This window comes from Caretta caretta, chromosome 15, assembly GCF_965140235.1.
Source record: "Caretta caretta isolate rCarCar2 chromosome 15, rCarCar1.hap1, whole genome shotgun sequence".
NCBI lineage: Eukaryota > Metazoa > Chordata > Testudines > Cheloniidae > Caretta > Caretta caretta.
This window is the reverse complement of record NC_134220.1, coordinates 625,611-696,751: the sequence shown is the minus strand read 5'-3', so window position 1 is coordinate 696,751 and position 71,141 is coordinate 625,611. Positions and strand designations below refer to the sequence as shown.

The following is a 71,141-nucleotide window of genomic DNA, read 5'->3' as shown; positions in this document are numbered from 1 at the left end:
AAACTTAATTCAGAGACTCTCATTAATGGCTATTAGCCAGGATGGGTAAGGAATGGTGTCCCCAGCCTCTGTTTGTCAGAGGGTGGAGATGGATGGCAGGAGAGAGATCACCTGATCGTTACCTGTTAGGTTCACTCCCTCTGGGGCACCTGCCATGGGCCACCGTCGGCAGACAGGACACTGGGCTGGATGGACCTTTGGTCTGACCCCATCTGGCCGCGCTTATTCACTCTTTAGAGCACAGAGAGGCATCTAGTGGCTGAATAACATAACTGCAACCACACAGCATTACAGCACAGACGCTCCCACATGCTGCCTGCAGGGAGATGAGACTGGCAGGTCTCTCCCACCTCCAGTGTCCATGTGACCAACAGGCCAGCCTGTGTAAATGCACCCAACTCTCAGCTGTGGTTCACGCACACACCATGCAATTCCCTCCCCCTCCCCTCCTCCCCCCGCCCAGTTCCGAGGGCTACAGGGTTTGGAAAAGTAGGAATAGTGATGCCTTAGCAAAGGCCGCTGGCCACCAGCTGTGCACCGTGGTGGAAAGTACCTGGGCGGAAAGCAAAATCTGCATGTAGCCATCCAGCAACTAACTCATCCGCAGGGGGATTAGACCTGGGGCATGGCTCTTCCCTAGAGGTGAGACCCAGGAGCCCACTCTGAGCAGAAAGTGAAGGTGTTCCAACAGGTGGGGCAGGTCCTGCTCCAGCCGCTGCTTGGAAAACCCATTGCGGTCAGGCCTGGTCCCAAGCCTCGGGCCAGGAACGGGCTGTGTGGGGCAGGGAAGGCACACCCAGCGCTGAGGTTGGGCCACTATGTGGCAGGAGGTGGGGAGAGGCCTTGTTCAGCTGGAGGGGAAGGCTGGGCCTGAGCGTTGGGAAGGACACCCTTGTGAGTTAATGGAAGAGAGACTGCAGCTGGACACTGCAAAGTGCCTGCAGCCTCTGTCCCTGCTGAGCTTCCCAGCCCATCTCACTGGCACATTATTTTTAGCCCATGACTTAAGCAGGAATGTTGTTCACCCTCCTAGGCTGTGGGCAGCGGGGGCAGAGGAAGTGGCAGGTGAGCAGGCAGTTTGCTCCACGCGCTGTCTCATGCCTTGGGCTGGACGCGGAGTAGCCAATGAAAAGTGACACCCAGTAGCTGCTGGCCCCTTCTTCCTGTAGCTTAGCTTTCCCCTCTCCCCATCTGTAACCCCTCCATCGTCAGCCCCAGCATGATGGTTAATGGGGAGAACACACGCTCACCCTGCTCAGGGCTGCTGTGACCTCAGGGTGGGAGGTCAGTTGCATCCCCCTTGCCTCTTCATGGAGGGTCTGGCTACCCTGCAGTGGGAGGCGTGATTGCAGCACCTGCAGCCATACCCGAGTTAGCCTTAGCTAGCTAGCTCACGTACCAACAGCAGTGAAGCTGCAGCAGCCTGGAGCACAGAGAACTTAAGGTGGCTTGGCACTCTCTAGTTCCTGCGTCCTTTCCAAAGCGGGCTCAGTTATGCCAGCCCCACACCCTGTGCCTTGGCATCAGGCAGGATATCACAGAGCACCTGGAAGAAAGATGGACAAACACTTCTGGGGGCCAGTCTGAGACCCTGTCAGAGGCCTGATTTGCAGCAAGCAGGTGCTCAGCACATTCTAACAATCAGGCCTCTGGGAGGCATCTGAAGTTGGACCTCACAAAACTGACCCACCCAAAATCACTAGCTCCCTCTTGCCATTTTAAGCCAAGCTGATCAGCTCAGGGCATCGCTATGGAAAGCAGCTAGCCAGCCCTTTTTTTGTGCAAGTGACAAGTGTTTTACTAACTAGCACCCGGGGATGTGTGAACTGAGCATGTGGGTGCAGTTTCCCACATGCGGGGTGGGAAACAGCCTCTGCCCCAAGGAGCTGGCCATCTCAATAGCCAAGGCAGCCAAAGCATGGGGGAAGGGGACACTCAGAGTGCGGGGTTTACTGTCATCACAGCTTCACCTGTGGTTTTGTTACTGCAGTAACTGCAAAGCTCAGAGGTTACAATGGCCTGTTAGTATTGGTGTGACCAGCCTCTCAGCCCCAGAGACCAAGCTAAATTCAACAGGGAGCTCCAAGGGAGGGCGCTAACAAGGCACAAATGGGGAGGTGCATGGCAGTCAGTAGTGAGCACACACGTTTCCTTGGTTACTGGACACATGGTGCCTCTCACTTGCTCTTGAGTCTTGCTTCCAGGAGGGTGCGCCGGGGATGCTGATCCTAGCTTTGCAGACCTGGGCTGAATTCCCTTCCCTGCTGGCTGCGTGCCCTTGGGCAAGTCACTTAGGCCCAGATTGTTCAAGGTATTTGGGTGGGGCTGCACCCAGCAGTGTAACGCCTCACTCATCTATGTGCTTAAATCCAATGAACTCTCCATGGGAGTTTGGCTCTCAGTGCCTCAGTCAGTGAGGTGTTGCACGGCTGAGCTCAGCAACCCCTAAACATCTTGAAAACTCTGGGTCTTAGTCTCTCTGTGCTTCAGTGCCCATCTGTACAGGGGCTAAAGGCCCTGCCCTCCCCGCAGGGGGCCTGGAGGAGAGCACAGTTAAAGACTGAGAGGGGCTCAGATGTGGCTGGGGAGGGGGTGTTCGCTGTGACACTGCACCCATATTCTTCATAGAGATATGATGATGATTATGGCATAATTCTGATGTATTTTATGCATGATGGGTCACATGAGGGGTCATTGGAAAGGTTATGATTTACTGAATACGATTATCCTATTCATATGCGGGTATCATTTTTGTATCTGAAGTTAGGAATACTGACTATGTATCTGTATTACAAATGTTTTTACATTTGGGGAATGCCCACTAGGCAAAAGGCTCTCAGTCCAGATGGCTGGCTGGGAAGGGCCTATTCAGGTTAATGAGCCATTAGGGGAGAATAGGCCTTAGCAGAAGCTTATCTCCCACCTGGGGGCCTTCCTGAGGACGCTGCAGACACTCATGGCTGTTGTGACACTACAGGGACATGTGACCAGGTCACCTGGTGCTGGACTCCATCTTGGAATATCAGTGTTTTTACATTGACTGGCGTGGGAACCAAGCTCTGAAACAAAGGGTTACAGCAATATGCAAAGGCTATTTAAGGCAGGGTAGTGACATCATTGTGGTTCACTGACTCCCCACCCAAAGAGACTCCTGGAAACACGCTAAGGAACAAAGACTGAACTGGGGGACGTGCTGGACCATGGCTAAACGGACTTTTAGCCTGTGAATGAACACCTGGGGATTCCAAGCTGTAAGCAAGTGCAGTTTACCCCTTAAGCTTGCCTGTATCATCACTTAGGGTGAGGATTTGCTATTCCGATCTGATCTATGAAGCATATTAAGATCAGTTTGTGTGTTTTGTTCATATGCCAGGTAATCTGCTTTAATCTGTTTGCTAGCCCTTATAATCACTTAAAATCTATCTTTTGTAGTTAATACATTTGTTTTTGCTTTGTCTAAAACCAGTGTGTGGGAGTCATAACTCGGGGCAGAAAGCTGTTGTATATTTCTCTCTCCATTGAGGGAGGGAGCGAATTTTATGAGCTTACGCTGTGTGGTTCCCTGTGCAGCGCAAGACGGTATAATTTGGGGTTTACACTCCGGGGGGGGGGTTGTGCCTGAGTAGGTGGGAAGCTCAGTAGCTGGAGCCTTCCCATGCAGCGCTGATCACAGGATCTGCATGTAACTGGAGCTGGGTGTGTCCCTACCTGTATGTGTGCTGGTGAAAGTGCGGGCTGGTCACAGGTGTAAAGGGAGCCCAGGCTGGTGGGTCAGGGGGCTCAGTAGTACCCCAGTTCCAGGTGGCACCCCAGGGGAACCCGTCACATTCCTACCAAAGGCCCTGTGACTAGTTTCAGTTTTAACTTCATTTCAGGCTGGGCCAGCCTTGAAAGACAGCAATCAGCGTGGAAGAGGCCAGCAGAGGATGGGATACCTGCCGACTGAGCAAAAGAGAGTTTCCAGCATCTGGTGACAGAAACAGCAGATCTACGAATTAGGGGACAGATTAGCTATGTCGACAGCCATAATAAGTACACCATGCCCAAAGTCTAACTGCCCATCCAGAGCTGGCAAACCATGGGAAGTTTTCCTGCACCACCAGCCCAGAGGGGGTGAAAATTCATAGGCAAATCAATATAATGCTGCGCTACAATGGAGATACCCTATAGTTTCCTGACAACCCATCTTCCACACTGGACAACACTAGACAGCATGCCATGAGCAGACGAAACCCAGGAAACAAAATCCACCCACCACGGCAACTGGGGCGGATAATCCAGGCAGCTCAGACACTGCCGCAATGCCAGGCGGGCATGCCGACGAACCAAGCCCAACAGGCTGAAATATGCAAAAAGAAAAGGAGTACTTGTGGCACCTTAGAGACTAACCAATGCATCCATGCTTGCGAAGGCTAATTCCCTGCTCCCTCTTTCCCATAGGTAGTGTATATCTAGTTACACTAGTAAAATGTAATCACTGGCTGCTTGCTTAATTTTTCCCCTGGCTTGGAACCCATTTTGGAGCCCACGTGGGGTGGCGATTGGGGGGAAGGGGGCAATGGTGCAGCTTCTGCCCTCAACAGAAGCAAAATTCAACCCCCTGCATGTGATTTTCTGCCTAATACCAATTGCAAGGGCACAGCCTGGAAATCCCTCCCATTTTAATGCCAGACAAGGCAGTGGTCGCACTCTCTGAGGCTCCCTGTTTCCTCTGCAGGCTACTCATTGGGGCCATCCCCAAATAGTTCCTCCAAATACAGGCCCACACTGGCCCGTCTGATCCATCCCCTTAGCCTGGGCCAGTGGGTCTGCTCCTATGACTTGGGGCCTCTCTCCAGCGGTGTCCCTGTTCCCTCTGCCTCAGTGGTTATCAGCACAGCGTCCCAGCTCAGGAGACAGGCACGCTGGATGGCATGCTCAGAGCTGGGCAGGGTTCCCCGCACCCAGTCAAATTCTCCCTAGTAGGGGCAGGGAGTTCCTGGACCTCCCAGTCCCACCCTTTGCTTTGCAGGAGATGGGCTGGAGGTGATAAAGAAGCACGGCAGCACCAGTAGCAGGGATTGGTGCTTAAGGTCCTGAGCTCCAAGCCTACAATGTCTGTATATAGGTGCCCACTGTGTATGCCCGTGAGAGACCCCGACACAGCACCTTAGCACAGGGACTGCTACAAACTGCAAGACTCATCAGCATTAATGCTATTTGTGACCATATGGAGTCAGGATCCTCGCTCAGCAGGGGTGGGGTGGGGAGTTCAGCCTCAGACTTTCTTTTAAACCAATTTTAGGGTTTTTTACTTAAACCCAGCCCCCACTGATTGCACTGGGCAAGATCTGGACCAGCAGCCTTCATTCACATCAGTTGTAGGAGCTACAGCTGCTTGACCCCACTCCAGCACCCATCTGCTGTATCCTACTCTAGTTTGTCCTTTTTAGGCAATGGCCCAGACGCCTGGTGGTTAAAGGGGCGGTGAGGGGGAGGGAGAGTTGGAGACTTTCTCCGGGGAGAGAATTCAGTGATACAGAGGGGTGCAGCATGGTTTTCCCCAAGGCTATTTTATTCATAATGGATTAAATCCCCCCCTGCAAGGCCAATGGGTGCTGTTGGGGGATGGCAGCAGCAAGGCCCACTCCTCGCGCTGGCTCTCTGGGTACAGGCTGAATTTCACCCGGTGCACCAATCCTCCCACTTGGAGCAGCACAGCTGAGTTTGACACAGGGGAACTGACCACAATAGCTAGGGGAGAATAAGCTATTTTGCAGCAGCTGTTGTGGAGTTGCTGCCATATGGACAGAGTTCCAGAATGAACGTGATTTCATTGCAACATAATTACTCCACTTTGGAAGCCCACCAATTATTTTGGAATAAAGTGACTCTTTAAAGAGTATACAGACAGCGTAGTCTACAATTAGTAAATGTGTTTATTACAGGAGGGGCTGAGGGCCAGCCAAGATCAGGGCACCAATGTGCTAGGCCCTGCATATTTGCAGAGCAGCCCTAAAGAATGTACAAGCTAAAGAGACCAGCTAGATGCAGGGTGGGAAAAGGGTCTAACATGACGCGCTGCACAGCTGCTCTGGTCAATCTCCCTGAGCAGACACCTTTCCCCAGTCAGCCGGAAACTGCACCTTCCTCCCCCGCACCCCTCGCTCCACATCTTTCATCCTCTGGAGACTGGTTCAGTCCTCGCAGGAGCCAGGCTGTCTGGAATTCTCCTTCCTCCCCAGAGTGAATGTGCCCCCGCCTTCCCTGGGCCCTTGGGCTGGGTGGGGCTCAAGCAGGCAGCAGAAGCCAATTGCTTGTGTCAGATTGTTACCATGGTCAAAGGACCTGCTGAGCTCCATGCGATGAGCCAGCAGATGGTGGGTAGGAAGCATGGGGGGGTTAGTCCATCATAGGCTGGGGCCAAGTCAGAGGAAGGCTAGCAGAGTAGCGGGAGCTCAGCTTGGAGGCAGCAGGGCATTGAAAGGAGGCCTGTTTAGTAGAGATTGTGGCAGCCCTGTATTTCTATGATTTAACAGAGACTTGGGTTCAAGTCCTAGCTCAGCCATAGCCTGCCTGCACAAGTCAAGTCACTAGCCTGTGCCTCAGTTTCCCCATCTGTAAAATGAGAATAGCACTTCCCTGCCTAACAGAGGGTAGTGAGGATAAAATCCAGGAGCAGTTGTAAGGCACTCATGAACTACAGTGAGCAGGGCCCTATAAAGTAAGTGTCTAGACTGATAAAGATGGCAATTCCTCTGCTCTCCTAACCTGATCAAGGGGAAATTCTCTCCCCTGTTGTGCACAGTGCAGGTCCCAAGGACTAACAGGAGCCGAAAGGGCATAAGGGGCAGCTGCCTGCGAAGCAGGACAGGAGATTCTGAGCAGGAAAGCCCCTCGGCTGAGTAACAGGCCTCAGGGCCACGCTCTCCCAGCTCGTGGAGCGCAGAGGCTGCACCGAGCCTGCTGTTAACGTGCAGGGAGGGTGGCTCCTGGTGGAGCAACTGTAGAACAGAGGAATGGAAACTGAGGCACAGCCTTGATTTCAGTGCCCTTAGCAGCAGCAGCCCAATTAGCTCCTCTCAGGCCCCCTCACTCCTGTGACGTGCAGGGATAACGCACTCTCCCTTCAGTCATTTCCAAATCACAGAGAATCACATTAAAGAATCCAGGGTCATTCCCTCCCTCTGCCCGCCAGAGGATTCTCTGGCTCTGCGCATGTGTGGGCAGCTTCCCACGCCGCTCAGCTCAGCCTGGGCTGGGCTGCCAGGGCCTCCAGCAATTTCCCTGCAGAGCAGAGCGTGAGCACGCACTGCCAGACCCTGAGCAGGAGCAGGGGGCGGCCGGAAGAACGCAGTGCGGCGTGCTTGCTCCAGGCCCAGGAGATTCTCCCCCGGTGCTGTCACATCCTGGCCCTTTTTCATGCTCCGACTGCAGCGACCCGTTCAGATCGTCCTGGGGGGTGAGTGGAGCGTGGGCCAGGAGAGGACGTCACAGATGCAGATAACAGCGAGCTAGGCGAGGGCATGGCCTGATGAGGTACAGCCCCGTGGGTGTTATTAATGAGTCCAGCAGACGCTCTGAGGGCCTTGGGAATGCGCTCTCAACGAGCCCCACCCTCTCCCCTCTGTTCGCAGCCACCCTGAGGTAATGCCTCTGGATCGCCCGGGGCTCACTTGCTGCCCTGGAATGAGGAAGAGGGAGAGTTGGAGAACAAGCGGGCCATGACGCTCGGCAGGCCTATCCTGAGACCAGGCCTCTTGCTGCTCCAGGCCTGCTCCCTCACGGCGCAGGCTCCTGCTGACTCAGGGAGACGATGCTGCAGCCGGAAGGAGAGCGTGGGCCTGTGGCTGGAGCAGCGAGGGCAGACACACAGGACTGAGATTGCGCCATAGATTTGGACTAAGAGGAAGAACGTTCTTCGCAAGAGACAGGGATGGTACGGCCCAGCGAGCAGGACCACCCAGTCTCACCCCAGCTCTGCCCTAGCCTCATTGTGCAACCTTGGGCCACTCACTCCCCCCTTCTGCGCCTCAGTTTCCCTACCTCTCTAACAGCCTTCACTGCCCTTTAACAGCAGCACAAAGGGCTCAGCAGGGATAATAGGGCCCAGCCCAGTTCTTCTCCTTCAGGATCTCCTTAGTTTCCAAGCTGGCTCCACCGTGAAAGCTGCTCGTCCAAGGAGAGGTTTTGAACATTCTGCCGAAGAGACGGGATGGCACGGCACCAGCGGTGACGCTGAGCTCCGCAGGCGCCTGCAACAGGAGAAGGCGGAGGCCTGGTGAGGGTTTCAGATGCGGGGTTGCTCAGTTGGTTCTGGTGGGCAGGAATACGGACCCTGCCCGAGTGCTGGGCAGCGGCAGAGCCGGGCAAAGGAATGAACGGTTCAAAGGCAGGAGGTAACAAAGGCCAGTTTTTTTAATGGCTCCTTGGAGCCGCGACTGACATTTGAATTTGTTTGAGGGGTTTTTAAGTTTGGGTTTTTGTTTTTTTTTTAAGTGAAAAGTGAAGTAAAATTTGAAACAGTGTCTGACTGGTATGTCTGGAAAACGTTAACACACATTGTGCTTGGGGGGTGTGGGTCACGAAGGCAACTGGGCAAATGTGACACATCTGCACAGTTCAGTCGCCCCAAATCTGCGTTTGCTGGCAAAAAAGCTGAACATTTTTGCCCATTATTACTCTAGTCAACAGCTTCAGTTCATTAACCTGCCCCATTCCACTGGGCCATAAATAGGCCCTCCCAGCGAGGCAGATGGGGTATTATGGCCAGGAAATGGGGCAAGTGAGCGGGCTAGTTAGGGAACTAGATCCACATTGAGGTGTTTTATTTTGCAAAATTCCACCTCCCTGGGAACTCTCCCATTGGGCAGGAAGCACAGCTCCGTGGTTAGGGCAGTCTCCTAGGACCTGGAAGGCCTGGGTTCAAGCCCCTGTTCTGTCATATACTTTCTTTGTGACTGTGGGCAAGTCACTTTGGCCTAGCTGCTCAGAGGTATTTAGACTCCCATTGAAATTGGTGCCTCAGTTCCCCATCTTTGCCATGAGAATAATGACACATCCCTACCTCACAATAAAGGCATTGAAGATTGTGAGGTGCTCAGACACTCTAGGAATGGGAGCCAGAAAAGGACCTCAGATTGATTTGTAATGAGCAAAAGTTTCACTTCCTTGCTGTCTTAATGAGCCTAGCACCTTTCAGATCCAGGTAACTCTAAACCTCACTCGCTTTTATACCCTCTGCTGGCATCACCTCATCGGCCTCCGTGGGTTATTGCTTGGGGGCTAAAAAAGAGAAGCCAGATCTGCATCTCTGTGGACAAGGAATCTGGGCTTACACAAGCACAAACTGTCCCCACAATAAATAGGTGTGAATAGGGAGAGCATTCTGGGTAGTATGCAAATTAGTATATCATCTGCAGCATTCCAGAGTCAGCAAAATTCTGCTCCAGATTCAAAAGCCAAGGGCAGTCACCCACACGGCTGGGCTGGGCAGCAGAGCTGCTAGGGTACAAGCCGGAGGAATGGAAGCTGAAGCGATCGTCATGGCAAGGCCCAAGGGGACAGAGCCCCTTTGCCAATGGAGTGCTTCCCCCCTGTACTCCTCACACTTCTTTGCACAGGTGGGAAGGGTCCCCATCTTACAGAGGGGAACTCACACAGACCACAGCCAGGAATGGCTACTCCATCTTATGGCTGCCAGCTCTCCCCCCGCCCCGTGTTCTCAGCTTGCTGCTAGTTTGTTCAACTCATCACCTTCCCAGGAACAGGCTGCCAAGTCTGTGGTTAACAGGTCCTCCCTCTGATGCAGTGTCAGCACTTGCTGCTGTGGGGAAGGCGGGGGGAAGCAGCAGGCCGTAACTGAGGTGAGAGACACCAGACCACGGGGATAGACAGAGCTCATGGTAAAGCATGGGGCACCTCCCATCACCACGGCTTCCCGATCTCACTCGGCTCAGCCTGGGGGACCCATCAGATCACGCCACATGCTGAGTAGTTAGGAGCTGGGGTGTGGAGTTCATTAGTACACAGGGACCTGAGCCTTCAGCTGTTGTTTATGATCATGGGAAACATTCCCAGCAAAGCAGAAAAACCTCAAACAGCAAGAGGATTTTGCCTCATTGCTTCCATTCTGCAAGCTGGCTCCATTCTCCAGAACCAGCAGCAGTTGGCTTTGACCTGCTTACAGACCAGGTGACATGGGCGTAAAACATGCTTACCCCCACACACCAGGAACCAAGAGCTCTGCTTGGCAGAGTCCAACATTCCCTTTGGGCAAAGAACAATCTGGGCCTCAACACAGAAGGACTGGGTGGGGGGGAAGGGGGAGATTTCAATTTATAAAACCACAAGGATTTGTGGAGGTTTGGGCCAAAAGAAATCTGATGAGGTTCAACAAGGACAAGTGCAGAGTCCTGCATTTAGGACGGAAGAATCCAATGCACCGCTACAGACTAGGGACCGAATGGCTAGGCAGCAGTTCTGCAGAAAAGGACCTAGGGGATACAGTGGACGAGAAGCTCGATACGAGTCAACAGTGTGCCCTTGTTGCCAAGAAGGCCAATGGCATTTTGGGATGTATAAGTAGGGGCATTGCCAGCAGATCGAGGGATGCGATCGTTCCCCTCTATTCAACACTGGTGAGGCCTCATCTGGACTACTGTGTCCAGTTTTGGGCCCCATACTATAAGAAGGATGTGGAAAAATTGGAAAGAGTCCAGCGGAGGGCAACAAAAATGATTAGGGGACTGGAACACATGACTTATGAGGAGAGGCTGAGGGAACTGGGATTGTTTAGTCTGTGGAAGAGAAGAATGAGGGAGGATTTGATAGCTGCTTTCAACTACCTGAAAGGGGGTTCCAAAGAGGATGGCTCTAGACTGTTCTCAGTGGTAGCAGATGACAGAACAAGGAGTAATGGTCTCAAGTTGCAGTGGGGGAGATTTAGGTTGGATATTAGGAAAAACTTTTTCACTAGGAGGGCGGTGAAGCACTGGAATGGGTTACCTAGGGAGGTGGTGGAATCTCCTTCCTTAGAAATTTTTAAGGTCAGGCTTGACAAAGCCCTGGCTGGGATGATTTAGTCGGGGATTGGTCCTGCTTTGAGCAGGGAGTTGGACTAGATGACCTCTTGAGGTCCCTTCCAACCCTGATATTCTATGATTCTATGAAGGGATTTCCCCTAAAGATCATGGGTTATTCATACGTGCCAGCTCCCCCAATCCCCCAGCCTCCTCTCTGCCCCCAGCCTCATAGGGAAGCCAGCAATAAAGTCCCTCCCCAAGCATCTCCACAGATCCCTGCTCTGAAACCAGCAGCTGCCCCACTCCCTGAACTACAGCTGCTGCCCATCAACCCAGCCAGCAAGGGGGGCTGGGGGTGGGACACGGCCGAGACAGAGGCAATAGTGCGGGATGGAGGGGGGACAGACGCTTCCAGGTGGAAGTTGGCGAGAAGGCTGCGGTGAGGTAGCACTTGGTCACATCTAGCCCCTGGTACATGGAACAAGTATCTACCTTTCATCACCCTCGTCTCAACAAGGCCCACGGGGGTGTGTGTGGGGGGGTGGGCAGCTGCTTCTCCTCCCGCCCAGGAGCTGTGCTGGGGTAGCAGGCAGGGCTGGTGCAACCACTAGGCAAACCAGGTGGTCACCTAGGGCACCAAATGGTTGGGGGCAGCGGTGGAGCGGAGGGGAGCTGGGGTGGGTGGCGGGCTGCCTGCAGCAAGTAAGGGGGGGGTGGTGCACAGGGGAACTGCTCCCCCCCAGCTCACCCCTGCTCTGCCTCCTCCCCTGAGCCCTGCCCTGCCCTGCCTCTCTCCCTCCCAGGCTTGCCGCCAAACAGCTGATTGGCGCCACCAGCCTGGGAGGTGGAGAAGTGGCGCGTGCTCGGGGACGAGGCGGAGCAGAGGTGAGCTGGGGCGGGGAGCTGCCTGGGCCGGGGGGGGGGGGGGGGGCTCAGGGCGGAGAGCTGCTGTGGGGGAGGGGCACGCAAGGTGGAAGTTTCGCCTAGGGCATGAGACCTCCTTGCACCAGCCCTGGTAGCAGGAGACAAGTCCCATGGCCCCCAGCTGTCTGGCCTGCAGGCTGAGATGGCACTGTGCTGGAGAGGGCTCCAGAGGGGGCACGAGAGCCAAGGGGGCTGAAGCCAGGCGAGGTGGCAGCTGTCCTGGCACTCCCGGCTTTGGGCTGGGAGTCTAGATGCCGAGCGCTCCTACACACTTTGCCACGTGACCTTCACCTCTGTGCCTCACTCGTTCCAGCACACTGGGGAAGGGGTTTCCTTGCCTAATTCACACATTGGTCAGCCACCAAAACCCAGAGTGGGGCAGCTAGCAGCAGCGTTCATTGTTAGGACTGTCACAAGGCCTCGGCTATTGGCACAAGCCTCCAACAGCCCCTGGGAACCCCACTGAAGGCCGTAGGGTGTTCGTGCCTGCAGCCCCGCAGGCAAGATCCAGGCCTGCAGGTAACTGGCACTTCAGTTTGTAAGTAAGCTGGGTTCCTTGCTCGGAGATGGGGTCAGTGCACCAGGTCCAGCTGAACTGCATTGCCCAGCAGTCTGTGGCTCCTCTACTGCTCGACAGAACAGGGGGGCTGCCTGCTATATAAACTCCACCGGCCCAGGCTTCAGTGGGCCCTCCAGACCTTGGAGACCACGGGCTTGTCTACACAGCACTCCGTATGAATCCACCGTGCACCAGCTTGGTATGCAACAACACCCCCTCTGGATGCTGTTAAGCAAGCGTGTGGCTTGGCTTATCGCCTCTGAATCGCCTCTGTCAAACCACCTGCTGGGACTTTCCCTGTACTGTAGCACCGTCCACACAGGAGGGCACTGTGCGCTGTCGGTTCGCACCCTAGCTTGCCACGGAGGAAGCCCTAGGAGACATCTGATCCTTGCTCCCATCCCACAAGCAGGGTGCTAGAGGCAAGGCTGGATTAAGGCAGGGGCTTTAGGGGCTGCAGCCCAGGGTCCCAGCTCAAGGGGATATCCACAAAAATAAATCACAGGCAGCGATCTCCAACTCCAGGCCACTAAGAGTCTCACAGCACAGCACTCAAGCAGGCTGCCTGAATGCCGTGGCCCCACGCTGTTCCCGGAAGCGGCCAGCTGCTAGCACAGTGTACAGAGACACGCTATTCCCCTCCCCACAGGGGCCATAGAGACATGCCAGCAGCCAGCTGCTTCCACGAGTGGCGTAGGGCCACGGCATGCAGGCAGCCTGCCTAAGCCCTGCTGCACCACCACCTGGGAGGCGCCTGTGGTGAACACCTCCTGTCCAGAGCCTACTCCTCACACTCCCTCCCCCATCCCAACACCCAGGCCCCTCCCAGAGCCTGCACCCCACCCCACCAGCCCTGAGCCCCCTCCCACACCCAAACTCCCTCCCAAACCCTGCACCTCAACCCCCTGCCCTAGATCAGAATCCCCCTCCTGCACTCAAACTCCTTCCCAGACCCTGCACCTCATTCTGCACCCTGATCCCCTACCCCTGCCCCAGCCCCCTCCTGCATCAAACTGCCTCCCAGGAAAAAGACTCTTATACAGGGGCCCCACAAAATCTAATAGCCCTGGGCCCGCAGGAGAGTTAATCCAGCCCTGGCTAGGGGAAAGTGCTCTAGGTCAGTCAGTGCCATGGGCTGCAAAAGTAGCAGGGCTCTTTATAAGGATGGGGACTAGCTCCCCATGCTGGTTTGGAGAAAGACTTCATGGAACTCTACTTGACCTACCCTCCGAATTCATCGCTTGTGGTACTGATCATTCAGATATCTGCCAACAGCTCCACATGGCAGGATCAGGGCACCTCATCTGTCCTCCCCAGCATCTTCCTCTTGCTAGGTCTCCCCTGCAAGCTGAGGGTGCGCCATCATCTATCCTGATCCCAAGCCCAGAGCCACTGAGCTCTGAGAGCTTTCCCCTGTTCCCCCAAAGTCAGCCCTACGGCTATAGGTGGCTTCGCACCTGGTCATGGTCTGTCAGCACCACTACACCAAATGCATCCAGCAGAGCGGGTGGGAGACGCTTCGGCTGAGCCTTTGTCTATCAGAATAGGCAGTTCAGGCACAAGGCAAAATGGAGCATGAAATCAAGTCAGTTTTGCCAAAATTTCACTTAAGAAAACCAAAAAGTCCCATGGGGACACCTTTCCGGGCAAAGACACTTCCATGTTGAAGTTCAGTTAAAAACAAAATTTTTTTTTGAAACAAAGTTTGTCATGGTGTAAACACAATCAGGAGTCAAAATTGAAAGAAAATGGTACAACTGACCCAAAATGATTTTTAAATTTTCCTTTGGAGAATTAAGATTTTCAGGTTTGCTCCAATTTAGACACCAAGTTCCAAAATCCTTTGCAGAATGGAACTGCTGTTCTCTGCCTGAAGACTCTTCAAAAATAATCCTCCAATTTCTTCATCCACAGCCTGATTCTTCCATTGCATCCCACCCCATAGCTTGAATGCTCACCCAGGGTCAAGGCACCTCCTTCCTGGACTGTTGCAACTTCCTCCTCCCCATGCCCCCATCCAACTCGTCAGAAATCCCCCCCACATACTACCCCTCCAGACTGGTGCAGCAAAATCAAGCTTAGTGACCCAGAGTTCAGGTTGCTAGGCCCTGTGCTTGTCACGCTCGCTACCAGAGCACTCCTCCATTCCAGGGACCCACAGCTATCACATTCCTTTGGGGCTGCAGTGGCCTCTGCTCCACTGTGAATTCCTGGCAGGACCCAGCAGCTATTTTTGAGTTAAAAGGAAAAGTGACTTCCCCTCCTGGTAAAGACACCAGATACAGTATGTCCTGGTTCTGTTTTAGCGTCCTACTGCTTATTCTGTACCACGCGCACCACGAGCTGCACTGCCCAGACACTGCCGTCTGTTAGTGCTGGGGCTTTTCCAATTTCCCAGCTATCTGGGCCACCGTAACACAAGGGCTTTTGCATTAGCCTGGCCCTGGACTGCAGCACCCAGTAGCACTTTAGGAGCGACTTAGGGCAGCTGTAGTAGAAGTGAAACCTGTTAACAAGGGAATTGGGTAATACGATCTTCTTAAGAACTACAGGCCTCTAGTTTGTTGCTTGCTGTAGCAGATTTTCTGAGAGACAGCTGCTCTTCTCCATTCCTAGCAAAGGAAGAGCTGGCTTAACAGTATTTGGCTCCCACCCCCAACCGCTTGTCTAGTTCCTGAGCAATCTTTGCTGCAGTATGCCTCTCCCCCAAGGCCAGCTTGTCTCCTTGACGTGTTGAGAATCCATAAAGGTGCTGGCCCAAAAACCATTTCCCTAAACTCTCGCTACCCACCTTCCCACTCCAGTACAGCTGGAAACACAACACAGCTAGGTCCCATTCCCTTTGGCAATGGAGTGGAGGGATTAGAACTGGTCTAGAGACAGATTCTTGGTTTGTGTAGTGGAGACCAGTGAAGTGCCCTTCCATCCTTGTTCAGTGCCTCACTCCTCAAGGAAGCTCGTGTCCCCTGACGCTTATGGTCTGGCACTGCAAAGCTAGACGCTCTGAGCATGAGAGGGGCCGTTCCCCTCCAACACCGGGCATATACACAGCAGCAACCACATGTTCTTCAAAATGGGAGATTTATTGATATTAAAAACCCTATGCAAAACTAGAAGATTAAGGAAATCTGGTTTTGCTGCACAAACTAGTGGGCGCCTTGCTGCATTGGCAAGAAACTCAACAGGGATAAAGTCACCTGAGGATGAACCGGTCAGCCACTGGGCTAGCAGCCAGAGGCCTTTCCTATGCACACTAAACGGATGAAGAAGAGTCGTCAGTGGAGGACAGCTGCCCTTTCCCAGAAGATGACCCTGCTGTTCTGAGAACCTGCACGTGGCCTCCCTGAACACACCTAGTTCAGCCCTGAACTCTTCATTGTGGCACACAGGCTGCCCTGTCTAGTGAGTGCTTCCAGCAGCCCAGGCCGAGCCTGGGATGGGGCAGTGGACCATAGAAGTTTCTCACGGGTTTTCCTATGCTAAGGCGTGGTGGGAGTGTTCATCCTGGTGAGACATGGTACTGCTGCCAACCCAGCTTGCTCCGTCCAGAACAGAAAAGGGAGTTGAGGGGTAGGTTGAAATCCAAGAACAGGCTCTGGGAGAATCTTTCAGTCACTGCTGGCAGCTGTTCCCTCATGCAAGAGGCAGAGCTGTGCTTCAAAAGGGGAATGAGTTTTGAGAGGAAGAGTGCCCTTGCGATGGCCTGGAGATTAAGAGCCATTCCCTTGCAGAAACAAGAAAGATCTCTATATGGTAACAAGCTACGCATTCACCTAGAGGCAGCTTTCCTGGCCACCCAGGAGGGACCGCCTCACCACTTCGGGAGGACCATCCCCCTCTCTGGGAAGCAGCAGGCCGTGGCAGAGGCTTGTGGGGGGGGTCCCTTGAAAGCCACTGCCATGACAATGCCCCAGAAAACAGGGGTGCAGGAGACACAGGGAATTCCACCTCCATGGATACCAATGGCTACAAGAGGAAATATCTGATGAAGTGAGCTGTAGCTCACGAAAGCTCATGCTCAAATAAATTGGTTAGTCTCTAAGGTGCCACAAGTACTCCTTTTCTTTTTAAGAGGAAATATTGTGGCTTTCCTACTCCAGTCTGAGGGGAATGTGAAAAAACACACCAGGCTCCTGGCTCTCTCAGTGTCCATCACAAAGGTACCGCCAGCTAACCCAATGCACACTTCAGCTGCAGTGCGGCACTTCAACCACCCAGCTCAGACACGCTTTTCTTCCACAACTGTCTTGCTCCAATCCAGGGAAATTCTCAGCTTCACAACCAGAAGATTTGTATATTTCCACCATCCTCCCTTCCCTGCCTGGAGTTGCATATATCCCAGAAATCCTACAAGAACTCAACTGTCTAGCGCACCCCATCCTGGCACAGACGCCATCCCGCCCATCAGATGGGATTCTGAGCCAATCAATCCCTGCTCGCCTGCCCTAAGGAGAGGGGGCTTATAAAAGCAATAAAAATATCGTATCCAAGTACAGCTAGGCAGCCACAGAGGGGTTCGGATCACATGATATTTCCCAGCACGTATAGAAAGGACGGTCTACTCTAGAAAGCTCTCTGCCCCTCCTTCCTTGGGCGGGCCATGCTATAAATAGGGGCCATTCTTACGTGCTTTAGGTTACCTGCAATTCTTAATACTGTACTAAGCCAGGACTGTCCAAGAGGCCGAGCGCCTGTCCTGAGCACCCGGCAGAGGTGTTACCAGAGGCACTGGTACAAGACCACACAAAGCAAGAAAGTCATTTCTCCCACATCCTTGACCATGTGGCAGGAATGATTGTATCATAGGAACCCTCTTCCTTGGCAACTCAGCAGCTGCTAGACAACCCAATGCCCAGCACCTCTTCTCATGCCGCCAGCCACTGCCCCCCCCGACACGTGAAGGGAAGAAACTCCCTACCCCCTACACAGAGATGCCCCCTAGCCACGTTTTAGGGAGAGAGCCCCACTGCTGCCTAAGCCTGGCATTGCGAACGAAACACTAAGTACTGGAGGCTCTACGCAACTAGGCAGTTGGCTACAAAAATAGTCAAAGGAAAAAACAACGTGACAGGCTTGACTCCAAGCCGGAAGAGTTACAATCCGGGGATGGGCAAAGTCTGCCCAACACCACCTCACGGTCCATGACAGACTCTGCTCCCTGAGGGGCGGGTCTGGGGATACAAGGAGCCCTAGGGCAGGTAACACGAACTGCTGCAGGAAACTCAGGTTCCCAGTGGGACGCCCTGGGAGCCTGTCAGAGCCCACACTCCTGCGGAGAATGCAAGGACTCTCCTGCTGGAGCCCAGGGCTAGCTCTCCACAGCTAGAGCAGTGCCCCACACCGCAGGCAAGCCACACCCCGGAAACCTGAAGACAAACAAGAGGCCCCTGCTGATGTGGAGCCAGCCATCAGAAACAGGAGACTGGAGTGTTCTCTGCCCTGCTCCCCGTGTTGAGCTCCCCCTCGCCTTTCCGGACAGGTATCAGAGCGCACGGGAGCTGCCATGCCAGCTATCTGCTGCTCTCCTGGCGCTTCCGGAGCAGCTCGATGATGCTGTCAATGCCTTCCTCTGGGACCTAGCAGCAGAGAGAGGAAGTCAGGGCTATGTTACCAGAGACAAAGCTTCAGTCACTCCTTTGCCAACTGTACTTGGAAGGGGGGTGCTGGAGGGAGGACTGGAGTCTGTTCCCATGCAGCTCCACAGGGATCACTAACTCCCACTGCAAGGTGGGATCAGATCCAACTCCCCAGCTCTATTCATCCCCCCTCGGCAAGGAAAGCAAGATTTGGACCAAGCTAGTTATCGCTCACCTTCTCCACTCAACATGGAGATGGTGCTTCATAGCCTCAGGGCAAGGTGGCAGCTAGGCAGGGCTCCCACAATCCCCTCAGCACCCCTTTCCCCCCGCCTCTGTGGGGCTGGCACTGACAGCCGACAGGTCAGCAACAGACCTCCTCCTGGACCCACCTGGGGCCCCTCCTACTGCCCTACACATTCCTGGTACCAGCGTTTCTCACGCCGCAGCCCTGGCTTGGCAGTAATGCCAGTGAGCGGGAGCCAGTGAGGTTCATTCTTCGGAGGAGACGCATTCCTGTGCCACCCACCCCGGGTGGGCCCCACACAATGGTGCATTGAACCTTGCACTGGTGTCAGAGCAGCCAGGCTGAAATGCCCCCTTCCAGGGAGCCACGCAGGGCTAGGAGACTGATGAGCAAGGCTGGCACGGAGCCAGGGACAATGGGGAGAGGCCCATTCAGAGAGCAAGGCAGTCAGGTGGCCTCACCCCCTCGGAATGTCTGTCCCCAGCAGTGGCCTCTGCTTCCCCCCGGGCTGGGAGAGAACTCCTCAGTTAAGGGGCTGGGAAGTTGGTCAATTAGCAGCATCTGTTTGCCTGGTTCATTTCCAGCATGCTGGGATCTGGGCAGGGGAGTCTACTTACCAGGGCATGGTCGAAGTTAAAGGTGCTGATGTAATATGCCGATATGTCTGCATCGGCCAGAGGCTCGGCGATCTGAGCCACTATCCCACACTCATCTGAGGAAGGGGAACAGAGGAGTCAGCGTGGGTACCAGCCCAGTGCCTCTGGGGGGCATCCTCCTCCTCCTCTCACCCATGTGCCCCTGACCCCTAGGCAAGGAGCTCTCTCGTCATTGGCTAAGACTGAGCTGGCAGACCCATGCCTGAAAAGGGCTTTGAGCAGGGGGTTGGTCTAGATGACCTCCTGAGGTCTCTTCCAACCCTAATCTTCTACAAACTCAGATAGGACACCATGAAATGAGTGCCTCTTGGCTCCCTGCCATTGAGTGGCCACAGGGTCTGGGCAATGGGGCAGGGGCCTCATGGCCAGGCACTGGTGTTCAGTACCAGCATGATTTGTTGCTCTCTGGGGCCTGATAGCGATGGGATAGCGAGATCCTGGTTACAGTGCTGGCCTGGAACAGGGGAGTCCTGGCTTCAAGTCTACTTTGCCACTGGCTTCTGTGACTTTGGGCAGGTCACTCTGCAGCACCCCTGTCTCATGGGAACAGCAGCCCGCTCTGCCCCCTGGAGTGCATTGAACATCTCAGCTGGGGAGGGCTCAATGCTGCACTGAAGACAGCTGATCCACTGTGCAGGAGAGCTTACGCCAATTCCACTTACCGAAGCCCAGCGGCTGCCCACCAATTCTCACCATCCGCCAGAGCTCCCCAGAGGAGCTGGTCAGCAGCAGGTCACTGGGGAACCTAGAAGCATTTAATGGAGTATGTCACTCCTACCCTAAGACCGTTCCTCATTCCCCCGCTAGCTGGCATGAGCCAGGGCACAGACTCCCATGAAGCTGCTCCCAGAACCCTGGGTCCACCCTGATTCCAGCAGTGGTTCCCCAGCCCTTGAAGCCCTACCCCTCTGCACAGCCCACCTGCTGACTTGGGACTAGGAGGAGAAACACCCATGAGTCCCCAAAACATCACAGTGGGGGGAGAAAATAGGAGCAGGCAGGAGCCAAAGGGAACATGTGACCTCCAGAATACCAGCCTCCCAATCCCAAGGTCAAATCTTCAGAGCATGTGGGCAGCTTTAGGTGGGGTGAAGGATGGATCTGGTGGATGGAGGATACCTACTTCTTCTGGGTCTCTGCATCCATGACGATGGAGATGTAGCCCTCGATCAATGAGAAGGCGAAGAACCTGCTGGAGTCGAGATCCTGACTGCCTGAGGCAGCTTCCTTTGGAGGGCTGCAAACACACAGGGGACCGAGGGGTCAGCCCCCGAGGCAGGCTGAGCCCCAGAAGTGCATAGCAGAACATAGCAGCCATTCCATGGCTGGCTCCTGGAGCGTTACAGGGGTGCAGCCACCCAAGAGGTGCCCTCCCTAGGAGTCAGTGAAGCTCCCTGTTGGCATCTCTAATACCAGCTGGCTAGTGACGCCATGTCTAGCCCAGTGCTGGGAGTAACAGATCTTCTGGGCCAGCCCCTGAAACAAGCCAGGTCAGACCCAGATGCTCTATTTCCCCTCACCTTGAGCACCTGTTGTCTGATCCACCTCCCGCTGGTCAGGAAGGTCCCCCCCTTTCCCTCCCCCACCAACAGCCCAGCTGAGCTAAGGCTGAACTCCAGCCCATTCTCTGCTGGGGGATGCGGTCCTGTGGGAAGAGCCTTACCCCATCTCTGCCTTTGACAAGGTTCTTTAAACACTGGTACTGCACGCAGTGTCCCAAGTGCCATCCAAGCCAGGTGCTGGAAGGCTTGACATCACCACTGTAGCCCCTAATGCCCCCATAGGGCACTGTGGGCACCCCCAGGTGGGCTGCAAAGGCCTTGGTCGCCCGCCCGTCAGAGACCTTGGGTGCCTGAAGAATTTATGAACCACTAAAGAACCTTCAGAGATCTGGAAGTTTTTGGCTGCACTCCAGCCCTCCACCCTTCTCTTCAGGGCCTGTGCTGAGGCGAGAGGCCAGTGCCTCCCTGCCCCCTTCTAGCTGCACTCACCCCTGCACTGCAGTGCACTTTAGTACTGAGAACGCCTGTGCTAAGGGGTGGGGCGAACACAGTCCCCTCTCGCTGCCCGTGCGGCTGCCTACCTGTGCGAATAGAACAGGACGTCGAGGAGCATGGTCGCAATGGCCGGCAGGGTGTCAGGAGCCACGGTCAGGATGCAGAACCTGTTCTGGGGACTCTGCACAGGGTGCACAGTAGGGCTGACGGCTGGGAGGAGAGACAATCACTCGTACAGCCCGGACCGCCAGAGCGTGCGGCCCCTTCCTCCTGCCTGGCGGCCACAGCCAGGCCATGCCGCTGACGGCGCAGCAGCACAGCGGGAGTCTGGGCCGGCAGCGCGAAGCTGCTCTCACGACCTCAAACCAGTCGTGGGACGAGCACGTCAGCCTCCAGGAGGGCTGCACTGTGTGGCCAGTACCCGGCCTGGCAGACCAGCTTCCCCCGGGGAGACGGGACACCACAGGCGTGAGCAACGGCAGCGCCCCTCGAGGCGGCAGTGCACAGAGACCGACAGCCGGGTGTGGGCGAGGAGAAACATTCCTTCCAGGGCCCAGTTCCCACAGCTGCACTGATAGGGAGCAAGTGGAGACACGTCAGCAGAGCAGCCTATGCTGTGGAGAGGGCAGGGGCCTGGGCCGGGCCAGGGACGCTCAGGCCACCTGCGCAGACAGCCGCTTCCGGGCGCGGAGCAGGTGCTCGATGGAGGAACTCAAAGTTGAGGTACTGGTGCCCTCCAGAGGCAGAGCCATGCTACTGCTCCTCTGAGCCATCCACAAAAACCCACCTTTGGTCACCTGGCCCATTAACGCTCCACTTATAGGCGGATTAGAACATGGGTTAACAGATCAGATGCTACAGATAACAGTACTGTGTGCTATACACTGTTACGGGCAAACCAGCAGAAGGCATGACAGACTGGACTGATCACCATTTATTAAAAACATCATGTATTCTCTATAAACCATTTATAAATGGAACCTTAATACATGAGCACGCACATTTTGGATTGTCCCCTAGCCGGGCTCCAGTCTCTCCCTGGATCCCCAAGCATTTCCGGTGTCTACCAGAGTGGCACCCACAGCCATATGCATGTCATGCCTGCTGCATACCACTGGCAGAAGCAGGACTGCTTAAGGGGGCTGGGGAGGAGGAGGAAGGCAGGCAGCTTGTGCGAGGCCCTCTGTTTGAGAGGACCCCATGCCAAGTGGCATGGTGACCTGGCACACTGGGTCACAATGCCACTCACTGAGTTTTGGCCTGTCCATCACAACAGAGGGGCTGGGCCACTGAACCAAAGCTGAGGGGTGCCAGTTAAGTTCAAGTGCGAGTGGTTCATGCCACAGGAGGTACGTCTGGGGACCCCTCTGGTTTCCCGCTGTCTGGCCTGTTCAGTAACTCCTCTGAGCTGGCGTGGCCGGAGCACAGAGCTGTTCACGCTGGTGGGGTCAGCGCACAATAGGCGGTTTCTGTTGCAGGGGAGAGCGGAGTTCTTCGTTCAAACCCTCCTTCACTCTGAAGAGGGCAGACAGGGTGAGAGCCCGGAAGCCGGGTCCTGGACTCACCATGCTTGGGTTTCAGGAAGCCGTTGCTCGCATCATCACAGTTAACAGGGATGGATTCTCCATTCACTTCCTTGTAGATATCAAACTCGCCAGCCAGCGTGTGGATCACCACAGGCAGGTCCTTCTCTCGCACCTGGGGAGGGCAACAGGCCTCAAACCTCACCTTTCAGCTCCCCATGAAAGCCTGCCGTCGCCTTGTCATTCTTCTCTACCCCGCAAGGAAGAGCTGAGCTTCGAAACCCATATCTCACCTATTCAACTGAACAGCATGCAGGGAAAATCTCAGGCACCACCCTTCCCGGGTGTGTCCTATTGCTATGGCGAGGACAGCCTGACCCCTGCTGTCCTCCGAATGGCACCCAGTACCCTCTGAATGGCACATCCCAGTATTGAAGAGATGGATACATTCATCTGACTGTTGCCGTAGGAGAGCCTGCACCATTCACCTAATGAGGGTTACTGTGTCACACTCCCTACATAGTTGCTCCCCTGCTTCTCCCCTTAGGGCCAATTAAGAGTCCTCCACCCACACTCCTGCCCGAAGGGGCCTGCTACAGGGGATGGCCATGAGGAGAAGGTGGGGGGCTCACCAGGATGAAGTCCGTTTGGTAGGTAGACAGCATCAGCACCGAGACATTGTGCTCGGCCAGTGGCGCGATGACCGACTTGGCAATCTTCGTCACTCCTATGGCCTGGGAGCTGGTGGAGGACCTGCCGTTGGACAAGACGTTGAGCACCAGCCAGGTGGAATCCACCACCTGCATGAACTCTGACGGGGGCAACTCTGAAATGCCAAGAGGCTGAGGTGAGACTCCAAGCAGGGATTCAGACGCAGCATTAGAAACGGACATATCAGACCACCTAATGACTAGGTCACCTAGCACCTATCCCTTCCCAGCCACAGCTCAGAGTGCTTTACCAGGAAGTTAGAGGTTATCAGCCAGTATACAAATGGGGAAACAGACACAAGCTCTCACTGAGCTGCTCAACATCACGCAGCCAGAGGGAAATAAGCCAGTTGCATAGAACTGTTTCAGCACATTCAGTGCATTCCCATTAGCCACGCTGACCATTTAAGAAACTGTATTAATTATTTGTGTTGCAATAGCACATAGGAGCCTAGTCACGAACCAGGACCCCGTCGTGCGAGGCGCTACAGAGAGGACAGAAAGAGCTTGCACTTTGACTCCACACCCACTAAGTCAGTGGCTCTCAACCTTCCCAAACGACTGTACCTCTTTTAGGAGCCTGATTCGTCTTGCCTACCCCCAAGTTCTACCTGACTTAAAAACGACTCGCATACAAAGTCAGATCTAAAAATATAAAAAAAAAGTGTCACAACACATTATTATTGAAAATTTGCTTCCTTTCTCATTTTTACCATTTATAAAATAGATCAAATGGAATATAAATATTGTAGAATCATAGAATCTCAAGGGACCTCAGAAGGTCATCTAGTCCAACCCCCTGCTCAAAGCAGGACCAATCCCCATTGTACTTGCATTTCAGTGTATATTATATACAGCAGTATGAACAAGCCTTGTAGGAAATGTAATTTGTAGGGACTTCGCTAGTGCTTTTTACGTAGCCTGTTGAGTTGACATACCCCCTGGAAGACCTCTGCGTAGCCCACGGGGTACGTGTATCCCTGGTTGAGAACCACTGGACTACGTGTCCTACACCATTCCAGTTACAGTGCTCTCTGGCTAACCATCCCACAGCGCTCCCAGAAGTGGTGGTTCTGGAAGGTTTTGAAAGGCCACCTGGGACCCAGTGAACTATTGCAGCTTCCTAGACCACAGGGCCGGAAGAGAGCATTGTGATCCAGTCGGACGGCCTTTCTGACAGGCCAGAGACCTTTCCCTGAACTTGTTCCTGTTTGAACCACAACATCTCTCAAAACATCCAACTGAAAAAACGGCTAGTGCTGACAATCCACCACAACCCTTGGGAAGTTGTGCCACTGGTTAATTGCCCTCAAAAATTTGCACCTTATGTCTAGCCAACATATCCAGCTTCAGTCTGCAGCCGTGACTCATTATACCTTTGTTAGGCTGACGAGACCTCTGTTGTCAAGTGTGTTCCCCATATAGGTACTTAGACTGATCAACTTACCTCTTAATGGTCTTTGTTAAAACAGATTGAGCTCCTTGAGTCTATCACTATAAGGACAGGTTTCAGAGTAGCAGCCGTGTTAGTCTGTATTCGCAAAAAGAAAAGGAGTACTTGTGGCACCTTAGAGACTAACCAATTTATTTGAGCATGAGCTTTCGTGAGCTACAGCTCACTTCATCGGATGCATCGAAAGCTTATGCTCAAATAAATTGGTTAGTCTCTAAGGTACAACAAGTCCTCCTTTTCTTATCACTATAAGGCATGTTTTCCAATTCTTTAATCATTCTCCTGGCTCATCTCTTAACCCCCTGCAATTTATCACTATTAGTCTTGAACTGCGGACACTGGAATCCTCGGCAGCAATTGTATTCGTGCTAAATACAGAAGTAAAATAACCACCCTGCTCGTACTCTTTGTTCCCTGTTTATGCATCCAAGGATTGTATTAGCCCTTTTTGCCATAGCAGGACACAGGGAGCTCACATTCAGCTGACTGGCCCCCATGACTCCCAAGTCTTTCAGAGTCACTGTTTCTCAGGATAGAGTCCCCCCCCATCCTGTAAGTATGGCCTGCATTCTTTGTTCCTAAGGACATGACTTTACACTTGGTTGTATTTAAACACTGCTTGTGCCCAGCTTCTTGAGTGATCCCACTCTGTATCAGTGACCTGTCCTCTTCATTATTTACCACTCCCTAGCCTTTGGGTCACCAGCACACTTTCAGCAGTGATTGTTTTCTACCATGTCAAAAAGTGTTAAATACCCTAGAGCCAAGAACTGATTCCTGTGTCCCCTCCCCACTGGAAACACACTGTTATGGTGGATCATATTAAAGAAGTTCTGTATTAAAATCACAAATGAGTTTAATACCCTGGAATTTAAACTATGGGGAATTACTAATTAAGAGGTCTCTTGGTTTTTGGTCTCTTATTTTTACTGTTTCTCTCCCTCTGTGTGAAACTTGCAAGCTGCTAATTGTGTTAGTACATCTTAAGACAGAGTCTGTTCTCAAAGCAATACTTTGAAACAACAACTGCTCACACAGAGAGAGACTCAAAGCAATACTTTGTAACAGAAACAGCACACAGACTCCCCGCCCTTTAGTTGTATTTATCTTGCTTTGTTAACAATTGCGATTAAAATAGAGATAAAGGATGTATGTGGATGGATGCTTGGCGTGGATAATAAATTATCAGGAAGGTGCCAGCCTAAGAATCCAGCGTCCATCGGCCAAAGAAGGCGTCAAGTGGAAACACCCAGAGGACCCCGGAGGGCAGACTGGAATCCACCCAACAGCCTCAAGGGTGGGAGAACCGAAGAAGAGAACATCTGGCAGCACGGAGCCGTCAGGAATGTGCCATCTGCCGATTGATTCAGCAACAGCATGGTGAAGCAATTCCCGTAGACTGGCATAGGAATAAATTCCTATAAAAACAGACTCTAGAAACAGAACTTTGGGTCTGATTCTGCAAACCAACTTCCAGGAGCTCCCTCCTCGTGTCCAGGCCACCTGGCCAGTGGCTTGGCATGAGCAACTGATAACTATGATAACAACCTTGCAGAACCTGTGTGTGTTTGAATGAATGTGTGAATAAATATGAAATTGAATGGAATGTTATAGCTATAACTAACTGCTTACTAGGATTCTTTCTGTACCCACAATAAATGTCGCATTTTGCCTTATTCCCTTTAATAAGCTCCCGCTGGTTTTTATTTCATTGGTATAACACCCACCTGAAGAAAATTCCACATTTAACCTATCAGCTAGTTTTTAATCCATTCAGCGTGGGCCATGTTAATTCTGTACTATTCTAATTTTGTAATCAAAAAGCTTGTCTGCATCCACACTGGCACCAGAGGGATGCAGGCTGAAGACACCACAGAATGAACTAGTTCTTAGCATGCACGTCCTCCAGTTGGAGCACACGGTCCCTTATAAGCATGCTAAGGAGACAACAGTTCCTACAGCATTAGATTTCTCTAGTAAAGAGAAGGCCAATGTGTCAGCAACAGAGTTGGGAAGAGCTATCTAATCTTTCAACTCCAAGACCTGCACCTTAGGCCAACGGGCTGAACTGCCCACGCCACCACCTAACCCCAGCCTGTGCAGAACTGCACAGCCTGGTTTATCCAGCCTAGATCTAACGGAATCCAAGCCAGGCCAAGACTGGCTCAACATGCAGTCCTGGGGAAGAAGGAGAGCTCTGCTCATAGCCAAGAGGCTCAGTCACTGGTTCATCATCGCTCCCATAACCGCATTGGTCGTTGGGGCATCATCACTGATGAGCAATCAATCGTCTCCACCAGATGATTGTGTGGCAGTGAGTCTCCGCGAAGTCCATTCCTGTCCACTCTTACGTTGTCAATTCATCTCTTCTTCTGTCTACCTCTTCTTCTCTTCCCCTGCATTTCCCTTGGATGATGATCTTGGATAGCCCAGATCTTGTTACATGGCCGCAACACTTCAGCTTGTGCTTCTTGACAGTTGTCAGGAGGTCTTCGTATGTCCCAGCGCATTGGGCGATGATGTAGTGGACCTCTTCATTAGTGACATGGTCGAAGTAGGAGATGCCCAGGATTTTAAGGAAATCTCTCATCTCTACTATCTCTATTTTCCATTCAAGTTCTGCCATAAGGGTCCGTGTCTCGCACGCATACAGAAAAATGGAAATGACCTGCAGTTTCAGTTTGGATTCCAGGGAGATGTTCTTATTTCTCCAAATTGGCTTTAGTGGTGTGGGGGGAGGGGGTGCAGGGGTCAGGGCGGAGGGCTGGGGTTGTGGGGGTGCTCCCAGCCCCCATGCCCTGAGTGGCTCATGGCGGGGGCTGGAGGGGATATGCCCTGATTCCACCCCCTTCCCCAAGGTCCCAGGAGCAGAGAGCGCGCTGCAGCTCCGCTTTTACCTCTCCCGCTGGTAGCAAAGCTGATCGGCCACAGGGAGGGGGAGAAGGAGGGGCAGGAACCCAGCACGCTGGGGGAAGCTTGCCTGCCCTGCAAGGAGAGAGGGGTGGGCGGAAAAGAGTGGGCTGGGCAGGATTTTTAGTGGCATGCTGCTGTCTGCCCGGGTCCAGCAGACAGCAGCGTGCCATTAAAAATTGGCTTGTGTGCGTAGGTTGCTGACCCCTGGCTTAGAGGGAATTTAGCAGGCAGGAGGTGAGTTCAGGGAGTCTTCAATGAAGCAGAGACACGACAGATTTAGCGGTAATACGTTCTTCCTTGTACTAACCGTTCTATCTGAAAGTAAATGGTGGTGGTTCTGTACCTTTGATGCCAGACAGGCTGCATAAAATAAATGAACAAGGTGCAGTTTGAAGCTGTATCCATGGAGTCTCTCATTTGGTTTAATCATAGACTCCTAGAAGATTAGGGTTGGAAGGGACCTCAGGATGTCATCTAGTCCAATCCACTGCTCAAAGCAGGACCAATCCCCAACTAAATTCTCCCAGCCAGAGTTTTGTCAAGCCTGATCTTAAAAACCTCTAAGGAAAGAGATTCCACCACCTCCCTAGGTAACACATTCCAGTGCTTCACCACCCTCCTAGTGGAAAAAAGTTTTTCCTAATATCCAACCTAAACCTCCCCCACTGCAACTTGAGACCATTACTCCTCGTTCTGTCATCAGCTACCACTGAGAACAGTCTAGAGCCATCCTCTTTGGAACCCCCTTTTAGGTAGTTGAAAGCAGCTATCAAATCCCCCCTCATTCTTCTCTTTCGCAGACTAAAGAATCCCAGTTCCCTCAGCCTCTCCTCATAAGTCATGTGTTCCCGTCCCCTAATCATTTTTGTTGCCCTCCGCTGGACGTTTTCCAATTTTTCCACATCCTTCTTGTAGAGTGGGGCCCAAAACTGGACACAGCACTCCAGATGAGGCCTCACCAATGTCCAATAGAGGGAAACGAATTTAAAATTAAAATGCAGATCTTATCAGTTTAGCGTGATCCTTGCCCTTGCTTTTCCTTGCCGAGTTTTCCAATGTCTGGCACGTATTTGGATACTTTAAGCTGCACACAGGCTTTTGAGTAATCAGCTGTTAACTGGCTCCGAGAGGGACAGAGGACAGATTTCATGTGTGAAAATACCTGTTCACACAGGTATGTGGATCCAAATGCTGAAAGCATTGCAAACGCAATTTTCTTCAAACAGTTAAATTTCACTGGCAGGGACGTCCAGCAGGTCAGAATAGAGGCCCCATGATCTCTCTCAGTAGCTTCAAGTTCACACCACAGATCTTCAAACTTTGATGCCCAAAATTCTGAGCTTTTTAACTGAATGAGCTGCATTTCTAAATCTTCAACACCCACCCACTGAAACACAGACAAATCCACGTTGCTTTCGTTGAACTTTTTAGGTTTAATTAGAAAAGAAAGCATTGGGCCAAATCGCTGGAAATATTGAAACCTGTCAGAAAATTCTGATTCCAGTTCTTGCATGTTCATTCCAATCTCATCAGCACTGACCGTGCAACATGTCGATAGCTCTTCTATGTGTTGGAAGTAGCGGAAAGTCAAAGTTCGACTATCCCAAGAAAAAACTAGTTTTACAACAAATGCCTTCCAGGCTTCATAAAGATCCAGAACCATTTGCCCTGCACCCTGGAGACAGAGGTTGAGTTTAGGTGAGCAGTGAAGTCCGTTAGAAACATGAGCTTACACAGCCATTTGTCATCATCCAGTTTGGGGTAGTTTTGTGCTTTTTCAGAAAAAAGGCCTTGATTGCATCAAAACAGTTTACAAAGCACACCAAAACCTGGCCACGACTCAGTCACTGAATGTTGCTGTGAAGTGGAATGGCGTTATAAGCACTGTCCATCTCGTCTAGCAGTGCTTGAAACTGTCTGAGTCAAAGCAGTCAAAGCAGGTTGAGCAACAAGGACATTCACAATTCGTGCCACTGTATTTATCACATTATTAAGCTCGAAATTAGAAATTTTAGTATACAGGTTTTCTTGATGGAGGATACAGTGAAATTTGACTGTCGGGCAGCCACAGTGGGGTGGGAGGAGGTATTGTTTCATGATTTCTGTGTGTATATAAAGTCTGCTGCAGTTTCCACGGTAAACATCTGATGAAGTGAGCTGTAGCTCACGAAAGCTCATGCTCAAATAAATTGGTTAGTCTCTAAGGTGCCACAAGTACTCCTTTTCTTTTTGCGAATACAGACTAACACGGCTGTTCCTCTGAAACCTGTCAATTTGATCAAGTAACTTTACAAATCCCTTCTGTTTTCCAACCATGGCAGGAGCACCATCTGTTGACATCAGAAAAATATTGTGTGAAAACTCCTCATTCTTCAACATGGTTTACAAAACTTTCCACTGAATCTTCCCCCTTGGTTGTGCCATGCAGGGGTTTTAGGAAACAAAGTTCCTCTTGGATTTCATCGGAAGCACAATATCATGCAACAACTGCCAAAATGTGGAACATCGTTTATATCCACGCTCTCATCAACTGCAACACCAAACAGTGCTGTCTCTTAATGCAGTCGTCTGCTTTTCGTTAATGTATCTCTCAACTGTTCTGGCAGAGACAGGCAGTTCTTTTATTCTAGATACAATCACATCTTTATTTGGCAAATCATGGAACAAAACCTCTGAACTGCTGAGAAAAACTTCTTATATATTCCTCATCTGTAAACGGCTTTCCGTTTTTTACAGTGCACTGTGCAATCTTGTAACTTCCTTCTGTAGCTTGATTTTTACTTACACTTAAGCGTTTAAAAACACTGCTTTGCTTCTCATATCCTGCTACTGCCTTTTGGACCGATTCAGTCTTGTTTGCTTCGTCAGAAAATGTTTTCTCTTGCTTCGTTTCAAAATGTCATTGAACACTTGATGTGCGACAAACAACACTTTCACAACAGAAAGCACAAACAGCACGGTCCTTCTTTTGAATAAATCCAAATGTGTCTGTCCAAGAAGGCTAAAATGAACAGACATCTGACTTGGCTTTCTTAGGAGCTGACATTTTGTCAAACGTACTCCTCAACTCAAAGCAGGGGGAAAAGAAAAAATCGTGACAGACGGCACGCACAATGTCAAACGCAGTGCGCTGTTCCACATGATGTGGTATAAGCAGCAAATCAGGACTTAAAAATATCCCAGTGGTGCTGGAACAATTTTTAAGGTGGGGGTGCTGAGCTGCGCCCCCCCTGCCCCTGTCTGCACCCCTCACTGCCCCAGGCTGGGGCCAGTGGGCCACAGCTGGGGGCGGCTGCAGCACGCCAGGCCGAGGCAGGAGCAGAGCCCTGGGCCGGTGGCCGGGACCCGAGGCCAGCAGCGGGCTGAGCGGGGCCTGGACGGAACCCCAGCTGGCAGGGGGCCAGCGGCCGGTACGCCAAGCGGGCAGCAGAGTGCCGCTGAAAATCAGCTCGTGTGCTGCCTGTGACACACGCCATAGGCTGCGGACACCTGCTCTAGAGACACCTGCCCCTCAGCTGCTCCAGCAGGAGGGACCCTGCCACCGGAGAGCCAGCATTAGCACTAGGTGCCAAGACTGCTCCCCACACCCTGCCACCTTTCCTGCCTCAGGATGCTCTGTGGGGCTGGCGTCCCTGCCAGTGCGCTTCCTGCCTAGCCACAGCATTTCCACCAGGAAGCCAGGCCCTATAGTCTGGCAGGGCAGAGCCTGGGTCCAAGGTGGCTCAGCTGAAGTGGGGGAGATGAAAGCAAGACAGCCTAGGAGCCAGTCAAGAGTAGGGGGCATGGCAGAAGCCATGAGGCTACTGCAACAAGTACAGACACCCAGCTGCACCTGCTGCCTGAGCAACGCACGACCCTTCCCCACGGCAGCCAGTAACATCCCATTTGCGCAGCCATTCATTGTGCCAAGCCTCGCCAGTTGCAAGGGCTGTGCAAGCAGGCCAGGACACCACTCAAGGAACGAATGTAGGCAACAGCTCCCTTGGATGGGGACTTACTGTTCCCATGCTGCAGTGAGACACACGCTGACTGGCGACAAAGCTTGCTAGTTCCAGAACAGGGCTCTGTCCCTTTGCTCGTGCATGCCTCTCCCTACCCATGGAACAGTCTCCATGGAGCCGAAAGAATTTCCTGCTTAGCTTGGAATCAGTGCTGTTTGTTTATGCAGTATCTGAAGAGCGAGTGCCATACAGGCAGGCAGGCAGGCTGGGGAGGTGGGGCTGCAGTCAATATCAGTAGGGAAGAGATGGTTCACTGACTCAGATGGTATTGGGGGACCCAGCTCGAGACAGGCTAAGGAAGGTGTGTGCCAATCCACGTTGGGATGGGGCCCAGTTCCAGGCCACAGCAGGGATCAGGTTTGGGATGTTATGCCAGGAGTCAGACAACAAGGTTTTGGTCACATCTGAGGCTGACGGAGTGGGTTTGGATATGGCTTTTCAAAGCTTGTATTGCTTTCGTTTTATCTCATGTCTAGCTTCCATAGAGCCTGCTGCAATCCCCAGCATGCCCAGCTCTGACATCAGAAACCAGAAGGTCTGTTATTTGCCTGGCCTTATGCACATTGTGGTTTTCCCACCAGTGTCAAGGTGCCACAAGTCCTCCTTTTCTTTTTGCGAATACAGACTAACACGGCTGCTCCTCTGAAACCCACTAGCAGTTCTCATCATGATGCATGATCACTATACAGAGAGCTGCCTGACTTGGACAGGCAAAGCAGAAGAACAGCCAAAGGCAGCCAGCTAGAATGGGTTCAGACAGGCAGCTTAGTGCGAAGGCAGGACAGGTAGGTGGTTAAAGCACTGTCCGTAGCTTGCCCTTCCTCAAGCTGTGTGCTCCTCCCCCTCTGCAAAAGAAAGGTGAGAAATCCTCTTTCCCATGAAAGCAAAGGGACTGACAGTGTTTACTTCTGTCAGTATTTCAGACCCTAATAGCAACAGTAACAGCCATGATCCAGCAATTGGTGTTACTACACCCTGACCTGCCCTTGCGCCAGGTGCTGGATCAGGGCTATTCCCTAGTGCAGCTAAGGCCTTACTGCTCCAAAAATCCGCACGAGTGGGGCAGGAGCCAAAATCTGAAGGGCCTCTACTGCACCTGTTCCCAGGTACCTTGGGAGGTAATGGACAATTCAGAGCCAGTGAGATGGATAATCCTCAAACCAGGACCAAAGCCAGAGCCCTCTGTATTTACAAGCTATGAACTCCTTGATGAACATTGAAGTGCAAGGTCCTTTCCCAGAATTCAAAGCAATTTAAGTCTCAACCCTCCTGACCAGAAGGGCATGGTCTTATTTTACAGATGGGAAAAGGCAGAGTCATTAAGTGACTTGCTCATGGCCTCAGCAAGTTGCTGGCAGCACTGGAAGTAGAATATGGCACCCACCTCTCCTAGTCCTGTGCTCGCACCACGAGACAACACCCTCCCACAGATGGAAAGGCCTCTTAATCCAGCCAGAAGTCTTGTCTGCATTAGGATTTTAGCCACCAGCATAGCTGTCCCTCAGCACAGACACACAGCGTTAGGATAAGCTGCACCAGGTGCAAGTCATGGCTTATACTGGGGCGCCGCATTTAGGGCTCGTCTACACTGGCACTTTACAGTGATGCAACTTTCTCGCTCAGGGGTGTGAAAAAACACCCCCCTGAAGCTGCAAGTTTCAGCGCTGTGACGTGTCACTGGTAGCCATTCCCCTCGTGGGGGCGGGTTTTCTATGCCATGACTACACAGGCACGTCACCTAACGCTGCTAGAGAAGACCTGCCCTTCACTGGTGCAGCTTCACCAGGCCTGAACATCCCAGTGTAGAAAAGGCCAGAGTGAAAGCTCACGTTGGCACTTGTAATCAGTCTAAAGCCCCCTTTACACTGAAACAGGACAGAGCCATTAGCTTTAATGTGCTGCCATCTGAGGCACAATCATACAAATAAGCCTGAACAGTTGGGGCCCTGGGTGCTGGAGATCCAATTACACACCAAAAGAGGCAGCTAACCCACATCAGGGGCTCTGCTAATAAAATGCATCTCAAAGCAAAGAACAATTGCCACCTCAACCAACTGGAGCTATGCCCCAGGCTCTATCACTAATTCCAGCTTGTTTATCCAGGCTCTGGGAGAGAGTGGTACTTTGTTAAAAAAACCTAGGGGGAATACACAGGAAGATTTGTCACAGGCGTACAGTGCCCCATATGGGCCTCCTTTTTCTGGTATCTGAATGGCTTTTGATTTAGCTTAAACCTCTTTCTAGGCGACAAACTAAACCAAAAGGAGGACTAGTGGCACCTTAGAGACTGACCAATTTATTTGAGCATGAGCTTTCGTGAGCTACAGCTCACTTCATCGGATGCATAAAGTGGACTGTATGAAGTGAGCTGTAGCTCAGGAAAGCTTATGCTCAAATAAATTGGTTAGTCTCTAAGGTGCCACAAGTCCTCCTTTTCTTTTTGCGAATACAGACTAACACGGCTGTTACTCTGAAACCTGTATATGCATAGTGAGGCGGTGCGGTTCCCCGCCGCTCGCTCGGAGAGAGACGGGTCCTCCGGACATCAGAGTGGGTGGAGCCAGGGAGCTCTGAGCCCGCCCCCAAAGGGTCAGGTGTGGCAATGGAAGTATAAAGGCCTGACCCCAGAGCTCATTGAGAGAGCAGCCGCCGGGGAGGCCAGACGCCTCCGGCCTAGCTCGCGATTGGGAAACCCCAAGGACTGGCCCGACCTGCCCCGCGCCAGCTACCCAGAGAAGTTGCCGAGTCTGCCCTGTGCCAGCTATCCTGAGGAACCCATGAAAATGCTGGACCCCGCTGAGGACACCACCCTGACCCAGGTACCTCAAGAGGGGGAGTCTGGAAGTAGCCCGGGGGCAGCTGACCAGAGTCTGGCTGCAGCACTGCCAGATCCCACATCAGTGTTGCGGCCAGGATCCCCATGGACGCGGGTCTTCTGCCGCTGCTAGGGCCCCGGGCTGGGACACAGTGGAGTGGGAGGGCCTGCGTCCCCCCTGCCACCCAACTCACGGGTGGCCGTCTCCCCCTCTCCCAGGCCCTTTGGGGCCTAGGGCCTGGGCTTGCTAGTATATACGGTTACTGCTCAGCCCCTGCCTGAGCGCCTGACTCACTACTGCCCCGCCCCGCCCCAGGGCCTGGGATTACGGTGTTTAGTTCTACCTTCATAAAGGCCGCAGAGGAAGACTCCCGCAGCCGGACTAATTCCCCACAAGACCTATTCCCAAATTTAGTGAGGCGGTGTGGTTCCCCACCACCCCAGAGAGAGGCGAACCCCGGCTAACCTCTCTACAATATGCAATAGCTATTAAGGCACCAAAGCACCAATTACCACCCCACACTCACACTATGCGACATTTAAAGTACTGGACTCCTAAAAGAGGTACAAATTACACCTAAAGCAACTATGGGAAACAAGTGATTTTTAAGTGGTTCAACTACCTGAGAAAAGACACTCCAGGAGTTGATGAAATACTGGGAGTTTCCTAGTAGGCAAAGCCCTGCTGCCCCAGCTAGCAGGAGTCTTGCTTTGTCTGGCATTGAGCCCTTCAGCTCTCTGTATCTAGAACAAACAAACTTTTGACATGGCTGTGTCTCCATGCTAGGCTTTATGCCAAAGATTTCTCACCGGTTGAGTCCCAGCAGTAACAGAAGTAGGTCTAACACCTGAGCCATCTACATCTGCTCACCACACAAAGTCCTGATGCCACCAATCCAAATCAGCACTCCCACTGGTGAGATCTTCGTGGGACTGGAATGGCGGTAGCAACAGTGGGAATTTCAAATTAAAGAGACTAGTGCAACAAACCAAAGAATCTCAAGGCATCTTCAGAGCATCAGAGAGTTTACCACTGGTTTTGTCAACAGTGAAAGCTCTCATTAAGGTTGGTCTTAAGCAGCATTCTCAGAAACAACCATGAAACAGGACACACAGGGAGTTAAGATTCCAACAATAGCCTAAACTCTGCTAGGCTACATAGAGGGCTTTGCTTCACAGCTATATCAGAGTTAAGAAAAACAGGAACAGCAGTACCCAGTTTTTAGGAGGTGCTAAGCATCCTCTGCTCCCATTAGATGGCCTTAGGCAAGTAGCTTCCTCTGTGCCTCAGTTTCCCCTAACAGTAAAATTGGGTCCATAATGGTACTGACTGCTTGTAAAGTGCTTTGAAGTTTACAGGTGAAAAACATCAGGTCATGTATGTGCAACTCAACTGAGATAATACTGAATGAAGCTTAGCAAGGAATTAGAGAGGAGATGACACTCGGTTGTCCCTTCAGACTGAGTTACTCTTGGTTTGCCCTTCCCCTTGCTCGTGGGCCCACTTCAGAATGGCAGGGCCAGCTCAAGCAGGTGGAAGGCTCTCCACAAAGAGCATCCGAATACCTCTCCTGCCTTTCCTTCCCCCTGCCCGCCTGCCTTAAGAGCCCAGATTTAAGCTGATCCCTTTCCCCACACCTGTGCCAAACTGCTCTGCCATGCTCACTGCATCAGTCCCACAGGGAGGTAGGGAAACCAGAAGGAGGGTAGTTAGAATAGTAGAAGGAGGTTTCCTACTGAACAGGAAGAGGGGTAACCTGCCATATACTCCTGAAGTGGGAATGGGGTCAAGTGAGCACCAGCGCTTAGTCCCCAGGTCACACCACTCCACACTATGCAGCATGAGCACAAATGACAACAGCAGAGCAGCCTCGGTGGGCTTGTTCCCCTTCCTGCCACTCCCATGACACAGCCCTTAAAACCACAGTTGAAGCCGCTCTGGGACTTGGACATGGGGGGAGGATGGGCCTAGGGAACATGGAGAGGAGTCCAGCCACCCCAAGGGACTGCAGCTTTGCAGCCTCTTGGAAGGTGCTTATTTGCTTTCAAGCTATAGAGCAAATCACATTGGGGTGGGACAGCTGAGCCAAATGAAGAGGTTGATGAGAACCCAGGCCCTTGACATGCATTTAAACACTTGCCCTCCCACCCAAAATACCAGGCTCAACAGGAGGGCAACAATCCAGAATTGGCTGACCAGCACTCAATAGATAACAGTAATGTATCAAGTGGGTTCTAGCCCACGAGAGCTTATGCCCAAATAAATTTGTTAGTCTCTAAGCTGCCACAAGGACTCCTCGTTTTTCAGCAATGTATCACTCTTTAGATCCTTCTGCATATCCTTTTAGCCAGTTGAAAGGCATCCTTTCCCTGAATGCAGACTAGAGCTGCATGCCCTTGCTAGTCAATACCCTCCCCTTTCTGTTGATCTCTCCTCTCCATTACAGATTTGCTTCCATCACTTCTCCTTGCCCTTCCTCGTCTTTCTCCAGATTCCCTAGCCACTCCTGCGCTGCTCAGCTGGAACAGCTCATTATGCACACCATCAGTAAGATTGCCCCTTGCAGAAGTGGCAACAGAACTGGGCTCAGCCTCTTGGAGGGGAAAGCAAGAGAGTCTCGTTGTAGCATTGCAAGCTGAACTATGTCTAGTCCCATCCCACCCCCCCCCAAAGACCCCATCAAAAGCCTGGTCCTAGACAGGTCTTTGTTGCACCAACTCCAGCCACCCTGGTGCACCTTGTCCCACCAATAAAACCCTTGAAATTGTGCAGTCCCGTGGCACAGGCAGAATCTGAAGTGCAGTGGCCACGCGCTCAGCGGCCCTGGCTCCACTCTCTCAGGTGTGCATGGCAGACGTCCCCCTGGCAGTCACCAGTATGAGACACTGGCAGGCACAAGAGAGGACTCAGGACTGGGTTAGAGCAGCAAGGGTGCAACTGCCCCCATCGTAACCTCAGGCACATCTCAGAGAGAGGGACCGCTCCTGTGTTTAGTGCCCCTCCTCCTTCCCCTGCTCCCAAATGATCAGGAACATCCATAGCTGCCGCCCCCCACACACACACTAGTGGTGCACAGCAGGTAGCCCTCCCCCTCAGGAAGAGGGGAATGTAATGAATGGTCGGTTCCTCCAATCAGCCCTGAGTGTTCAGCCAAGCCCAACCTGGCTGGGATCCAGGAACTAATTACACAAAAGCTGCCTTTGCAGGCATCAGCTAGGCATCCTTGTTGCTTCCTTCCTGCCCCCACTGCGCTGAACCTCCTGCCCCTTCCCAAGGCAGGAAAGAGAGATCCTGGTTGTGATTCTCTCCCAGCTGGGTTTGGGGATATCTGTTGTGCATCTGGGGCCTCAGCTTCTTCAATGCACTGGGGACCCAGCTAACTAGTCACTGCATCATTTGACATGAGGAAAAGCCACTTAATTGCAAAATCTGCTTCCCTTGAGAGGCTGAGGACTGCCAAAGCCAAGTAGTTGCAAATTACTTTTGTTTAATTGCCTGGTGACATTCCCCCCTGCATCCAAAGCAGCATTCCAGATGCAGGCACCACATTACAAAACACTCTGCTCCCTGACATCCAGAAGCTTGAGTGACAACAGGATTCCCTGTAAAGACTGAAAATGCAGCTCCCACGTAGATGGGAACCTGCCCAAGAAAGTTATTCTGCTACAGCCCGGATCTCACCTGCCCAAGGTTAACAGCGCTCCTCCGTTAGAGCGAAAGGCCAACTACAAACCTTCACTGGGGAGAACAGAACTGCTGAGCAATGCCATCTGGGACAGCAGTGACTGGCAGAGTCAGCCAGGGGCTGGGACAGCCAAGGTCAGCAATGGATGCCGGCTTTGCAAGGGTGAGAATTTCTCCAACTTGACCAAGTGAGCTGGTCTGGCCAAACCATGCAGAAGGAGTGTGGGACAAAGACATTCAGGGACAGACGGGTCAAGCTGTAACTTTGCATCAAGAGCAGCATCAGGGTTAGCAGTGAAGCTCTAACTGTAACTGAGCTGAGAACAGAAACATCACGCCTAAGAACTCGAGATATTGCATCAGATCAGGGGAAGAAAGGAAGCAGTGTGCTGCATCTCAGCAATACAGTTAGACTGTGAATAGACGTGGCAACTCAAGTGGTGATTGAAAGAGAGAGAAGAATTTAGTTACCTGTTGATGCAGGGCTCCTTAAGCAGCAAAAGAAACATCAAAGCTGAGCTCTCCTGACTGACCAGAGATTGCTTGTCTGACTACAGCTAACCTAAAGGAATACAGTATAAAAGCTTTGGTGGATCAGATTCAGTCCAGACCTTCTGGGGGTTTCTCCAAGCCATAGCGGTTAGTGATGGACCAGAGATTCTCAAACTATGGTCCGCGGATAGTTCCCTCTAAGGTGCGCATCTGGGCGGCTGCACACCAGAGAACAAAGGGCCACCCCCCTAATTAGTGGAGCCGTGCAGGCCTCCAGATTAGGCCTCACCAATGCCGAACAGAGGGGAACGATCATGTCCCTTGATCTGCTGGCAATGCTCCTACGTATACAGCCCAAAATGCTGTTAGCCTTCTTGGCAACAAGGGCACACTGCTGACTCATATCCAGCTTCTCGTCCACTGTAACCCCTTGGTCCTTTTCTGCAGAACTGCTGCCGAGCCATTCGGTCTCTAGTCTGTAGCGGTGCATGGGATTCTTCCATCCTAAGTGCAGGACTCTGCACTTGTCCTTGTTGAATCTCATCAGATTTCTTTTGGCCCAATCTTCGAATTTGTCTAGGGCCCTCTGTATCCTATCCCTACCCTCCAGCGTATCTACCTCTCCTCCCAGTTTAGTGTCATCTGCAAACTTGCTGAGAGTGCAATCCACGCCATCCTCCAGATCATTAATGAAGATATTGAACAAAACCGTCCCCAGGACTGACCCTTGGGGCACTCTGCTTGATACCGGCTGCCAACTACGCATGGAGCCATTGATCACTACCCGTTGAGCCCAACAATCTAGCCAGCTTTCTATCCACCTTATAGTCCATTCATCCAGATCATACCTCTTTAACTTGCTGACAAGAATACCCTGGGAGAACATGTCAAAAGCTTTGCTAAAGTCAAGGAACAACATGTTCACTGCTTTCCCCGCATCCACAGAGCCAGTTGTCTCATCATAGAAGGCAATTACATTAGTCAGGCATGACTTGCCCTTGGTGAATCCATGCTGACTGTTCCTGATCACTTTCCTCTCCTCTAAGTGCTTCAGAATTGATTCCTTGAGGACCTGCTCCATGATTTTTCCAGGGACTGAGGTGAGGCTGACTGGCCTGTAGTTCCCAGGATCCTCCTTCTTCCCCTTTTTTAAAGATGGGCACTACATTAGCCTTTTTCCAGTTATCCAGGACCTTCCCCGATCGCCATGAGTTTTCAAAGATAATGTCCAGTGGCTCTGCAATCACATCTGCCAACTCCTTTAGTACCCTCGGATGCAGCGCTTCCAGCTCCATGGACTTGTGCTTGTCCAGCTTTTTAAAATAGTCCTGAACCACCACTTTCTTCACAGAGGGCTGGCCACCTCCTCCCCATGCTGTGCTGCCCAGTGCAGTAGTCTGGGAGCTGACCTTGTTCGTGAAGATAGAGGCAAAAAAAGCATTGAGTACATTAGCTTTTTCCACATCCTCTGTCACTAGGTTGCCTCCCCCATTCAGTAAGGCACCCACACTTTCCTGACCTCCTTCTTGTTGCTAACATACCTGTAGAAACCCTTCTTGTTACTCTTAACATCTCTTGCTAGCTGCAACTCCAGGTGTGATTTGGCCTTCCTGATTTCACTCCTGCATGCCTGAGCAATATATTTATACTCCTCCCTGGTCGTTTGTCCAATCTTCCACTTCTTAAACACAAAAAAGAAGCTTACAAGATCAGCAAGGATTTCACTGTTAAGCCAAGCTGGTCGCCTGCCATATTTACTATTCTTTCTACACATCAGGATGGTTTGTTCCTGTAACCTCAATAAGGATTCTTTAAAATACAGCCAGCTCTCCTGGACTCCTTTCCCCCTCATGTTATTCTCCCGGGGATCCTGCCCATCAGTTCCCTGAGGGAGTCAAAGTCTGCTTTTCTGAAGTCCAGGGTCCGTATTCTGCTGCTCTCCTTTCTTCCTTGTGTCAGGATCCTGAACTCGACCATCTCATGGTCACTGCCTCCCAGGTTCCATCCACTTTTGCTTCCCCTACCAATTCTTCTCGGTTTGTGAGCAGCAGGTCAAGAAGAGCTCTGCCCCTCGTTGGTTCCTCCAGCACTTGCACCAGGAAATTGTCCCTACACTTTCCAAAAACTTCCTGGATTGTCTGTGCACCGCTGTATTGCTCTGCCAGCAGATATCAGGATGATTGAAGTCGCCCATGAGAACCAGAGCATGCGATCTAGTAGCTTCTGCGACTTGCCGGAAGAAAGCCTCGTCCATCTCACCCCCCTGGTCCGGTGGTCTATAGCAGACTCCCACCACGACATCACCCTTGTTGCTCACACTTCTAAACTTAATCCAGAGACTCTCAGGTTTTTCTGCAGTTTCATACCGGAGCTCTGAGCAGTCATACTGCTCCCTTACATACAGTGCAACTCCCCCACCTTTTCTGCCCCGCCTGTCCTTCCTGAACAGTTTATATCCATCCATGACAGTACTCCAGTCATGAGTTATCCCACCAAGTCTCTGTTATTCCAATCACATTATAATTCCTTGACTTTGCCAGGATTTCCAGTTCTCCCTGCTTGTTTCCCAGGCTTCTTGCATTAGTGTATAGGCATTAAGATCATAGAATATCAGGGTTGGAAGGGACCTCAGGAGGTCATCTAGTCCAACCCCCTGCTGAAAGCAGGGCCAATCCCCAATTAAATCATCCCAGCCAGGCTTTGTCAAGCCTGACCTTAGAAGTTTTTAAGGAGGGAGATTCTACCACCTCCCTAGGTAACGCATTCCAGTGCTTCACCACCCTCCTAGTGAAAAAGTTTTTCCTAATATCCAACCTAAACCTCCCCCACTGCAACTTGAGACCATTACTCCTTGTCCTGTCCTCTTCTACCACTGAGAATAGTCTAGAACCATCCTCTCTGGAACCACATCTCAGGTAGTTGAAAGCAGCTATCAAATCCCCCCTCATTCTTCTCTTCTGCAGACTAAACAATCCCAGTTCCCTCAGCCTCTCCTCATAAGTCATGTGTTCCAGTCCCCTCATCATTTTTGTTGCCCTTCGCTGGACTCTCTCCAATTTATCCACATCCTTCTTGTAGTGTGGGGCCCAAAACTGGACACAGTACTCCAGATGAGGCCTCACCAATGTTGAATAGAGGGGGATGATCACATCCCTCGATCTGCTCACTATGCCCCTACTTATACATCCCAAAATGCCATTGGCCTTCTTGGCAACAAGGGCACACTGCTGACTCATATCCAGCTTCTCGTCTACTGTCACCCCTAGGTCCTTTTCCGCAGAACTGCTGCCTAGCCATTCGGTCCCTAGTCTGTAGCGGTGCATTGGATTCTTCCGTCCTAAGTGCAGGACCCTGCACTTATGCTTATTGAACCTCATCAGATTTCTTTTGGCCCAATCCTCCATTTTGTCTAGGTCCCTCTGTATCCTATCTCTGCCCTCCAGCGTATCTACCACTCCTCCCAGTTTAGTATCATCCGCAAATTTGCAGAGAGTGCAATCCACACCATCCTCCAGATCATTTATGAAGATATTGAACAAAACCAGCCCCAGGACCGACCCCTGGGGCACTCCACTTGACACCGGCTGCCAACTAGACATGGAGCCATTGATCACTACCCGTTGAGCCCGACAATCTAGCCAACTTTCTACTCACCTTATAGTGCATTCATCCAGCCCATACTTCTTTAACTTGCTGACAAGAATACTGTGGGAGACTGTGTCAAAAGCTTTGCTAAAGTCAAGATACAATACATCCACTGCTTTCCCTTTATCCACAGAACCAGTAATCTCATCATAGAAGGCGATTAGATTAGTCAGGCATGACCTTCCCTTGGTGAATCCATGCTGACTGTTCCTGATCACTTTCCTCTCATGTAAGTGCTTCAGGATTGATTCTTTGAGGACCTGCTCCATGATTTTTCCGGGGACTGAGGTGAGGCTGACTGGCCTGTAGTTCCCAGGATCCTCCTTCTTCCCTTTTTTAAAGATTGGCACTACATTAGCCTTTTTCCAGTCATCCGGGACTTCCCCCGTTCTCCACGAGTTTTCAAAGATAATGGCCAATGGCTCTGCAATCACAGCCGCCAATTCCTTTAGCACTCTCGGATGCAACTCGTCCGGCCCCATGGACTTGTGCACGTCCAGCTTTTCTAAATAGTCCCTAACCACCTCTTTCTCCATAGAGGGCTGGCCATCTATTCCCCATGTTGTGATGCCCAGCGCAGCATTCTGGGAGCTGACCTTGTTAGTGAAGACAGAGGCAAAAAAAGCATTGAGTACATTAGCTTTTTCCACATCCTCTGTCACTAGGTTGCCTCCTTCATTCATTAAGGGGCCCACACTTTCCTTGGCTTTCTTCTTGTTGCCAGCAAGATAACTTGCTGTTTGTCCTGCTTTCTTCGTATGAGGCACGAGCGCTCCCTTCTTGCGCTCTCCTGCTCGTGCTTCCTCCTGGTATCCCACTTACCTCAGGGCTTTGGTCTCTTTCCCCCGGTGAACCTAGTTTAAAGCCCTCCTCACCAGGTTAGCCAGCCTGCTTCCAAAGATGCTCTTCCCTCTCTTCATTAGGTGGAGCCCATCTCTGCCTAGCACTCTTCCTTCTTGGAACACCACCCCTGGTCAAAGAACCCAAAGCCTTCTCTCCAACACCACCTGCGTAGCCATTCGTTGACTTCCACGATTCGACGGTCTCTACCCTGGCCTTTTCCTTCCACGGGGAGGATGGACGAGAACACCACTTGCGCCTCAAACTCCTTTATCCTTCTTCCCAGAGCCACGTAGTCTGCAGTGATCCGCTCAAGGTCATTCTTGGCAGTATCATTGGTGCCCACATGGAGAAGCAGGAAGGGGCAGCGATCCGAGGACTTTTAAGAGTCTCGGCAGGCTCTCAGTCACATTGTGAATCCTACCTCCTGGAAAGCAGCAGACTTCTCAGTTTTCCCAGTTGGGACGGCAGATAGATGACTCAGTCCCCCTGAGGAGAGATTCCCCGACCACCACCACCCGCCTCCTTCTTTTGGGAGTGGTGTTCATGGAACCCCCATCCCTAGGACAGGGCATCTCATGCCTTCTAATCGGTGAAGTCTCCTTCTGCTTCCTTCCCTCAAATGTATCATCTAGTCCACTCTCCGCATTAGTACCTGTGGCGAGAACATGAAAACGGTTTCTCACCTGTACCTGCATTGCTGATACATGGATCCTCCCCTTTCTTCTTCTGGAGGTCACATGCTGCCAAATTTCTTCACCATTCTTCGGTCCCCAATGCACAGCCTGCTCTGATTTAACAACTGTTAAAGTGAAACTTAGCACCGAGACCTGCCTTACCTCAGGTGAGCACAGACCTCCATTAAGCCAGTCCTACATTCATCATTTGGACCAGTGCAGGCTTAGGGTGGCCACTCTCACCTTTCTGGAACACCAGACATTTTTGCAAGGCATGACGCCACACATACTGCATGCAAGATCACACCACCCAGAGGTGCCAATTGGAGGAGCACACCGTTTCACTCTCGCCAGCACGACCTTGTATGCAAGGTCACACTGGTGGGGGCAGAGCACACATTCACTAGGGTGTCCCCGGTTCGATTTGGTCTCAGTATCGGATAGGGGACAAGCCTCACAGAAGAACACCTTTCAGCTGATAACCAGATGAATGGCCTCTCCACGCAGACATGAGGATTTACAAAGACAAAGGAACCCTAAAATGTTTCTGACTATGGACCCCCTGGGGTAAGACAACAGTGCGTAACTGTGCAAGAGAAGAGAGCACAAGATTTTATCCATTACGAAGGAGATTCTGCCAGCAGGGGTGTCTCATGAAAGGTGGATCCCAGCTTTCTGGACTGGGCAAGCACTGTCAGAACCAAACCTTGGGTGACAGATACCTTAGGCCGGAAAATAACTTGATAAGTATAGGTGCTTTATGGTTTTCCTTTACCTGTAACCTTGTTTCCAAACTCTTATATCTGAATCAGTTAAATAAACTTCACTTTGGTTTTACTATAGACCTGTATGAGTGCCTATATGCTAAGGAGAGCGTGGAATGGAGGTGAAATCAGTGAACTGGCGTGCCTCCACGAAGACAGCCGATCAGCGTACATTGCAGGCATCCAGAAGGGACTAGGCACTCGAGTAACAAGGTACAGTATGCTAACTGCTAGCCCGCAGAGGGAAAGGGTGGGGCTCACAGAGCCCAGAGCAGAGAGCCCTGTGTTGCAAGCAGCTAATGGCTGGGGAGAGTTCCTCTCATGGGCACAGACAGGGCTCCCTCCTGCTGTAGTAGGGATTTACCCCAGACACCCCAGGTAATCCTGAAAGGTGCCAGAGAGAAAGAAAGCAGGTGAATGCATCGTGATACATGGCATGAGAGAAGCTAAAAGCTAGCTGTGTTCCCCAGGCAAAGCAGACAGTCGGTTCTTCAGTTATGATTTCCTCGTTAGCCTCTTTCATCACATACAGGAATTACTGGCATTTGTTTTGTAATAACATCTGGCATTTAAAAGCTCACCACAGTTTCTCTGCTATAATGTTACCTTGTATTTAAGGCTAGCTGTGTAGGAGGGTGTGATTGCAGAGTGATCTTTGATGCGATCTTTCCTGAGCCAGGTAACAAGCAAGGTAACTGACATCCTGGTTACTGATCCTGGGTAAGGAGCGGGGCTGTGGGTGCTGATTAACTCTTTGGACAGGTCTTCACATACAGTGCTGTGTCCTGTCCGCGTAGTTAATACGCCTCCCCGAGAGGGGGTGGCTAGGGCAACAGAACTCTCCTGTCAACAGAGTGCTCTCTCCACGGGGGGTTATGCCTTCACTATAACGATGTTGCTCAGGGTGTGGATTTTTCACACCCTGAGCAATGCAGTTATACTGATATAGGTCTGTAGGGCTACTAGCGAAGGCCAGGTCTACAACACTGGGCTCTAGTGACACTTCCCTCCTGCGGGTTACATAACCCACCCCAGCAGAGCTTGGGCATCCACTTCTAGCAGCTTTATCTCAAGCTTGTCCTTTATCTCAAGCGCCAGAGGTGTGTGTTTTGGTATTGAAGGTCCCAGGGTCAAACCCTGACAACCTAAACAAAAGGGTTGTTACAGCAACTTGGCCACACTGCACCTATGTGGCATTTGCTATTCCAGCTCCTTTTAAAGACGTAGCTCAGTGATACTGGGCAGGCTTTATCTACACTGAGACAATCCCCACTAGTAGAATTACTATGTAGCGATGTAGTTATGCCAGTCCTGTGACAGGTATGTGTCATACAGTGACTTCAGTACTTCACACCAGCAGGTCACCTGTGTAAACTGCAAGACATGAGCTCCCCTGATCCATAAACCTGGAAATCCTGGGCGCCCCATCATCTCAGGCATTGGCACCCTGACAGCAGGATTGTCTGGCTATGTAGACTCCCTCCTCAGGCCCTGCGCTACCAGCACTCCCAGCTACCTTCGAGACACCACTGACTTCCTGAGGAAACTTCAATCCATCGGTGATCTTCCAGAAAACTCCATCCTGGCCACTATGGATGTAGAAGCCCTCTACACCAATATTCCACACAAAGATGGACTGCAAGCCGTCAAGAACACTATCCCCGACAATGTCACGGCAAACCTGGTGGCTGAACTTTGTGACTTTGTCCTCACTCACAACTATTTCACACTTGGGGACAATGTATACCTTCAGGGGACAATGTATACTGCTGTGGGTACCCGCATGGCCCCACAGTATGCCAACATTTTTATGGCTGACTTAGAACAACGCTTCCTCAGCTCTCGTCCCCTAATGCCCCTACTCTACTTGCGCTATATTGATGACATCTTCATCTGGACCCATGGAAAAGAAGCCCTTGAGGAATTCCACCATGATTTCAACAATTTCCTTCCCACCATCAACCTCAGCCTGGTCCAGTCCACACAAGAGATCCACTTCCTGGACACTACTGTGCTAATAAACAATGGTCACATACACCACCCTATACCGGAAACCTACTAACCGCTATTCCTACCTACATGCCTCCAGCTTTCACCCTGACCACACCACACGATCCACTGTCTACAGCCAAGCTCTTCGATACAACCGCATTTGCTCCAACCCCTCAGACAGAGACAAACACCTACAAGATCTCTATCAAGCATTCTTACAATTACAATACCCACGTGCAGAAGTGAAGAAACAGATTGATAGAGCCAGAAGAGTTCCCAGAAGTCACCTACTACAGGACAGGCCTAACAAAGAAAATAACAGAACGCCACTAGCCGTCACCTTCAGCCCCCAACTAAAACCCCTCCAATGCATTATTAAGGATCTACAACCTATCCTGAAGGATGACCCAACACTCTCACAAATCTTGGGAGACAGGCCAGTCCTTGCCTACAGACAGCCCCCCAACCTGAAGCAAATACTCACCAGCAACCACATACCACACAACAGAACCACTAACCCAGGAACCTATCCTTGCAACAAAGCCCGTTGCCAACTGTGCCCACATATCTATTCAGGGGACACCATCATAGGGCCTAATCACATCAGCCACGCTATCAGAGGCTCGTTCACCTGCACATCCACCAATGTGATATATGCCATCATGTGCCAGCAATGCCCCTCTGCCATGTACATTGGTCAAACTGGACAGTCTCTACGTAAAAGAATCAGTGGACACAAATCAGATGTCAAGAATTATAACATTCATAAACCAGTCAGAGAACACTTCAATCTCTCTGGTCAGGCGATTACAGACATGAAAGTTGCGATATTACAACAGAAAAACTTCAAAACCAGACTCCAGCGAGAGACTGTTGAATTGGAATTCATTTGCAAATTGGATACAATTAACTTAGGTTACCTTGCATATTGACTTAGCCACTCCCAGTCTCTATTCAAGCCTATTTCCCCTTGTTTTTTCCTCCCCCCCCCCCCCCCCCGACGTTCTTGTTAAACCCTGGATTTGTGCTGGAAATGGCCCAACTTGATTATCATACACATTGTAAGGAGAGTGATCACTTTAGATAAGCTTCAGAGGAACAGCCGTGTTAGTCTGTATTCGCAAAAAGAAAAGGAGGACTTGTGGCACCTTAGAGACTAACCAATTTATTTGAGCATGAGCTTTCGTGAGCTACAGCTCACCAGCAGGACAGTGGGGTGGGAGGAGGTATTGTTTCATGGTCTCTGTGTATATAATGTCTTCTGCAGTTTCCACAGTATGCATCCGATGAAGTGAGCTGTAGCTCACGAAAGCTTATGCTCAAATTTTTCGTCTCTAAGGTGCCACAAGTACTCCTTTTCTTTTTGCGAATACAGACTAACACGGCTGCTACTCTGAAATCTGACCCCTGAGGGCAGCCACTGCTGTGATGACATCAGCATAGTTCTCCAATGGTGTGAATGTCTTTGCTGTAGACAGGGCCTAGGTTAAATAGATCACAAAATTCACAGAATCGTCAACAGGGCCAAGTGCTGTGGGAGCTTTAACTGAACATTTCTTGGCTGATCTTAAGCTTTGCAGCCTCCACACTACCAGTGCAGCATTTGACCTTTACCAGGCATTCTGCTTCTTGCCAACTCTCTTCACCGTGTCCGCATGTGCTGGCTTTACATCACCTCACCAAGGCGCTTTGCTCTGTTGAAGTTACAGCTCAGGAGGAAGAGGGAGCAATTCAGCAGGGTCCAGCATGCTGCTCTCAGATCTATTGTTCTACGTTTCCTGCCCTCCCCAGGGTTATTGTGTCCTATGTATAAACATGTATCAATGAACAATGCATTAAAACCAGCTTTTAACTGACTGGTTGTTACAGTACAACTCACAATAGAGACCTGGCTGTGAAGCTCTTTGTGTTCACAGCCCAAAATGATTTCACTGAATTACTTCCCACCCCCTGCCCTGAAGGGACAGATTCCAAATTGGCCTGAGCGACACAGGGCAGCTCTAAGGTGCCACAAGTCCTCCTTTTCTTTTTGCAAATACAGACTAACACGGCTGCTGCTCTGAAACAGGGCAGCTTGTAATGGATTAGAAGCTAAGTGACCACCCGACCCTCAGCTACCATAGAAGGACCAGTGCCACTGATAGATCCACCAGACCCAATCTAGTGCCATGCTGCAGCTGAAAGAAGCAGGGAACTTGAGTTCAGCTTCCAGGCCAGTGACCCTCCTGGGCCAGATCCAACAAGGTAAGACATTCATTTTAGTCTCTGCCAGCCTGTGCTGTCCTGCAACAGGAAGATGCAGGAGTAGGAAGTCGGAAACAGACCCAGATTGGGAAGCACAAATCAGAGGCCTCGTTCTCCAAGCATACATGCACACCAGGTGCAGGAAAGGGCTAGGTTAGCTTTAGGCTGCATCATGCATGTACCTGGCGAGAGTTGTGCAGATATATAGCACACACAATTCCAGTGATACGGTCCCTTCCCAACTCCTCTGACAAGCACTGAGTGAGAGGTAGAAATCTATATATAGGAATGAATTCCCTTCTGCCGCCACCATTTTTTGGAGTGGGAGACAAGGGAACCCTACAAAAGTACACGAAAGGGAGTTGGATTCGTGCTTGCTCGTACAATATGCTAACCGAGAAGGAACGGAAGCTTCTCTTTCTGGAGCTAGTTTCACCAGCACAGAACCCATGTGTCGCAGACAGAGGGCCAGGGAAGGGCTCGGCGCTGCAGAACAACCCCATCAGGTTAGAGCAGTGGTTTTTAAACTTTTTTTTTGGCGACCCAGCTGAAGAAAATTGTTGATGCCTACTACCCAACAGAGCTGGAGAGGAAGGGTTTGGGGTATGGGAGGGGCTCAGAGCTGGGGCAGAGGGTTGTGGTACAGGGGGTCATAGGCGCTGACTCTGTGGGTGCTCTGGGGCTGGAGCACCCATGGGGAAAAATTAGTGTGTGCTCTGCACCCACCGGCAGCCAAGCTTCCCTCACCCCCTGCCCCACCACCTCCTCCCACTCCCCTGAGTGTGCTGCGTCCCTGCTCCTCCGCCCACCTCCCAGTGCCTCCAGCCCCGTGGCCACCAAACAGCTGTTTGGTAGCACGCTCCAGGAAGGAGGGGGAGGAGGCAGGGAAGAGGTGGGGCCGGGGCAGGGATTTGGGGAAGGAGTTGGAATAGGGGCAGGGACGGGGCGGGGCTGCATGGAAGGGGTGGAGTGGGGGCGGGGCTGGGGGTAGAGTGGGGGGTCGAGCACCCATGGAAAGGAGGGGAAGTCGGTGCCTATGGCAGGGGTGAGGGCTGCAGGGTGAGGCCAGGGATGAGGGACTTGGGGTGCAGGAGGGGGCTCCAGGTTTGGGGAGGCTCAGGGCTGGGAAAGAGGGTTGGGGTGTGGGAGGGGGTCAGGGCAGGGGGTGCAGGCTCTGGGGTGGGGCAAGGATGAGGGGTTTGGGGTGCAGGTGGGGCTCCAGGTTTGGGGGGGCTCAGGGCTGGGGCAGAGGATTGGGGCATGGGGTTACCTCAGGTGGCTCCAGGTCATCAGGGGTGCTAAGTCAGGCTTTCTGCCTGTCCTGCCACAACAGACCACGCTACGCCCCGGAAGTGGCCAGCAGCAGGTCCGGTTCCCAGGGGCTCTTGCCCACAGGCACCACCCCCCGAGCTCCCAATGGCCAGGAACTGGCCAATGGGAGTGCAGAGCCGGTGCCTGAGGCGGGGTAGCGTGCAGAGCTGGACCTGTTGCTGGCTGCTCCGCCCCGGCCTAGGAGCTGGTCCTGTTGCTGGCTGCTTCCAGGGTGCAGCGCGGTGTTAGAACAGGGAAGGACTAGCCTGCCTTAGCTGGGCAGAACCGCTGACAGGACTCTTAACAGCCCTGTTGGGTGCGCTGACCAGAGGCGCCACGACCCAGTGCCTTACATGCTGTGACCCAGTACTGGATCGCGACCTGCAGTTTGAAAACTACTGGGTTAGAGTAGGGACAGCCCTGTACTGAATGGCAAATTGATTGCAGTGCGGGAGGTCTAGGCTGGATATTAGGAAAAACTATTTCCCTAGGAGGGTGGTGAAGCACTGGGATGGGTCACTTAGGGAGGTGGTGGAATCTCCATCCTTAGAGGTTTTTAAGGTCAGGCTTGACAAAGCCCTGGCTGGGAGGATTTAATTCAAGGTTATCTCAAGTGCTTATATACGAATGCACAAAGCCTTGGAAACAAGCAGGGAGAACTGGAGGTCCTGGTGACGTCAAGGAATTATGACGTGATTGGAATAACAGAGACTTGGTGGGATAACTCACATGACTGGAGTACTGTCATGGATGGTTATAAACTGTTCAGGAAGGACAGGCAGGGCAGAAAAGGTGGGGGAGTAGCACTGTATGTAAGGGAGCAGTATGACTGCTCAGAGCTCCGGTACGAAACTGTAGAAAAACCTGAGTGTCTCTGGATTAAGTTTAGAAGTGTGTGCAACAAGAGTGATGTAGTGGTGGGAGTCTGCCATAGATCACCAGACCAGGGGGATGAGGTAGATGAGGCTTTCTTCCGGCAGCTCACGGAAGCTACTAGATCGCATGCCCTGATTCTCATGGGTGACTTTAATTTTCCTGATATCTGCTGGGAGAGCAATACAGCGGTGCATAGACAATCCAGGAAGTTTTTGGAAAGCGTAGAGGACAATTTCCTGGCGCAAGTGCTAGAGGAGCCAACTAGGGGGGGCGCTTTTCTTGACCTGCTGCTCACAAACCGGGTAGAATTAGTGGGGGAAGCAAAAGTGGATGGGAATCTGGGAGGCAGTGACCATGAGTTGGTTGAGTTCAGGATCCTGACGCAGGGAAGAAAGGTAAGCAGCAGGATACGGACCCTGGACTTCAGGAAAGCAGACTTTGACTCCCTCAGGGAACGGATGGCCAGGATCCCCTGGGGGACTAACATGAAGGGGAAAGGAGTCCAGGAGAGCTGGCTGTATTTCAAGGAATCCCTGTTGAGGTTACAGGGACAAACCATCCAGATGAGTCGAAAGAATAGTAAATATGGCAGGCGACCAGCTTGGCTTAATGGTGAAATCCTAGCGGATCTTAAACATAAAAAAGAAGCTTACAAGAAGTGGAAGGTTGGACATATGACCAGGGAAGAGTATAAAAATATTGCTCGGGCATGTAGGAATGATATCAGGAGGGCCAAATCACACCTGGAGCTGCAGCTAGCAAGAGATGTCAAGAGTAACAAGAAGGGTTTCTTCAGGTATGTTGGCAACAAGAAGAAAGCCAAGGAAAGTGTGGGCCCCTTACTGAATGAGGGAGGCAACCTAGTGACAGAGGATGTGGAAAAAGCTAATGTACTCAATGCTTTTTTTGCCTCTGTCTTCACTAACAAGGTCAGCTCCCAGACTGCTGCGCTGGGCATCGCAAAATGGGGAAGAGATGGCCAGCCCTCTGTGGAGATAGAGGTGGTTAGGGACTATTTAGAAAAGCTGGACGTGCACAAGTCTATGGGGCCGGACGAGTTGCATCCGAGAGTGCTGAAGGAATTGGCGGCTGTGATTGCAGAGGCATTGGCCATTATCTTTGAAAACTCGTGGCGAACGGGGGAAGTCCCGGATCATAGAATCATAGAATATAAGGGTTGGAAGGGACCCCAGAAGGTCATCTAGTCCAACCCCCTGCTCGAAGCAGGACCAATTCCCAGTTAAATCATCCCAGCCAGGGCTTTGTCAAGCCTGACCTTAAAAACCTCTAAGGAAGGAGATTCTACCACCTCCCTAGGTAACGCATTCCAGTGTTTCATCACCCTCTTAGTGAAAAAGTTTTTCCTAATATCCAATCTAAACCTCCCCCACTGCAGCTTGAGACCATTACTCCTCGTTCTGTCATCTGCTACCATTGAGAACAGTCTAGAGCCATCCTCTTTGGAACCCCCTTTCAGGTAGTTGAAAGCAGCTATCAAATCCCCCCTCATTCTTCTCTTCTGCAGGCTAAACAATCCCAGCTCCCTCAGCCTCTCCTCATAACTCATGTGTTCCAGACCCCTAATCATTTTTGTTGCCCTTCGCTGGACTCTCTCCAATTTATCCACATCCTTCTTGAAGTGTGGGGCCCAAAACTGGACACAGTACTCCAGATGAGGCCTCACCAATGTCGAATAGAGGGGGACGATCACGTCCCTCGATCTGCTCGCTATGCCCCTACTTATACATCCCAAAATGCCATTGGCCTTCTTGGCAACAAGGGACACTGCTGACTCATATCCAGCTTCTCGTCCACTGTCACCCCTAGGTCCTTTTCCGCAGAACTGCTGCCTAGCCATTCGGTCCCTAGTCTGTAGCTGTGCATTGGGTTCTTCCGTCCTAAGTGCAGGACCCTGCACTTATCCTTATTGAACCTCATCAGATTTCTTTTGGCCCAATCCTCCAATTTGTCTAGGTCCTTCTGTATCCTATCCCTCCCCTCCAGCGTATCTACCACTCCTCCCAGTTTAGTATCATCCGCAAATTTGCTGAGAGTGCAATCCACACCATCCTCCAGATCATTTATGAAGATATTGAACAAAACCAGCCCCAGGACCGACCCTTGGGGCACTCCACTTGATACCGGCTGCCAACTAGACATGGAGCCATTGATAACTACCCGTTGAGCCCGACAATCTAGCCTGCTTTCTACCCACTTTATAGTGCATTCTTCCAGCCCATACTTCCTTAACTTGCTGACAAGAATACTGTGGGAGACCGTGTCAAAAGCTTTGCTAAAGTCAAGAAACAATACATCCACTGCTTTCCCTTCATCCACAGAACCAGTAATCTCATCATAAAAGGCGATTAGATTAGTCAGGCATGACCTTCCCTTGGTGAATCCATGCTGGCTGTTCCTGATCACTTTCCTCTCATGCAAGTGCTTCAGGATTGATTCTTTGAGGACCTGCTCCATGATTTTTCCAGGGACTGAGGTGAGGCTGACTGGCCTGTAGTTCCCAGGATCCTCCTTCTTCCCTTTTTTAAAGATTGGCACTACATTAGCCTTTTTCCAGTCATCTCAGATGTTCTCGTCCATCCTCCCCATGGAAGGAAAAGGCCTAGGTAGGGACCGTCGAATCGTGGAAGTCAACGAATGGCTACGCAGGTGGTGTCGGAGAGAAGACTTTGGATTCTTTGACCATGGGATGGTGTTCCATGAAGGAGGAGTGCTGGGCAGAGATGGGCTCATTCTTACGAAGAGAGGGAAGAGCACCTTTGCCAGCAGGCTGGCTAACCTAGTGAGGAGGGCTTTAAACTAGGTTCACCGGGGGAAGGAGACCAAAGCCCTGAGGTAAGTGGGAAAGCGGGATACCAGGAGGAGTTGCATCCGAGAGTGCTGAAGGAATTGGCGGGATTGTTTAGCCTGCAGAAGAGAAGAATGAGGGGGGATTTGATAGCTGCTTTCAACTACCTGAAAGGGGATTCCAAAGAGGATGGCTCTAGACTGTTCTCAATGGTAGCAGATGACAGAACGAGGAGTAATGGTCTCAAGTTGCAGGGGGGGAGGTTTAGATTGGATATTAGGAAAAACTTTTTCCACTATGAGGGTGGTGAAACACTGAAATGCGTTACCTAGGAAGGTGATAGAATCTCCTTCCTTAGAGGTTTTTAAGGTCAGGCTTGACAAAGCCCTGGCTGGGATGATTTAACTGGGAATTGGTCCTGCTTCGAGCAGGGGGTTGGACTAGATGACCTCCTGAGGTCTCTTCCAACCCTGATCTTCTAGGAGTCTATGATTAAACCAAATGAGAGACTCCATGGATACAGCTTCAAACTGCACCTTGTTCATTTATTTTATGCAGCCTGTCTGGCATCAAAGGTACAGAACCACCACCATTTACTTTCAGATAGAACGGTTAGTACAAGGAAGAAGGTATTACCCCTAAATCTGTCATCTCTCTGCTTCATTGAAGACTCCCTGAACTCACCTCCTGCCTGCTAAATTCCCTCTTAGCCAGGGGTCGGCAACCTACGGCACGCGAGCCAATTTTTAATGGCACGCTGCTGTCTGCTGGACCCGGACAGACAGCAGCGTGCCACTAAAAATCCTGCCCGGCCCACTCTTTTCCGCCCACCCACTCTCCTTGCAGGGCAGGCAAGCTTCCCCCTCCCCCCGCCTCTTCCCCCAGCGTGCTGGGTTCCTGCCCCTCCTTCTCCCCCTCCCTGTGGCCGATCAGCTTTGCTACCAGCGGGAGAGGTAAAAGCGGAGCTGCAGTGCGCTCTCTGCTCCTGGGACCTTGGGGAAGGGGGTGGAATCAGGGCATATCCCCTCCAGCCCCCGCCGTGAGCCACTCTGGGCATGGGGGCTGGGAACACCCCCAGCCCTCTGCCCTGACCCCTGAACCCCCCAGCCCCCTACCCTCACCCCTGCACCCTCCTCACACATACCCAGCCCCCCCACACCCCATGCCCTGACTCTAGCACCCCCCACAGTCTCACCCCCACTGTGAGCACCAAATGGGAGCTCCTGCACCCCCCCCCCATTCCTACCTGCACCCCTCGCACCAAATGGGAGCTGCCCAGGTAAGTGCTCCACACCCAAACCTCCTGCCCCAACCCTGATCCCCTCCCTCATTCTAGCTCCTGGCCAGACCCTGCACCCCAACCTGCTCCTTCACCCCCAGCCCTGTGCACTCCCACCCCCATCTCAGTGCAGAGAGAGGAAGAGAACGGGCTAGAACCAGGGAGAAGGTAGGTACCCGCTCTGTGGGGACAGGGCCAGGACTCCAGACCGGCAGCGGGCTGAGTGGCTCAGCCCGCCGCTGGCCCCGGGGTCCCGGACGCCGGCCCCGCTGAGCCCCACCCCAGAGCCCACACCAACAACCGGAGCCCTCACCCCCCCATCTTCTGCCCCAGCCGAGCTCCCGTCCCACGCTCCGAACCCCTTGGCCCCACTCCCACCACATGAAATTTTGTTATGTGCACCAATATAGAGGTGATGTGTCACACGACACCTCCATATTGGTGCACATAACAAAATTCATTCTGCACATGGGCAAGAAAAATTAGAAGGAACACTGCTTCCCTGGCTTAATGCTACAGTTTTAAAGAAACAATACATACTCTTCCAGCCTTATCTATATTGTTTCATTATGCTGTAGGAATTTGGAATAGTAAGTAAGTCTTAGCAAAAGTCTACAAGCAGCAACAACTCAAGCAACCAGAGATTATTTTCACTCGAGTTCTGCTGTATGCCAGGGTGATGGATTCTTCCTAAAAGTGGAGGAGCAATGAAGCCCTCCCCACCCCCGTGAGGCCCTGCCCCCCCAGCCAAGCGGAAGCCAGAGCTGGGCCAGGAAGGACAGGCCCCTCCACCTGCCTGGGGTGGGAGGGTCTGGGAGCAGACCCTGGCAGTGTCCCTGTCCCCAGGGGTCCCCCGCCCAGGGCAGGGGGAGGTTCTGTGTCTCCCCACAGCTGCCTACATGGCTCTTACCCCAACCCGGCTCCAACTTCCGGTGTGGGCAGGGCCTCGGGGGCCAAAACACCACAGGCAGGCCATGGTAAGAGCCACCCGGGAGCTGTGAACCCTCTACCTGCCCTGCGTGGGGGGACCTAGGGAGCAGGGACATGAGCCAAGGGCTGCTCTCATGACCCCCACCGCAGGCAGGTGGAGGGTCCATGGCTCCCCACAGCTGCCTGGGCTGCTCTTATGCAGGCCAGGCACCAACTTCCAGCCTGGCTGTGGGGCAGGGCCTCGGGGGGAAGAGGAGGGGCAGGAGGCTGGGCCCATGGCAAAAAGTGGACAGGCCAGGCCTATCCCCCCCCCCCGTTCCGGCATCCCTGCTGTACACTGCACCCTCTGTAAAGCATTAAGTTGCCGCACCTTCTTGTCTACAGAAGTACGCTCGGCACGACCACCTCATAGCACGTCCCCGGCCCCTCCAGGCCAGCGGGCAAGGTCCCATGGTGAAGGTGACATCAGCAGCACCCCGCAGGCTGGGAAGGTGCTGAGCAGGAGCCACATCTCCAGAAGTAGAACCCCACCCGATGTGGAAAAGCCCCGCCCTCACATACCCAGGTGATGAGGGGCATTCACGCTCACTACACTAAAGCTGATTGATATTTGCATTTCCTCTTTAAATACCAAAGCGCACCTAGCAAGCAAAACGCTAACACGCCGTCATCCAGTATTAACACGTACAGACAGCTACCGGGCCCCCAATGCACATCGACATGAGCGTTCATAACATGGACCGAGGCAAACACATTATACTGACAGACCCGTACACTAAGCCCACAGCCAGCGACAGAAATGGGGCTCTACAGAAAAATCTGCCCCGCGTCCTGCAGTTGCCCTCTTATGTAGGGTTTTCAAAGCAGCAAAGAGAAACAATGGGCCTGAACATCATTTGAATGGCAATGAAACAGGAAGCATGCGAATGCCAGAGCTGGGGGAAAGCATTGTGTCTCCATGAATTACAGCCTTAGCATGAGAGAGTGATTACACCATACCTTTAAAGCCTTCTTCATCCAGCATAAGGGTGTAGTCCTCGGGAGTCTCTGTCAAGCTGAAGAATTTGCACCTACCAACACATAATTGCATGTAATGCGCACACTGAAAGATTCTGCAGTCCTGGTTCACTTGCCACAGGCCAAGCAATTCCTCTCAGGTGAGGATAATTAAGGTACTTTTCCATGGACCTGTATGCCTTGCCCACCATTTCCCTGCTGCAAACTGGAAGGAACCATCTATACTACACAGCAGTAGCCCAACAGGATTAGAAACATCGTGTTTCACAACAGCGCTTAGACAGGATCTCAGTTTCCTTCCATCCCATCAGGTTTAGTACTGCAAGATTACTGGCTTTGATAAAGATGCATCCAGTCTTTGAGGAGGGAGATCCAGGCTATAGCATGTCTTTATAAACCCCTCCTCATTATTATCTACAGCAGGACTTGGAAGCATTAGCACTGTTCTAGCAAGAATCAGGGTCAAACATGGCTGTAACTAACGTGACTTGACTGATCTCTGGCATACAGCAATGCCCACAGACAGCACCACATCCAAGGGCAGCTAGGATGCTTCGGTGGACTTGGGGTGAGAGGGAATGGTTTTAAAGAGCACACCTGAATTCAGAAGCATACTTCTCAGTGAAGAGAAGACAAGCAGCAGCAGAGTTAAGTGTTCTCATGAAGGGAGCCAGGGCTCTCTGAGCCTGGGGCAATTTCATTCACAGATACGCAACAGATGGACCTGGGTTTTGTAGGCATATCAGGACAGGGAAATTTCCCCAGCTGCTGAATCACAAGGAAGTTTGATGCAAGCCAGAGAAGCAACAAGCATGGCAGCAAACAGCTGCCCACTGCCAACATTCACTGGTGTTAGGAGTGAGCAATAGACCCAACTTGGAGTGAGCACAAAGCGGACTTATCCATGATTGTGTGTGAAAGTCTCAGGTAAGTGTGTCTGGCACGCACAGCCTACCAGCTTCCAAATAGGCTATGCATTTTTGCACTATTTACATCAGTACTCATTACGCGAAGTTCCAGAGCACCAGCCTGTGAACAAGAACGTGCAAAGAGCGATCGAGCACAAGAGTGTGCATAGTTGTAAAAGCACCTTGTATTAGGAGACCAAAAAAAGCTTCTCATACTCACACTTCTAACATGTGTGCCTACCCTGGGAATGTGGGAGAAAGAAAATGTCTGAAATTTCATAGTCTCCATCTTAAAGGAAGCCAGGACGCCCTTCACCCTGGCCCAGTTTCATCTTATCATAGAAGCAGCCTACCAAAGCAAGGAACTCCGCACATCCAGGCTGCTCGGCACTGCATCCCACCTCACCCTGCAAGCAAGGCAGCCATCCTCCTGTAAACTGCCCCAATCCAACCCACTATCGATGCCTGCCCATCTCAATCCTGGCCCCCATCTAGCTAACGCTCATCCACCTGGGATCCCGCAATTAGCTCGCTCCCATGAGCTCCCACCACAATCAGAAAGAGGGCACGGGGCACCCAGAGGGAGGATTGAGGGTCTCCATCTCGCCCCATGTCCTGACTCACTGGGGGCGCCCTGCTTGCCACCCCAAATTAACCAACCCCCCGACCCCTCTCCACGCCAGCATCTCCCCCTCGCCCTGAGCCCACCACGTGTGCCACAGACCAAGGGCTCTGACAGCCCCTCGCGCCCAGAGGCCTCTGCCCACGCCCAGGGACGCTGCCGCTTGGGAAGGGAGCGAGAGCCGAGCCTGGGGCACGGGCTCTCCATCAGCTGCCCCAGCCCGGCCGCCCCTGCAGCCCAGCGGCCCTCCGACCCCCGCGCAGGGCAGCGCAGCGCAGCGCAGCCCCCGGCCCTCCGACCCCCGCGCAGGGCAGCGCAGCGCAGCGCAGCCCCCGGCCCTCCGACCCCCGCGCAGGGCAGCGCAGCGCAGCGCAGCCCCCGGCCCTCCGACCCCCGCGCAGGGCAGCGCAGCGTAGCGCAGCCCCCGGCCCTCCGACCCCCGCGCAGGGCAGCGCAGCGTAGCGCAGCCCCCGGCCCTCCGACCCCCGCGCAGCGCAGCGCAGCCGCCGGCCCGGTACCTGCTGCGGCGGGGCAGGAGCAGCAGCTTGAGGAGCGGGTGGGTGTAGAGCCAGAGGCCGCGGCGGGCGAGGCTCAGCACCCGCACGCGGTGCTCCAGGATCTGCAGGTCCATGGCGGAGCCGCTCCGGAGCGGGCGCGGGGGAGGCGTCTCCGCGCGGCTATAAACGGGCCGCCCCGCCGGGAGGAGCCCGGGACCCGGATCCTCCCCCGACCCGGGGCCGCACCCAGCTGCGAGCCGCGGGACCGGCCGGGCTCCGGGTCCAGGGGGTCTGGGGCTGAGCCCGGGCGCTGGAAACTGGCGCCAGCCCGTCGGCCTCAGCCCAGCGCCGTAGCCAGCAGCCGCTCCCAAACGAGCGCCACGCCTGTTCCCAGCCCAGACCCGGACTCGGGGAGCCCGGAACCCGCCGCTTCCTAATGCCCGCCCGACGCAAACCCGACCGGCAGGCTCCCAGAGCCACTGCCCCGAGCCCCGCGCTCCTTCCTCTCCTGTTCCCTGCAGCCCGGCCGTCTGAGCCGGCCAGACAGGCGCAATAAAGTGTACTTTCAGCTTGCAGTTTCAACATGCCGGCGGCTGCAGTGGCTGAAGCTCAGCCATGGGGCTCTGAGGGACTGGAGAGCAGCCTCCTTTTCCCCTTTAAATGTGCAGTGTTATGCCTGCACCCTGGGCCGACTCCTGCTCTAACGGGCTCCACACAGATGACCAGATTTCAGAGTAACAGCCCTGTTAGTCTGTATTCGCAAAAAGAAAAGGAGGACTTGGGGCACCTTAGAGACTAACCAATTTATTTCAGCATGAGCTTTCGTGAGGTGAAGTGAGCTGTAGCTCAGGGAAGCTCATACTCAAATAAATTGGCTAGTCTCTAAGGTGCCACAAGTCCTCCTTTTCTTCTCACTTAAAAACTACTTGCTTACAAAATCAGAGATAAAATACAGACGTGTCACAGCCACGCGATTACTGAAAAATTGCTTGCTTTCTCATTTAACCATATCATTATAAAATAAATCAATGGGAATATAAATACTCTACTTACATTCCAGTGTACAGTCTATAGAGCAGTATAAACAAGTCATTGTATGAAATTTTAGTTTGTACTGACTTCGCTAATGCTTTTTATGTAGCCTGTTGTAAAACTAGGCAAATATCTAGATCACAGAAACATAGACTCTCAGGGTTGGAAGGGACCTCAGGAGGTCATCTAGTCCAACCCCCTGCTCAAAGCAGGACCAACACCCACTAAATCATCCCAGCCAGGGCTTTGTCAAGTTGGGCCTTAAAAACCACTAAGGATGGAGATTCCACCACATCCCTAGGTAACTCATTCCAGTTCTTCACCACCATCCTAGTGAAAATTTTTTTCCTAATATCCAATCTAAACTTCCCCCACTGCAACTTGAGACCATTAGTCCTTGTTCTGTCATCTGCTACCACTGAGAACAGTCTAGATCCATCCTCTTTGGAACCCCCTTTCAGGGAGCTGAAAGCAGCTATCAAATCCCCCCTCATTCTTCTCTTCCGCAGACTAAACAATCCCAGTTCCCTCAGCCTCTCCTCATAAGTCATGAGCTCCAGCCCCCTAATCATTTTTGTTGCCCTCCACTGGACATTTTCCAATTTTTCCACATCCTTCTTGTGGTGTGGGGCCCAAAGCTGAACACAGTACTCCAGATGAGGCCTCACCAGTCCCAAATAGAGGGGAATGATCACATCCCTCGATCTGCTGGCAAGGGTCCTACTTATACAGGCCAAAATGCCGTTAGCCTTCTTGGCAACAAGGGCACACTGTTGACTCATATCCAGCTTCTCGTCCACTGTAACCCCTAGGTCCTTTTCTGCAGAACTGCTGCCGAGCCATTCGGTCCCTAGTCTGTAGTAGTGAATGGGATTCTTCCATCCTAAGTGCAGGACTCTGCACTTGTCCTTGTTGAACCTCATCAGATTTCTTTTGGCCCAATCCTCCAATTTGTCTAGGTCCCTCTGTATCCTATCCCTACCCTCCAGCATATCTACCACTCTTCCCAGTTTAGTGTCAACCGCAAACTTGCTGATGGTGCAATCCACACCATCCTCCAGATCATTAATGAAGATACTGAACAAAACTGGCCCCAGGACTGACCCTTGGGGCACTCTGCTTCACACTGGCTGCCAACTAGGCATGGAGCCATTGATTGCTAGCCATTGAACCCGACGATCTAGCCAGCTTTCTATCCACCTTAGTGTCCATTCATCCAGACCATACTTCTTTAACTTAGTGGCAAAAATACTGTGGGAGACCGTATCAAAAGCTTTGCTAAAGTCAAGGAACAACACATCCACTGCTTTCCCCTCATCCACAGAGCCAGTTATCTCATCATAGAAGGCAATTAGATTAGTCAGGCATGACCTTCCCTTGGTGAATCCATGCTGACTGTTCCTGATCACTTTCCTCTCCTCGAAGTGCTTCAAAATTGATTGCTTGAGGACCTGCTTCATGATTTTTCCAAAGACTGAGGTGAGGCTGACTGGCCTGTAGTTCCCAGGATCCTCCTTCCCTTTTTGAAAGATGGACACTATATTATCCTTTTTCCAGTCATCCAGGACCTCCCCTGATCGCCATGAGTTTTCAAAGATGAATTGATGAGTTGATGTACCCTCTGGAAGAAATCTGTGTACCCCCAGGGGTTCACGTACCCCTGGTTGAGAACCACTGTAAGTGTAGCCCACCCACGCAGTGCTCATTGTAGAATTGGGGCCTTGTCCTATATTGTGGCCTTTCAGTGTATCTCATTTTCAGGACAAGCAACACAACTAATACGTTTCCCAAGTTGTCAACTGTCCTGGGAAACTGGCCAGGATACCAAGGCACTGAGATTGGCCCAGTCAAACTAGTACTGTTGGCCAGTACGTGGAGCCCAGACCTGTTTCTGAAATGTGCAGGAATCCTCTGGTCTCTTGACATTGCTGCAGGAATCTGATCCCTTTATATTTCAACTGTGCGGCCTGAACATTGAACGAATGAAGGTTTTATTTGTATTTAATTTCTTAGGTATTTTGGTGGGGAGGGAATGGGGTTTGAAGGAAAACCAAGAAAAAAATCTCCATATCAATTCCAACAGGCCTCAACTGGACTTACTGCTCAGTGGCAGCTTGTCTTGCTCAGAAACCACTCAATGCAACTGGCTCAAAATTATATATATATAAAAAAACCCAACTAAAAAAACCCCACCCAATCATCACGTTAGTGTGGAGCCCAAGCATGGAAAATTTCAACCCCCCCAAAAAATTGTGTTGATACCAGTCAGCTCTGTGTTCTTGAGGAAGGAGGGTGCAGCAGTATGCAGCCTGTCTGACTCATGAAAGACACCCTGCTCCCCCAGCCTCTGTTTAAACCAAAACCCATCAGAGAAAAAAACTTACAGAGAGCAGTGAAGGGTGTTGGGAAGCACACCTAGACCCCTCCTGACAGGGGTGACAAGTTTAAGACATCTCCATTAGCATACAGAATGAAGAACAGAGACAACTCCCCTAGCCTCATCTGCATGAAAGATGGGACAGGGAGACATCTCACTTTGCATACAGAATGGAGAAGGGAGAACTGCACTGAACTCTGGGACCAGAAAAGCAGGGAAGCACAGCAAGATGGGGGATCTCTGCTCCAGATGTTAATGAACCCATGCCTGCACACACCCAACTCAGCAATTATCAGACCAATTCTAGTAATAAATCCTTGATTGATATCCAAAATACTGAAGCAGCCTAGTTGCATTGTGAGCTCCCTGGAAGAAAACCATAGCCAAGAGTGATCAACTCCTATTGTCTAGCCTAAAAAAAACCCTTGAGTAATCAGTTTACCTATAAACAAATCTAGTGTTCTCCCTTGAACTGTTGTATTTTCTCTACAAAAATCCTATCCGCCCTCCAGTCAGTGTTCTGATGCTTAGATCCAAACTCTGCATCAGTTCCACTGGGACTCCATCTTCTCCTGACTGATCGGGCTGGGGGCTCTGCCTGTCTCCTGCCCTCAGGACCCTGAGCAACCACCGTCACCTGGGAACCCTGACCAGTTCAAGCCTCCTGGAGTGCATGAGATCCCCCTCTTTGTCTCTCTGTTTTCCTTTCTACCTCAGGTATTAACCTTTAATATTGTAACTGTTATGTTGGTTTAGCCCTCCTTGGGTAGTTATCACTATTATTCAATACATAACTTTTATGGTTAAGCTGGTTGCCTCTCTCTCTCTCTCTCTCTCTCTCTGAACTCTATTCTTTTGTGTTTTTAGCTTCCCCCACTTACTCTGCAGCAACGTTTCTTTTACCTAAGCTAAAGGTCCCTGTAGTGCCCAAAAATCCTGTGGGGTTTGCTCATCAAGTGGGTTACTGCCAGTACAATTGTGACGTGAAAGTGGGAGAGGGACGTGTTAAACCTGTGGCACGTGGGTGGGGCGGGCAGCTGACTACAGGGACAGATAAGGGGTCAGATGGAGAGAGCTGATAGACCCGGTCCGCTCAGACTTGCTCTGTTCGTGTGGGTGTGTGTGTTCATCTCGTTCTAGGGCTGGAGGAACCCAGTCCTGGGGAACCTAGGTCCTGCTGGATAGCCCCATTGGCAGGGGACTTGCAGAAGGAAGGAGTAGAGCTCCATATGAACACACAAGTGACATAAGCAGAACGTTAATAGAATTACTGAATTTCCCCCCCCCACCCCCGAAGAAGGGTAACCCGAATAAATGAGCATACCCCAAAGTAATGGGCACATCTGGTAACAGTGTGGAAAGCTACAAGCAGCTATTGGCAGGAAGTCATAGCAAAAACCATTGTGCACCTTATCTTAGATGATTGTTACCCACCAAAGTTATAATTCCAGTTAATCCAGGTTTTAGTTCATCATTGACAGAAATACAAGTTAATTAACAAATGATAAACAGAAGCAGCTGGGCAATAATGGGACTGACCCCATGGAGCTCCTTACAAGATAGAACTGGTGGGAAATTTTTCAATCAGATTTTGTTGGAAAATACACTTTTGTCAAAAATGATTTGTGTGTTGAAACGTATCAGGGTAGAGAGCTTCCCTGTGCTAGAATAGTGACTAGCCAGGTGGTTAGGCCACTTACCTGCAATGTGGGAAAACCCAAGTTCTAGACCTTGCTCCCACTCAGGCAGAATAGGCACTAGAATCTGGGTGTCCTACATGCCAGGTGAGTGTCCTAACCACTATGAGTAGAGTCAAACTCTCCTGTTGGAACTGTTTCCCTGAATAACTCAATACTCACTCATGGGGTTGGTTGGTTGTTGTATGGGAATGTTGTGAAGGATAAAAGTATAACTGGGGTCACCAAAGAATTTGATGTGTTCATGGAGGCTACGTCCATCAATGGCTGTTATCCAAGATGGTCAGGGCCACCATCCTATGCTCTAGGTGTCCCTAAACCTCTGACTACCAGAAGCTAGGATTGGACGATGGGATGGATCACTCGATAACTGCCTTTTTCTGTTCATTCCCTCTAAAGCAGCTGGCCATTGTCGGAAGACAGGATACTGGGCTAGATGACCATTGGTCTGACCCAGTGTGGCCATTCCTATGTTGAAAGGTTGCATTCTGATGGGGTATTAAAACAAATTCCAAAACCTCAGTTTTTTTTTTCACAAAGCCAATGGGTTTGCCCTTGGTTTCAAAGAGAGCAGTCCAGAACCTTGTTATACAGCTAAAAACCACTCATCATTCTAAGCTCCCTCATGGGCACGTGTCCCTCCTTTTGTGATGTGGCCTGGCGGTTAAGGCACACCTGGCCAGTGGCTCAGATATGGGCTCAGTTCTTGCTGCTGCCCTAGACTTCCTTTATGATCCTAGGAAGACTCTATGTACTCCATCTGTAAAATAGGGAGCATCACACTCCCTTCTCCCATTTTTTATTTGTCTTATCTCGTTAGATTGTAAGCTTTTCATGGCAGAGACTGCCTCTCCCCATATGTATGTAAAAGGCCTAGGACAACTGACCTCACCTGGAATTTCTGGCTGCTACTGGCATACACATACCCCATTAAAATGAGTCTCTGTTCCTGTGACTAGGCAGTCTTCTCCACACTTTGGACCACCTCAAACACCCTGAACATCTACACATTTGCAAGTAGCACCATGGTATTTATTGAGTCCCTTCCACCAGTTCAGTCTTGTGCAGCAACATACAATTGGAAGTAAACTTTCCTTATCTTAGCGCAGTCTCCAGGGAGGGGGAGGAAAAGATCTCCTCATCCTGAAATCCTTTTTCATCTGCCAGCCTTTCCCTTGCACTTCCATTCTGTCCTTTAACTATTCCCAGCTGATGGGTTGATTGCTCATCAACCCCACACCTAATAGGCCACTGAGAACCTATCTCCCAAATAAGTCCACTCCAGGGCAGGGGATAGCTGGGTCTGCTCTAAGCTCCTAGTACTCTGTCATGTTCCAGTCTTCAAACCCCCAAATCTCTAAAAGAATGCCCATACTGCTGCCAATGAAATAAACGGAGCTTAAAGATGACAACAGATATATCATATTACAGCCGCCCTGACATAAAACTGTTGCTTAACTCTAAAAAAGTATCAAATATTTTACAAACTGTTGAAAGCAATGGAGAAAAAATTCAGACATACAAAACACTGTGTTGAAGTATGTATGTCTGAATTTTCAAACTTCTACAGTAAACCACTCTTTGGCTACCAGGGGCCAAAAAAATCACGAGGATCTGTTTTTTTCCACTGTGAGTGGAAAATTTGAGTACTTGCCACATAAACCCGTGTGATCCTATATTTTATAATATGCACTCACATCAATCAGAAACACATTCGAACCAATAGCTTCTTCAATTAAAAGATGGGGGCTGTCAGAATAGGGTTTATAATGGAACATTAGTCACAATCTCAGCTTGGTGTTATGACGAGCAATTCCCTTTGTATGGGATGTGGTTAGCTAGTGGCAGTTGCAGAGCGGGCCAAGTGGCTGAGCTGTCCTTTAACTCAAGTGGCAGAGGTCTACATTTTTGCAGCTGTGCCCTGTAATTCTGTTCCCAGCTCTCTTTGTGCGTGTGATTTATTACCCAGTAAATGTGCGCTTGCTCTGCAGATGTGAGTTCTGCTGGGCTTTAATAAGCATTGCTTCCATGCTGGTTGTGCAACATCCTTGCAGAACCTCTCTATTCATGATTTTATCTTCCCACTTCATATGCCTGCTAAATGCCTTGAAGGTTGCTATTGATGGAATGCTTCCAGGTCAGTGACAGGCCAGTGAAAATTTCTCTGTGTTTCATAGCTCGAGTTCACTGGACAGTGACGGTCCAATGGAGTTTGGCCTTTTTGGTGAGTCTGTGCTGATTCCCGAACCAGTATTGTAAGTTGTTGTATGTAGAACATGCCTGACAAGTCAGCTAGAAATTAGACTCAATTCACTGCCTGGCCTAGGGAAGGGTAAAGCCTCTCACCAGTCACAGTTGAATTTGGGGGTCTGTAAGTAATCAGAGCCTCAGAATATGTGGATTGAGGTATGAAAAATGTATCATGGAAATAATAGGGATTATTATTATTTTATACCATCCACACATATACTAGGGCTCTGATCCAGCAAAGCACATAGGCATATGCTTCTACTTTAGTCTCAGTGAATTTCAATGGGACTATTTACATACTTCAGGTGTTTAATTTCTTTGCTGAATTGTGGCTTAGGTGCTTTATAGACTCCACGGAGGAGGTAGGTTCTGGCTTCAAAGAATTTACAATCCAAATAATAGAGAGACAAGGTGGGGGAGGTAATATCTTTTATTGGACCAACTTCTGTTGGTGAGAGAAACAAGCGTCCACCTTCCACACAGCTCTTCTTCAGGCCTGAGCCTGGGAAAGGTACTCAGGAAACCTACATAGCTAAATACAAGGTGGAACCGATTGTTTAGCATAAGTAGTTTACACGTATTTCAAGGGACCATTCAAGTGAACGGTTTCAGTGTTAGTCTGTATCCTCAAAAAGAAAAGGAGGACTTGTGGCACCTTAGAGACTAACAAATTTATTTGAGCATAAGCTTTTGTGAGCTACAGCTCACTTCATCAGATGCATAGAATGGAACATATAGTAAAAAGAGATATATACAAGTGAAGTAGCCTGTTAATACCCCTCCAGTCATGGAGGGGGAGGTAGCTGCAGGGGTTGTTAGTAGTGGGTTACAGGTTGTTGTAATAAGCCATAAATCCAGTGTGTCTACTTAGTCCCTGATTTTTAGTGTCTAGCAAAGTTATGAATTTAAGCGCCCAGGCTTGTCTTTTGAAAGTACTGTGCAGATTTTCTTTGAGCACGAGGACTGATAGGTCAGCTATAGAATGATCGCTTTGTGGAAAGTGTTCACCCATAGGTGATACAGTGGTTTTGTCTTTTATCATTTTTCTGTGTGAGTTCATTCAAGAGTTTAGTGATTGTCTGGTTTAGTGCACTGGATGAGGTTAGGGTTAAATCCACCACACTGGATTTATAGTTTATTAATCTATAATCCCCCAACAAGCACCCCCAAGTAGCTTTCCCCCCTTACTATTGGAGAGGTGTTAACCTTGAATGGTCCCATGAAACATGTGTTAGCTACTTATGCTAATCAATCTGTTCCACCAGCTGTGACACTCTCCTTTCCCAGACCTGACCCTGAAGAAGAGCTCTGTGTAAACTCAAAAGCTTGTCTCTCTCACCAACAGAAGTTGGTCCAATAAAAGATATTACCTCCCCTTCCCCTCTTGTCTCTCTAATTTCCTGGGACCATCATGGCTACCACAAAATTGAATCCAAATAACAGAGACCCTGGTATATAAACTCCCCGAGAGAGGGCCTGGGCCAAGGGAGGGCACCCGTTACAGGAAGGAGACAGTGAGCTCATTCAGTTTTGGCTACACATTTTAAATGTGTCTCGGTGGTTCAGCTTGTGGGGACTGACTTACTAAAAGTGCAGACACACTCATTCTTTGTAGGTACTTCTGCACATGACACCAAATATAAATATATATACATATAAATATAATATACAGTTTCCACGGTACACATCCGATGAAGTGAGCTGTGGCTCACGAAAGCTCATGCTCAAATAAATTGGTTAGTCTCTAAGGTGCCACAAGTACTCCTTTTCTTTTTGCAAATATAAACAGCATCCAAAGAATGGGCAGAGAAGAGTGGAGATCTGCCCAGACTTGTTCATTCAGAGATGGGTCCAAAGCAAAACCATGCCTGGTTCCCCCTGGCTTTTATTAATGTGGGTGCACCTGTCTCCCACCTACATCCACAAACCAGTCACAGATGCTTCACTGACCACCAGCCAGCTCGCTGAGGGCTGTGCTCAGAGGCCACCTTCTGCACTGGGTCCCATTCAAAACCCAGCCAGATGAAGAGGCGCTCACTCACCTTCTAGCCAAGTGGTTAGCCTACTCACCGGGGATGGGGGAGGGCCAGGTTCAATTCCCCACTTTGATAAGGGAGCTCTGTAGCAGAATATCCCACAGCAGTGGTTAGCCCACTCTCTGGAGAGGTGGGAGACCCCTGGTCAAATCCTTTCTCCCCCTGTGGCATAGCAGGGGGAATTGAACCCGGCTCTCCCACATCCCAGTCAAGTGCTAAATACCAGGCTCAAAGTTAGAAGGTCACAGCTGGCTTGTGCTCCAATGGCATAAGGTGCCTAATCCTAAAGAGGGTTCCCAGCTTCAGAATCGCAGGCTGCCCAGCTCCATGAGAGGGGTGGGGCTTTGCACACACCTCTCTGGTTGGCATCTCCTACTGGCTAGCTTAGGCAGCTCCCCGCCTAGGGTGCAGGGGTTTGTGAATTGCAGTCCCAGGTGCCTTACTCACCCCATTCATTGTGTAGGGACTCAGGGACCTGACTCAGGCTTTGAGAATCGCAGTGAGTGTTCCAGGTGCCTAACCCCTTTTGGGCATTCAGCCCTAAATCCCCCCAGGCTTTACTTTATGGCCCATTCCTAGCCAATCATTAACTACCCATTACAGGATCACACCGAGGTAGGTTACTAGTGGGTTATTCATGTTCCTAGTGGCTCAGTCTCACAGCAGGCCAGAAACCTGGATCCACTCCCCATCCTGAGCCCTCCCATTCCCGCAGAGCAATGGGTACATCATACTTTCCAGTGGTGTCTGGGCAGTGTTCAGAATCAGGTGCCTCTTGAGTCCCAATAATAATGACCCATGGCCTCGGACACAGACTCTTGTCAACTCATTAATTCCCTTCAGGCTTTGCCTCATGCCCTTTTCCTAGCCAATCATTAACTACCCAGTAAAGGATCACACCAGGGTACATTACTAGTGGGTTACTCATTAGGTCTACAGTATTTATCCAGGTGGACTTATGCCTTCCTATTAACTTCTCGCTTTCTGGCTACTGCCATGACAGCACATTCCTTTAGCACGGAGATCCAGTCAGGAAGGAGGGGTTACTGAGTTAGGAGTCTTGTGGAACAAAAAGGGGAATCAGGCCTGGGGATCTGGGAGTAGAGGGGCTGCTGAATAATTGGGGCTCAGCGTGGGGGCCTGTTCAGAGTGAGCCTAAAGTAGTATAAGTGACTTACCATCAATCAAACATAGTCCCCACCCCCTGACTCCTCAGGCTCTGCCCACCTGTCACCCTAAGGCCCCCTGGGTGTATTACTTCTGGGGTCAAGACGGACACATGACCAGAAACAAAGGGTGTTATGTGACCCCTTTAAGAACTCCACCCACCGCCCTCTATCAGTCAGGATAGGTTTTGTCCCCCGGTAGGACCACCCCAAGAGGAGGAGATTTGACCATACAGGGGGTGTTCCGGGGTGGGGTGAGCTGTCTGGAAGTGGGACATGTGACCCCTCTAAGAACTCCTCCCACCACCCTCGACCAATCAGGATGGGTTTCAGCCGCAGAGGACCTCCCCGAGAGCAGATTTGACCAATCAGGGAGTTCTGGTGACCCGCCCAGAAGAGGGTTGTGTGACCCCTCTAAGAGCTCTCCCTACCACCCTCTACCAATCAGAGCTCAGCACCACCCCCAAAAGTCCCAGCGCCACGCGGAAGAGGCCGTTTTGTTCCAAGAACACATGTTTTAGAAATCATGGTGAGAGGAAACATGGACTCCTTCACCATCCCCGTGAGAGCTTTGGACTTTGTTTTAGCTCCGAGGGCCTTCGACCGCCCCGGAGAAAGCTCTACATCTGTGACAGTTCCGAGGAGGAGGAGGGAGTGGCCAAGGGGAGCCCTTTGGCCCAGCCATTGATGGGTATGCCAGAACCTGACCCCGCAACCCAACCGCTCGTGAGGAAGACCGACAAGCATGATGGCTTCTCGTTTTCCACCCCATGGAGGAAGGCGACCACAGCTCCTGGGAGTCACCAGTGGACAAGGTGAACGGAAAAGATATCACTCAGGTAAATTAACGATTAAGAAGTGATGGTCGAGGATGGGGTGTAATGGGGTTAGGAAACAACCCAGGGTTGCGTAAATCTAAAAACAAGCAGTGGGAGCTTACAGTTGTTTCTTTTCTGAAAATCTCTCGACAGCTCAACGATGCCTTTGTAGAGGACCCGGAGGCCCTGGACAGCATTGCATCAGACAACGAAGATGAACCGGGCCCGTCCTGTTTTTGCTCAACGCCAGTACAAATCACTGATGAGGACGCCGAGGATGACGGCTACGCAGATTTAAGGAGGAGGCTTGGCATGGAACTGACTGAGCCAGTGCCACGTCGTGAGCATAAGAAAGTCATGCGGTCTATTGTACGTGTTGCTGTTTATGCTGTCCTTAATCACTGCCTTAGGGAAAAGCTTTTTGAAGATTGTGAGGGCTGATATAAACGGAGGATATAAACTGCAAGCTCTGGGACCTGTGCGCTGACCTGTGTTTGGAAAGCTTATTAAACACTGTTATTGCCATAGGTTATGCTTTGCAATGTCTGTGGCTAACCCCAGAAAATTTAGCACAAGGGGTGACCTTGGTAAATGTTGTACTATTCGGTCGAGACCCTGACAGTGTTTTAAAGAAAATGACCAAACAGGAAGATGCTCGTGATCGTTCCCCTCTATTCGACATTGGTGAGGCCTCATCTGGAGTACTGTGTCCAGTTTTGGGCCCCACACTACAAGAAGGATGTGGATAAATTGGAGAGAGTCCAGCGAAGGGCAACAAAAATGATTAGGGGTCTAGAACACAT

At 51.4% G+C, this 71,141-nt stretch overlaps 1 protein-coding gene across 3 annotated transcripts; it reads right to left on the bottom strand.

The window, feature by feature from the left end:
* Nucleotides 1-15,550: 15,550 nt before the first annotated feature.
* Nucleotides 15,551-59,553, bottom strand: CASTOR1 (cytosolic arginine sensor for mTORC1 subunit 1). Of its 3 annotated transcripts, none has more exons than XM_048821296.2 (9): nt 58,984-59,553; nt 56,918-56,988; nt 23,118-23,311; nt 22,528-22,660; nt 21,049-21,172; nt 20,089-20,202; nt 19,628-19,710; nt 18,927-19,021; nt 15,551-18,062 (listed from the first exon to the last, which is right to left on the bottom strand). In XM_048821296.2, the coding sequence occupies exons 1-9, from the start codon at nt 59,094-59,096 to the stop codon at nt 17,997-17,999; spliced, it is 993 nt and encodes a 330-aa protein (XP_048677253.1). In that variant the 5' UTR covers nt 59,097-59,553; the 3' UTR covers nt 15,551-17,996. The 3 variants fall into 3 exon arrangements, with proteins under 3 accessions (XP_048677253.1, XP_048677254.1, XP_048677256.1); XM_048821297.2 differs by lacking the exon at nt 58,984-59,553 and adding an exon at nt 58,064-58,089; XM_048821299.2 differs by lacking the exons at nt 56,918-56,988; nt 58,984-59,553 and adding an exon at nt 48,087-48,250.
* Between the last annotated feature and the right edge of the window lie 11,588 nt (nt 59,554-71,141).

Coding starts and splice junctions, on each gene's coding strand:
- CASTOR1 (XM_048821296.2), bottom strand. CDS start 59,096: ATGGACCTGCAGATCCTGGAGCACCGCGTGCGGGTGCTGAGCCTCGCC. Junction 21,173..22,527: donor CTTCCTGAAACCCAAGCATG/GTGAGTCCAGGA, acceptor CTCTCCTCCCAG/CCGTCAGCCCTACTGTGCAC. Junction 18,063..18,926: donor TTAACTTCGACCATGCCCTG/GTAAGTAGACTC, acceptor CTCTGCTGCTAG/GTCCCAGAGGAAGGCATTGA.